This window comes from Mesoplodon bidens (genome assembly GCF_964165515.1).
Source record: "Mesoplodon bidens genome assembly, chromosome: 12".
NCBI lineage: Eukaryota > Metazoa > Chordata > Mammalia > Artiodactyla > Ziphiidae > Mesoplodon > Mesoplodon bidens.
The window spans coordinates 68337221-68398168 of record NC_138168.1 but is presented as its reverse complement, the minus strand read 5'-3'; the positions used below and the strand labels follow the sequence as shown (position 1 = coordinate 68398168).

At 40.6% G+C, this 60948-nt stretch overlaps 1 protein-coding gene across 1 annotated transcript; it reads left to right on the top strand.

The window, feature by feature from the left end:
• Positions 1-19032: 19032 nt before the first annotated feature.
• PERP (p53 apoptosis effector related to PMP22) lies at positions 19033-35986 on the top strand. The gene is made up of 3 exons (XM_081251165.1): positions 19033-19350; positions 29906-30046; positions 34496-35986. The coding sequence occupies exons 1-3, from the start codon at positions 19161-19163 to the stop codon at positions 34711-34713; spliced, it is 549 nt and encodes a 182-aa protein (XP_081107291.1). The 5' UTR covers positions 19033-19160; the 3' UTR covers positions 34714-35986.
• Positions 35987-60948: the final 24962 nt, after the last annotated feature.

Below are 60948 nucleotides of genomic sequence, written 5' to 3'. Positions count from 1 at the left end.
GATTCACTTTGTTATAAAGCAGAAACTAATTTAAAAAATAAATAAATAAACTTAAAAAAAAAAAAAAATGTCATGAAGAACCTAGGGGTAAAACAGGAATAAAGACACCGACCTACTTGAGAATGGACTTGAGGATATGGGGAAGGGGAAGGGGAAGCTGTGACAAAGCGAGAGAGAGGCATGGACATATATACACTACCAAACGTAGGGTAGATAGCTAGTGGGAAGCAGCCACATAGCACAGGGAGATCAGCTCGGTGCTTTGTGACCACCTGGAGGGGTGGGATAGGGAGGGTGGGAGGGAGGGAGACGCAAGAGGGAAGGGATATGGGAACAGATGTATATGTATGACTGATTCACTTTGTTATAAAGCAGAAACTAATTTAAAAAATTAGCATTTGATAGGTGTTGTAGAGCAGGTAATTTGACTGTAAGGACTTTGGTAAATACTTGATCTGGAAAAATGGGAGAGCCCTGGATTGTTTATTGGAAAGTGATCCATGTGTATTGAATACATGAAAAAAACAACAAAGTTGACATTTGTCATGAAAATTCAATTTCTTGATCTTCTTATACAAAGTTATCCATATCTTCACTGAAGTCAACTCTTTTTTTCCACCTTTACAGAGAAGATTTAAAAAATATGCATTCCTGAGATGAAGATCTGATTGACTGGTAATTACAATGAAATCTTCTGTGATGTCCATAGCTTAATTTCAAAAATTAAAAGACAATAACCAGATTGATAATGTTTAGACTTCATTAAAATATTAATTTCTATAGAAAATAATAAACAAAATTAAAATATAAATGACCAAAAATAGTATGATGAATTGAGAAAAATATTTGCAATGTATATGAGAAAGATTTAATATCCCTAGTAAGGGGGTGTTATATGGTAAGAGTAACATTAGAGAAAATTGGGCAATAGGAGGTCATATAAGATGAAATACAAATGACCAATAAACCTATGAAAAGGTATTCAAGGTACATACATATTCATAAATGAACACATAAAATGGTAAGACCTGATATCCTTGCCTTATTCTTCCTCTTAGGGGTAATACATTCAGTCTTTCACCATTACTTATGATGTTAGGGGAAGGGTTTTTGTAGATGCCCTTTGTTGGGTTGAGGAAGTTCCCTTCTGTTCTTAATATTCTTAAAGGTTTTATTATAAATGGTGATTCTATTTTTTTCCAATTCTTTTTTCATTAAATGAAATAATCATATATATATTTTTCTTTTTAGCTTTTAATGGGAAATTACATTGACTGCTCTTCAAATGTTAATCCAAACTTGCATTCTTGGGATAAACCTGATTTGATTATGATGTATCATCCTATTTATGTATTGTCCAATTCAGTTTGTTAATATTTTGCTTAAGGTTTTTGTGTCTCTATACCTAAAGGATATTGGTCTGTAGTTTTCTCTTCTTATAATGTCTTCTCTGGCTTTGGTATCAGAGTAATGCTGGCCCCATAAAATGAGTTGGAAAGCATTCCTTCTTTCTAGAAAAGTGTATATAGAATTGATATTATTTCTTCTTTGGTTGAATTCACCATTAACTTTTTCTGGACCTGGTCTTCTTTTTGTGGGAGAATTTGTAACTATAAATTCTTTAATAAATATGGGGGCTATTCAGATGATTTCTTCGTGAATGAACTTTAGTAACTTATGTTTTTAATGAATTCCATTTAAATCAATTCATATAAATTGATTATATTCTTTATATCATTGATTTTTGTAACAGCTTTATCAACATTCATGTATCATGCACTTCACTCATTTAATGTATAAAATTTATTGATTTTTCATTTATTTAGAGTTATGCAATTGTCAACTACAATCATTTTTAAAATGTTTATTCCACTGTCTAGGAGGCAGAAATATGGGTGGAACTGCTCAGCTCTTCTCTACTTTCTCCCTCCTCCCTGTGGCAAGAGGATGACCTAAGTGGTTGGTACATTTTTAAAAAGGGACTGAATGTTTTGGCTTAGTCTCTTCTGGGCTTCTGTTCCCTTTGGACCCAGTCCCTTTGCAGAACACATACATTCTCAGTGCACCTGTGTGGCAAGGCCTGAGGTGGCCCAGGTGGGCCACTGACTTAAGTGACAGATATACAAGGAGGCCCATTGTGGGCCACTGACTTAAGTGACAGATATACAATGAGGCCCATTGTTACAGCACTTGCAAGTTACCTTCACTAGTCCATCTTCTATCAGTAATCAAACCCATATTTTGCTTTCCATCTATCTGATTCCAGCAATGATCACTCACTTACTTCCAAACTCAGAAAGGGATAAAAGTTGTGTTGTTTATTGGTGTTTTGCAATTTCCAGCTAGAATGAGTGAGAAAAGTCAGAAGGAAAATTCAGCTGGGGTTTGGGGGCAAGGAGGCATACTTTGAAAACGACTAACTTTGTTGAATAAACTTATTTTACAGAAAAGACTTCTAAGGCACAATCATGTTAGAGAAGTTTTCGTTTACATGGTTAGTTACTGGAGAGTCTGAGTGAGAACCCAGGAATCCTGACTTTTTGAATCAAAGCTTTTACCCTGGGAAGCTCTGTTATTGTCATCTCTCAAATATTAATACACTTGGGATTCAAATTTATTTATATAAATTCACCTGTGCGCAGCTGTGTTTCCTTCAAAAAATTTTGGAGAAGAAATTATATCCATACATAATAAAACAGGAAAGGCCTTATGAAATGACATGGTGTCTTTTTTCTTAGGTATCTTTGAAACTGTCTTAACATAATCCTCTACAAACTCAATTCTGAAAACCAGGACTTAGTCCATATATAGAAAAAAATGATTAGAAGTTCCTCAAACTTGATCTGTTTTTCCTGGAGTCACATAAAAATGTGTCAGAATAAGCTATTACAATGACCTTACAAGAAGTTAAATCGACTGTGATTTTGTGAACGCTTTCATTCCATACATTAAAGAAAATATCTTTTGCAATCTGGGATAAAATACAGAGAAACCGTTTCAAAGGTTGAAGGAAAGTACACTCTACTTCATTCAGTAAGCTGTGCAAAGTGCAACGTTCTGTAAAGACACACGCTGTTGAGTACAAAATTATTGTACTATTTCAGATGGTGACTGCTACTGTTCTTGCCCCTTGGGAGCCAGGCAAGGGTGGAAATCCATCTGAGAGCTGCCACCCCATCTTAGAGCAAAGGAACTCTTACCAGGAGCTGCGCGGCTCCTTGCTCCCCAGCTGTACTTTTGACAGCCCCTTTCTCAGGCGCATGCGCGCAGTGCAGACGCCCCCTAGCGCCGGCTCTTTAACTTGCCCTACTGTGGTCCTGCATCTCCCTCTCAATTCTTTCTCCAGTGACCTCTCCCCTCCTTAGCCCCTAGACCCCATCTTCGCACCTCTCTGGTCACACACTTGGTCCCTCTGACTTCTCTCTGAATCCCCATCAGTGGTCTGGGTATGTATTTCCCCCAACACGTCCCTGGACCCCGGCCTTCCAGGCGCCCCTATTAAAGAGGCGCTTTTCCCTGCCTCCCTCAATAAGGACTTCCAATTGTATCAGATCCCTTGAACCTCAGGCTGTCTTTCTCTTCCGCTCTGTATTAGGCCGTGAGGGCTTTCTCCTTCTAAGTGAGATAAACGTTCTCCTTCTAAGTGAGATAAAGTGCCCAAGCAGATAGTAACCAATCCCAGCTGACCTCTGAGGAGGTCTTGGGATGAAATCAATTCATGAGAACTGAAGCCCCTCTTCTACTAAAACAACCTTGAGTAGGGAGACCAGCGGGAAGCTGGACCTAATATTTCACACACTTTTCCTTCTATTGGCTTCTCCCATTCCGAAGTCTCTGGAAAAGCTACTTTGCCTGGTTCTCCAGGGTAGGCGATAAGGTCCCCATTTGCCCAGGACTTGGCTTTAGCATTGAAAGTCCCCTTTCCCTGGGGATCCAGGTAAGCCAGGATGTTTGCACCCTCTCCCTGTAAGACGCCCTTCCTTGCGACAGAGCAGATGGTTCCCTCCGGGTAGAAACTCTTCCTAGAAGTGCTCTAGGTCCCCAGAGACGGAGGGAGACGATGAATTCCCTCAGGGGCATTCCCATTCTCTCTCCACAAGAATCACATGGAATTCTTGGTAAGTATACACCCAGACCTACTGTTAGTGACCATATGGTCTGGTTTGCCAAGGCCATTTCCTGTTGGCCCAGCATAACATTTGGAAGATAAATTTGACACACCTCTCCCTTCCTACAGAAACATTTTCTATAGGCATGAAGCCTAGAAAGTTGTGGTTTTAATAAGCACCCAACTGATTCTTATTATTACCAAAGTCTATGGTTAGTATAGAACCTACTCTATCAGTATTTGGCTTACCAGGGCAGTGTAATAATTTTTTGAAAAACAAGGGACACACACTTGCCTAAACAGGAGCAATGTGAATATCATGAGACTGTGGCTTCAGTTAGAGCTTAAATTTATTGTTCGCAGTAGGTTTTATTCTACTGCAGCAGGATTTATTACTATTCTGATTGTGCAAATCTGCAGAGCATATAGATACAGGTATAGATATATCCTCACATCTTGTTTTCTTTTTCTCTAATAATCCCTTTCATCTCAAAACACAGATTCCCACAAAAGGAATACAGTTGAAGTTATTTATCTCTGTGTCATCACCCTACCATAAGCATCATCCCTTAAATAATTCACTTTCTGTTGTGCCTTAATGCTTAAGAAGCTATAAACTTTTCATTATAGTCATACTCCAGCATCATATTAGCTTTAGGAAATCAATAGTCCAGGAAACAAATTGTCCTGTCATGTATGACCAGTTCACTCCATGGTTCATGCCTGAATCCTGAATAATCATAAATGTCTTCTTAGCAGCATTTTTAAATGAAAGAAACAGATACAGGGATTTTAAATCATTTTTATCTGTTACATGTTTGTGAGTTCTCCCATCATTTATAATTAGTGGGCAGAGAAGACAGTAAAAACTATGCATCAGGGAATGTAATCATAAAACACCGCTCCCCCTAAAGCAGAAATGTTCTACATTGGAAACTTATTTATTGAAGGATTTTTTTTACTCTGCTGGAATACATTGCAAGAAATTAATACATTAGATAAAAAGATATTTCCACATCAGGAAGTTCAAAAGATTAAGTCGCTACTGAAATGTAAATTAAAGGAATTCATAAATGTTTCAGAAAACATTACAGTAGAATTAACTGTAATTTGAGAAAGGCAGGCTCTGCTATAAGGTGAGATTCATTACAAAGCCAAAATTATTTTTTAAACCCCTGACATATTTAGATAGAATTTTCACGCCAAGTCAAATAATTATGAAATTAAAACACTGCTTGAAGGAATGCTTGGAATTTTATGTTAATGAGGACTTAACTTCAGAGGCTTGTTTTTCTTTGTGAAAATGTTATGTTTTATGACTTTCTTCCAAGCTCTCAATGTGTATAAGTGTGACAAAATTCCTATAAGAAGCTGAGGTAAGAGGAACTTGTAAATACTTATTCAAATGTTCAATTTACTCATTTATTTATTCATTCATCAAGTATCTATTGAGTGTCTGTCTGTGCCGGATGCTGGGCTGTGCAGCATAGGACACAGACAAGGTCTTTCTGCCTTCATGGAACCATCTGCTAATGGGGAAGATAGTCAACAAGCAATGAATAAATGAACAAGGACATTTCAGACTGCACAGTAAGAGGTTAGCTTAACAGGCCCAGGTTGTTCCAGCCCTGCATGTTCTAAAGAAAGTCCTGTTTTCAGGGGGAGTGGCCTTTGACCATCTCCCGGGAGGTAACCTCTTGCAATGTCCTGCCTGATAAGAGTGTTTTCAGATGCCTGAGGCCTTGGCCATGCTGTGTTAGTTTGACCTCTGCAGAGAGGTGAGCTGGAAACTGAGTAGTAAGTCAGCCACGTGGGCACTGCAAATCTATGTGACTGACACTCAATAAAAACCCTGGACATGAAGGCTCAAGAGCACTTCCCTAATTGGCAATAGTGCACCCGTGTTGTCACACATTGTTACTGGGAGAATGAAGGGCATCTTCATGTGACTCTGCTGGAAGCGGAGCTGGAAACACGCATCCAGTTTCTCCTGGACTTCACTCATGCACCTTTTTCCTTTGCTGATTTTGTTCTGTACCCTTTCACTTTAATAAACCACAACCTTGAGTATAATAGCTATTCTGAGCCCTGTAATTCCTTGTAGTGAATCACTGAGTCTGAGCCTGGTCTCAGGGACCCTCTACACACAAACCATATTAAATGAAATAAACAGGGTGATGTGTTAGATTAATGGGGTGGGCGTGGGGTGCCTAGTTAAGATAGGAAATGAATTAAAGCCTGAGGGATAAGAGGGTGGTGAGCATGGGAAGAGCTTAAGGAGGTGTGCTCCAGGCAGAGGGAAGAGTAAATGCAAAGGCTTTGGGACAATGAAGTGCTGGGCATGTTGGAGGGACAGTAAGGACGCCAAGAGCCTAGGGAGCAGAGGCAACGTGGCAGCAGATGGCGTTGGTAAGAGTAGCAAGGGCCAGATCATGCAAGGCTTTTAGGTCTCAGAAAGGGGTCTGGATTTTGCTGGAAGCAAATGAGTCTTGACTGGGTGAGGTTACACCCAGTTCTGTTTCTTTCTTTCTTTTTTTTTTAACTACATCAGTAACTTGAGGCAAGTGAAGTCATTTTATGAAGGGGCTCATTCAGGTTGCAGCCTCACTTACAGCCACCCCTGTGTATCCCTGGGTTCTACATCTGCAGATGCGGGGGGCTGATTTCACTGCACCACTTTACATAAGGGACTTGAGCATCCGCGGGTTTTGGCATCTGTGGGGTTCCTGGAACCAAGTCTCCATGGATAATGAGGGACGACTGTAAATCTTACAAGAAACAACCAGCAAAGAACTCTGGAAGGGCAGGGGTCTTCGGGCACTGAATACGAATTCAGATAAGGGAGAGGTTACTCCTTCTCCATATCTTCTGCTCTGAGTAGCAGTTACCCTACTTTCAGTGCTATGCACAATCTTAATTTTAAATCACTAAGAAATACAAATGTCCAATATACATGTTCCAACTCACTTAAAATAAGCTGAAAATCAAATCAAGGAGATGCCTATTTTTTCCCTTATCAGACTGGCAAAAATGATGACATTTATAAAACACGATGTTGGCAAGCATTTGTCAGAACTCCGTGTGCTTTCAGTGGAAATAAAAATGGGTGCCACCATTTGGGAGGGCAATTTGTTAATACCAGTCAGTTTGCAATGTCATCTTTGATCCATTATTTCCACTGATAGAGATTTATCCCAAGGAAATATTTGCAGAAATACACAAGGGGATGTTTGTTGTGGCAGAAAGCTGGTAACAACTTAAATACCCATCAATAGGAGAACGGTTGACTTAACTGTGGTTACTTTATACCATGGAATTATGATGCATAATGAAAAGTGAATAAGGTAAAACAGTGTCTGCAAGTATTGAAAAAATTGTTGCACAAGCCAAGCTTTATGACCATGTCACACCATTTCCCATTTTTATCTCTATCCATATGATGATCCAATTTATTTGGTGGTTATATTTACTGAAATCAAGAGTGATGGAGGGCTCCCCTGGTGGTGTAGTGGTTAAGAATCCACCTGCGAATGCAGGGGACACAGGTTCAAGCCCTGGTCCGGGAAGATCCCAAACACTGTGGAGCAACTAAGCCCGTGTGCCACAACTACTGAGGCCACATGCCACAACTACGGAAGCCCACGCACCTAGAGCCTGTGCTCTGCAACAAGAGAAGCCACCACAATGAGAAGTCTGTGCAATACAAGGAAGAATATCCCCCACTCGCCGCAACTAGAGAAAGCCCGTGCACAGCAACGAAGACCCAAAGCAGCCAAAAATTAAAAAAAAAAAAAAAGAGAGAGAGAGAGTAATGGAGGCTGGTAGATTAATGTCATTGTAGGAATACAGAACAGTATAAACCTTCCCTTGGAGGTTTTTAAGGTCAGTTTGGGAGATGACATGGACACCTGTGTAGAGGCAGCAACCAAGACCAAGAGGGCTCTGAAAAGTCGTTATGGGCTGGGCTGAGGTGAACTCACATAATGGGTCAAACGTAAGCAGGAAAGAACTCACAGAAAACTCCAAATAAAACAAAATGTCCGTTTCAGAAACAGAGTGAAATGTGGAAATTTTAAGTATAAAAAGTCTTCTAGGGCTTCCCTGGTGGCTCAGTGGTTGAGAGTCCGCCTGCCGATGCAGGGGACACGGGTTCGTGCCCCGGTCCGGGAAGATCCCACATGCCGCGGAGCGGCTGGGCCCGTGAGCCATGGCCGCTGAGCCTGCGCGTCCGGAGCCTGTGCTCCGCAACGGGAGAGGCCGCAACAGTGAGAGGCCCGCGTACCGCAAAAAAAAAAACAAAAAACAGTCTTCTAAACATTGATGGTCCCTTCAATTTGTTAAAGTAACAAGTTTGTGTAATTTTTAATACAACTCTGATATGCCTTCAGTTTGCTAAAGAAGCAAGTCTGTGTAATTTTTAATAAAAACGTACTCAGCCTAGGTCTGTGCTTTCTCATCCTCTTCCCTATCTTGCAAGTGTATTTTTAAAAAGTGCATTTTGAGAGCATGTATTACACATTTAGGTCTTAGCTGAATATTTATTGGAAAAGTTCCAGGCTGATCTGCATTTTAGTGATCTCCCAGGAGCACAATAATCTCCTTTGTACTGGGGGAGGGGAAGGAGGGGGAGGGAGAGGGAGAGAGGGAGAGAGAGAGAGAGAGCGAGCGCATGAGAGCAAGCATACTCTTGAATTGGTTTGGAGAGATAACTAGAGTCTTAAAATATATACTGACAACTGGCTATGCTCTACAGATTTCAAATGTGAGCCAATTAATGTAAGAATATGCACACTAAAACTGCGTTTCAGGAGTTAATTGTGCAGGCTCTGCAGCGAAATGTCTGGGCTTGACGCCCAGCTCTGCCACTTACTGTGTTATCTGGGGCAAGTCATTAACCTCTCTGTGCCTCAGTTTCCTCATCTGTAGAAGGAGTGATAGTTGTACATTGCTCATGATATTGTGAGGATAAGAGAAATGAATGGGTCTTTAAAACGGGGACTGGTACATTGTAAGTGCTAGAGAAGTGTTAGGTGTTATGATTATTATTTGCACAGTGTTACTGAGGTCTTAGACTAAGAAGGTTGGTCTGGCCTTGTCCTAGCTCTAACAGCAAGCTGCCGAGCAATCTTTTTTCTCTTTAATTTATTTAATTTATTTATTTATTTTTGGCTGCGTTGGGTCTTTGTTGCTGTGCGCGGACTTTCTCTATTTGTGGCGAGCGGGGGCTACTGTTTGTTGCGGTGCGCGAGCTTCTCATTGTGGTGGCTTCTCTTGTTGTGGAGCATGGGCTCTAGGTGCCCAGGCTTCAGGAGTTTTGTGGCTCGTGGGCTCTGGAGCGCAGGCTCAGTAGTTGTGGTGCACGGGCTTAGATGCTCCGTGGCATGTGGGATCTTCCCAGACCAGGGCTCGAACCCATGTCCCCTGCATTGGCAGGCAAATTCTTAACCACTGCACCACCAGGGAAGCCATGCTGAGCAATCTTAAACAAGTAATTTAAACTATGTGTGTTTCAGCATCTCTGTCTGCAAAGTAGACAATAATTGAGCCTACCTCATAGGATTGCTCTGAGAATAAAGAAATGAATACATATCATATACTAAGAATAGTGTCACATACCTTGAAACACTCAATAAATGTTAACATTTATGATTTTTAATTAAACTTTTATGTTCCAGATGACAATTTTTGAGCTCAGTATTTCAGTCTCTATTTGTTTCATGGCTTTCAGAGCTTGGGACGGATGTTGAGATTTAACCATTATCTATTCATAGTATCTGCCTACACTAACCCTTCATTAACTCTGTTTCCTCGCTGGTTCCAAATGCCGTACTTACCTAAGAGACCATCTTTAGCTCAACTCAGAGATCATGACATCAGTGTGGTGGCGTGGACATGGCATGGACATTACACAAATAGGTCAGAGTCTGAATCCCCTCATTTACTAAAGTAATTTACTTAATAGCTCAGTCTTAGTTTTCTTCATTTGTAGAATGGGCATAACAGCATTTTTTAAAAAGTTTTTTTATATTTATTTTATTTTATTTTTTACTTTTTTGGGGGGCTGTGCTGGGTCTTCATTGCTGCGTGCGGGCTTTTTCTAGTTGTGGCGAGTGGGGGCTACTCTTCGTTGCAGTGCACGGGCTTCTCATTGCAGTGGCTTCTCTTGTTGCGGAGCACGGGCTCTAGGTGCATGGGCTTCAGTAGTTGTGGAACACAGGCTCAGTAGTTGTGGCTGATGGGCTTGGTTGCTCCACAGCATGTGAGATCTTCCCAGACCAGGGTTCGAACCTGTGTACCCTGCATTGGCAGGTGGATTCTTAACCTCTGTGCCACCAGGGAAGTCCCAAATGGGCATAAGAGCGTTTAACTCACAGATCGTTGTGAGAATTTAAAGAGATATTACTTGTATGATAACCTGGCGGAGCTCTTGGAACGTAGCAATTTTAAGCAAATGTTAGTTGTTTCCACTCAGTGGAAGTCTGTCAACAAGTCCCTTTTGGAATGTTGGTACAGTAGTCCCAGGGAAGGGCTTAGAATTGGAACTGAGTTATAATCAGGCACAGAGAACAAACAGACCTGAAACAAGCCTTATGTCCCACTCTTAATAATTGTGCTGATTGCTCCAGGGCCATCGGTGATACACACTCCACTCTGCTCCTACAGCCCCAGGCACAGTCCTGCACTAGGACAGCACACAGTGCTGGCATCAGCAGCATCACTTGGTGTAATTATCTTCTGCAAAGCCCAAGTACCGAGTGGGTGGCTATGGGGCCATGTACTCTCCAGATCTCTAGACTATTTCCTGGCACAGTGCAGTGTGTATGAGTGGGACTCAATGGATATTCCTGGAGGAATAAATATAATATTCAGTATTATACAGAAATGTAAAGATCCAAACAGAGAAAATAAAAGTAGCGGAGGTAGGACAAATCAGGTGTTAAATACTGTTATGGAAAGTGTAAACAGAAAAGCCACTTGGCAAGGTGTATCAAGAACTTCCAAATATTCATATTTTTACCTATCAAGTAAAAAAAACAGGATACCAAGTTATATTTAGAGTTTAATCCTAATTTTGTAAAAACCAAAAAATATATAATCCATATAATGTATATGTGTGATATGTGTGTGTCCATACAGAAAAAAAGAGAAATAGAAAGAAGAGATATATCAACATATTTTGAGGTAAGGGAGGAGCCAGGATATATAAGAGTTCTTGCAAGGAAGCAAGCAAGCAAACAAACAGAAAACCCAAACAATCAGGTAATTAAACATCAAAAGATTACTGCTAATTAAAGAAAAACCAGACATCTCAAGTTAATGAATTTAGTGCTTTTCTGTGTATGGGAAGAGTCTAGACCTAAAGAAATCATTCCTTTGATGTGCACCTTAACTATCTAGGGCCATTATCCTGTTTTTCTCTATCCTGAATCCTCTCAGGGTGCACTTTGGGTGAGGGTGGCTTCCGTGGCTGATGGGGTCATGGCAGCAACATCCTTTGTTTACTGTTGTGGCTCCTCCCTTACCTCTTTGTAACAGTCCCTCAGAGCTATCTTAGAGGCTGTACCTCAGGCTTATGTCCTCAGTAATGCCCCCAAGTAAAACATAATTCTCAACTTTTAGGTTGTGCATTTTTTTTTCAGTCGACACTGGATACCTAAAAACATTTTTAAAATTTGAAGATTAATTACTGATTTTAGGGTTTTCATATTTAATTTTATATGAGCAAAATGATTGATATTGGAATTTTCATTTTCTTATGAGGAAAATTATATACCAAGCAATATAGAGGCATTGAAAAATCGAGAAGGGCTTCCCTGGTGGCGCAGTGGTTGAGAGTCCGCCTGCCGATGCAGGGGACGTGGGTTCGTGCCCCGGTCCGGGAGGATCCCACATGCCGTGGAGCGGCTGGGCCCGTGAGCCATGACCACTGAGCCTGTGCGTCCGGAGCCTGTGCTCCGCAACGGGAGAGGCCCCAGCGGTGAGAGGCCTGCGTACCGCAAAAAAAAAAAAGAAAAAAAAAAGAAAAATCGAAAGTATTTTTGCAACAGTTTCAGATTTACAGAAAAATTACAACAGTACAGAGTTCCCATAAACCCCTACCGATTTCCTGTTATTAACATTTTACATCAGTATGGTATGCATGTTACATTTAACGAATCAATATGGATATAGTGTATTAACTGAAGTTACAGAATCATCCTGAAAATCATACTATGTGACTAATAGTTTCTCTATGGTCATTTAGTCGAGATTTTGTCTTGCAAATGCTATATTGAATAACAGTGTTCTACTGCCATCTACTGTTCTGAATAATTGTTTTTCAATTTGATTCTTAGAATTTTTTCATTTATCTATATACTTCCATAGCCTTTTAGAGCTATAAGTTTCCCTACAGTTCATTTTTTTAACCACCTCAATAAATAAGTGAATATATTGAGGCTCAGAGAGACCAAGGCTCACAGGTAGCTATTGACATAGCCATTCATCCATTCAGGTATTCATCAAACAATTACTTTACACCTGTATTAGAAAAGGTGCTGGGGATACAAGGCGAATAGGAGAATGGTCACTTTCCTCAAGAAACTCACCGTCTAATGGGGACAAGAAAAAGATGATTATAAAACAATGTGATTACTACATATGCTTCAAGTCTTCTGGGCGCACAGAGAAAGAACACATAGTTACCTTAGATCAGAGGCGGGAAGGTAGGGAATATGCCAAGATTCAGGGCCATCTTCTTGGAAGACATGTGGTCTGAAGCAGATCTTAAAAGATCAGCAGGAACTAAATGGGTGAATAGGGTGGGGACTGGGAAGAGAGGAATTCCAGAAATAACATCAGAAAGAAAGGCAAAAATAGTACATTGTATGTGAGAAATTTAAAAAAAGAGCAGAAAGTGTAAAATAAGCAGAGGTGAGAGATGAAGCTGGAGAGGCTCATAGGAGTCAGACCATGGAGGAATTTGTGTGTCACTTTTGGAAATCTCATTCTTCTTTTTTTTTTTTTTTTTGCGGTACGCGGACCTCTCACTGTTGCGGCCTCTCCCGTTGCAGAGCACAGGTTCCGGACGTGCAGGCTCAGCAGCCATGGCTCACGGGCCCAGCCGCTCCGCGGCATGTGGGATCTTCCTGGACCGGGGCACAAACCCGTGTCCCCTGCATCGGTAGGGGGACTCTCAACCACTGCGCCACCAGGGAAGCCCTGGAAATCTCATTCTTGATCACAGGGGTGACGGAGCAGCAGTGAAGGGAGCCTGGAGGAGTGTCAGGGTCAGGTTCACATTTAGCTGCATCATGTTAGTAGTCCTGTGGAGGATGGATTGGGGGGGGGGCGGTGTCCAGAACTGGAAACAGGGAGGGCAGTGAGGAGGCAGCGTGGCAGTAAAGACAAATGAAGCAGAACAAGAGGAACAGAGACGGAGCAGAGAGTCTGCATTGTAGAAATATTGGGGAGGTAAAGTAGGTGGCAAAGCTTTCAATGCTGCATATATATTGGACACACAAGAGAGAGTCAAGGATGATCTTGGAGTTTTAATTTTGGTGACCAAGGTGATGGAGCTACTACAGAAAGAAGCTAATGGTTTAGGGAAGAGAGGGCCATTTGAACTCTGCACAGGTTGAGGTTAAATTGTCTGAGGGAGAATCCAGGTGGTGCCATCTTGCTGGAAGTTGGTCTAAAGGTTTGAAGCACAGAGGAAAAGTATGCACTGGAGATATGTATTTTCAAGTCATGAGTATGTATGTAGGGGTTGAAATCATGAAAGTGGATGATGTAACTCAAAGCAAATGTATAGAAGGAACAGAAGAGTGGTGCAAGGAAAGAAGCCCAGAGAACCCAACCCTGGATGAAGGCAGGGGGCAGAGGAAGACGAGCACATTAAGGGCACAGGGATGGAAAGATGCAATGGAGAGCTAGCGTGAAAGAAAAAAACGTCTCTGACAGCTGGTAGTTGGCCTGGCAACCAATAGCTAGGCTATGACGATCCAACGCCGAGCATAACTAATTTCACAGACTATTAACACCAGACAAGGTTACTCTGTAATTGTGGTAGAACAAGACAAAAACAAAACCACTCCATAATTAGATTTGAATGCAGAAAAAACAAAAACACCATGCAATTCTTCCTGACATAATGTAACTCAGAACAAAACACCCACTTCCTTGAATCCTCTTCAAAATCACCCAATAGAAGCCTAAATCTTGTTACTAGCCCCCCAACACCCTCTCACTGAGACAGCCTCATGGGGGTACAACCTCCCTAGCTGCAGTGAGTCAGTAAATCTAACTTTATCTGACTATCAGTGTGTTCCTGGTGGTCTTTGGCACTGCAATTTAACATCTTTTTTTTTTTTTTTTTTGGTGGTACGCGGGCCTCTCACTGTTGTGGCCTCTCCCGTTGTGGAACACAGGCTCCGGAAGCGCAGGCTCAGCGGCCATGGCTCACGGGCCCAGCCTCTCCGCGGCATGTGGGATCTTCCCGGACCGGGGCACGAACCCGTGTCCTCTACATCGGCAGGCGGACTCTCAACCACTGCGCCACCAGGGAAGCCCCTAACATCTTTACAGAAGCCAAGAGAGTAGAAAGCTTCATGAAGGGAGACATTAAAGTATCTATTGCCGCGAAGAGGCCAATGATATCCATTGAATTGGGCAAATAGCTTACTGGTGACCTTTGTGAGAGCAGTTTTAGTAGGATACTGGGAGTAGATGCAGTGGTGTGCTCTTACTAGCTTGAGACAAATGATTATATATATTCTTCCTAACTCTGTGTTCAGTGACATCAAATTGGTAGCTGGAAATCAGCCATGGGAGAGTAGCTACCCCATAGAAATTGGCAAATACTATATGTCAAGGATTTTTTTTTCTTCAGAGAGTTGTTTGTTAAACTTTGGCCATCACATCACTAGGTAGAAGGGAAATTAAAGTTGGCTGAGGAAGGAAAATGGAGAGGGAGAGTAGCGATAATTAAAAGGTTGCATAAGCCAGGGAGAAGAGATTGGATGAGGATTAGAGGGGAAACACAGGGTCAGCAAGAACCAGAACTCAGACTACCTGATTTTCTGTTCAGTGCTCGTTTTACTATCACTTTACCACACTGCTGTCAATTTGGTTTACTAGTGAGAACGTGACAACTTACACGGGGGTCACTTCACTACAGCTTGGGAGAGAACTGGCAGTGGTTTGGATGCTTTAGAGGGCAAGGAGAGGAGAGAAAGAAGGAAACTTCTGGAGGAATATCTCCCAAACGCGAATGAGTGGCTGTTATAAACAGTACTGTCTCTGGTGTCAAACTGGGTGGCGTGTGGCTTTGCCACTCAGGGACTGTGTGGTCTTGAGCAAGCTGCTTAACTTCTTTGTGCCCCAGTCTTCTCATATATATGCAGGCGATAGTGGTACACACCTCATAGGGTGGGTGTGAAACACTTACTTGCACATTGCAAACTCCCAGCAAATGTGAGTCAGCTATTATTATTACTGTTCCTTTTTCTGGACAAGAGGGTAAACCAACTAAAATTTTTCACTTTAAAGTGATATATTTATGTGTTTTTGTTTATAACACTCATTGCTTTTATAACCATAAAACCCCAGATTTATAAAAATAGAAACTTTTTTCAGGAACAATTTCCGTTGTTGAGTGTTCTGCAATCCATATATTATCCAGTAGGGGGCGCTATTTAACCGTCTACTATCCACTAGAATCCATCATTTCAGGAATATGGCTGGATGAATGATTGCATTGTCTATGGTAATGATTTACTGTTAATATTCATACATAGAATTTGCCCCTTACAAACATGAAAAGCCCCATTTCCAACCTTATAAAAATGGAAAACCTATGTGAAATTCATCATCATCATCAACACTTCTGTTGCAGCTTACTATGTGTGGGCATTATCCTGAGCATTTTACATATATTAGCTCTTTTGATACTTACTACAATGCTGTGGGGTGGGCACCATCCATTCTATAGATGAGGAGACTGAGGCACAGAGAAGTTAAGTGGCCCAACGTCACACAGCTAGTATGAGAAAGGATCTGAACCTGAGCTATCTGGTTCCACAGTCTGGGAATCCTGTGTGAGATACGTTATTGTTGGAACCCAACCAGGGTCAGTCTGGGTCTCTTCCAAAAATTCTGAAGAGTTACTTTCCTTGCTTTCACTTCAGCATTAATGAGCTCTATTCCTCAAATCTACTGAAACAAGACAAAGAAATCATATCTAGTCCAAAATTATCTAAAGATGTTAAGACACCAATGAAACTCTCAATTTGTTTGAAATCACTTTGCCCGTGATCAGTACTGTATTTGATTTGTAAGAATATGATTTTTCATCACAAATATATTATACAGCTAATAAAACAAATATTTTCATTACTTTTGAAAACTGAGATCATTTTCTTCACACAGTCTACACCGTATGCAGTTAAGTCTCGGCAGAATACCCCCTCGTGCTACTTAACAAAAAAAAATTAATTCATTCATTATTTTTTTTGGCTGTGTTTGGTCTTCGTTGCTGCACGTAGGCTTTCTGTAGTTGCGGGCAGCAGGGGCAACTCTTCGTTGTGGTGCGTGGGCTTCTCACTGTGGTGACTTCTCTTGTTGCAGAGAATGGGGTCTAGGCACGCAGGCTTCAGTAGTTGCAGCACGTGAGCTCAGTAGTTGTGGCTCACGGGCTTAATTGCTCCGCGGCATGTGAGATCTTCCCGGACCAGGGACTGAACCCGTGTCCCCTGCATTGGCAGGCGGATTCCTAACCACTGCAGCACCAGGGAAGCCCCTCTGTGCTACTTTTGAAAGTGAAAATTTTTGCCTTTAATGAAAATATGTGAAGCTGGTTTATGTAAAATGAAGGCTGGGGAAATTATTTCAGGTGGTTTCGGACACTAACTTTCTCAGTAATTTTATTTTATTTGTCCTCAAAAATTGCCAGAGAACTGCATAACACAAAATATAGTATTTGGTTTCTATTGAGAATACCAAACTGAAATACAGGAGACTAAATTTTAAACACTGCTAAATATTTCCCACTTCTTTCATTTTAAATTAATGGAAAAAGTAAGGGATTCACATCTGAGAAATGCAAATCAAACCCACAGTGAGATATTTCCTCATGCCTGTCAGAATGGCTGTCAACAAAAAGACCACAGATAACAAATGTTTGTGAGGATGTGCAGAAAAGGGAACCCTCCTACACTGTTGGTGGAAAAGTAAATTGGTGTAGCCACTATGGAAAACAGTATGGAGGTTTCTCAAAAAACTAAAAATAGAACTATCATATGAGCCAGCAATTCCACTCCTGGGAATATATCTGAAGAAAAGGAAAACACTAATTCAAAAAGATACATGCACCCCAATGTTCACTGCAGCATTATTTACAATATCCAAGATATGAAAGCAACGTAGTGTCCATCAACAGATGAATGAATAAAAATGTGGTGTGTGTATATATATATATATATATATATATATATATGAATATTAAAAAAGAATGAAATTTTGCCATTTGTAACAACATGGATGAACTTGGAGGGTATTATGCTTAGTGAAATAGGTCAGAGAAAGACAAAGACTATATAACTTATATGTGGAATCTAGAAAAAGAAAACGAATGAATAAAATAAAACAGAAAGACTCACAGGTATAGAGAACCAACTAGTGGTTACCAGTGGGAAGAGGGAAGGGGAGGGGCAAGATAGGGGTAGTGGATTAAGAGGTACAAACTTCTATGTATAAAATAAATAAGCTACAAGGATATATTTTACAGTACAGGGAATATAGCCAATATTTTATAATAATTTTAAATGGAATATAATCTATAAAAATACTGAATCACTATGCTGTACACCTGAAACTAACAGAATATTGTAAATCTTCAATTAAATACAAAGGAAAAGTGATTCAGAATAAATCTTTGGAAGTGCAAGGTAAGATATGACCTTCATTGGATATTCTTCATGCTTTGCCCAAGGCCATGGCGGTGCGGACACTGAGAACTTGTTTCTCCTCAGTCCCCCTCCCATCCACACCTGAGGAGTTATGGTGGTGACAAGCAGGGTCAGGATACAGGAGGTGGGGCTTTAGGTGCTGGTTGCACGCTGACATGACATATGGTTTTTATTTGGAGAAACCTCAAAATAGGAAATGAAAAGGGTAGATGCAGCGGGGTCTAAATAGGTAAGAGATTTGTGGTAGGGAGTGTACTGCGGTAAAGAGGACCTGAATTTATCTGGAGAAGCCGGGTGAAGCGCTTCTAGGACGGAAATGAGCATTTGTTAATTTCAGTGTGTTCATGCATAAAATGTTTATTGTGTCCCCCTTAAGACCCAGACACAGTGCTGGGCACCAGGGATACACAGATTAATAAAACATGGTCTTTCTGTCAACGAGTTGGCACCCGAGTGGGGAAGGTGGGGATGGTAAGCAGTGAAGAGTCTGAAGCAGCCATGGTACAAGGTACAAAGGTGGACCCCAGCAGGAATCGTCCAGCCCTGCCAGGGAGGGTCAGGGACCGGCTCCTGGGTTCGGTACACGCGCTAAGAGTGCGGCAATGACCCCTGTCCGATGTGAACACTCATCTCAAATGGCTCGAAACTTAAATATCGTATTGTTGAAAATCAGACCGTGATCCGACTTCAGGGGTTAAATATTTCATTGGTGATGCGCAGATTAAAATGTGTACACGTTGAAGCACTGAGAAGAAAAGCATTGGATGCGAGAGGACCAAGTGAGAGGGAAACGAGGCAGTGGGTCCCCGCGGCTCCAGGTCTCTCTGGGCAGAGTGAGCTCACACACACCCAGTGCAACCCGAGCCCGGCCCCTCCTACCCCGTGCGCGCCCCGGGCCGGTCGGGCAGGTCAGGGCGGTGCGCTCTGAGTCACCGGAATCTAGGTGGGGCGGGCGCCTCGCCCCGGCGGCCAGCCCCGAGCCGAGTCCTCCAGGAGCCGCCTCCCCGCGGCCTCCTCCCTTTTGTCGCGCTGCCGGCCCTCGAGGGTCACTCTCCGCCGGCGTCCAAGCCCCACGCGCTCCTCTCCTCTCCATCACCACCGTCGAGATGCTGGCCTGCGGCCTGGCCTGCGAGCGCTGCAGGTGGATCCTGCCCATGCTCCTGTTCAGCGCCATCATTTTCGACATCATCGCGTTGGCCGGCCGCGGATGGGTGGAGTTGAGCGGTACCGGCCAGCAGTCCTCGCTGTGGTGGCGGTGTCATTCCGTGAGCAACTGCGAAAGCCTCATGGACTTTGGTGAGTGCCGTCGCCTCCGTGAAGTCCTCCGGGCGGCTGCTGGGCGAGCGCCGGCGCCCTGGGAGTGCGGAAGTCGCCCTATGAGAATGGACTAAACAGGGTCGAGAAGGGACTGAACAGGGTCGGGGGTAATGGGTGATTCAACAAAAATCTCTTTAGAGCCTAGGTTCATACATCCGACCCGAGCAAAATAAAGCAGTAGCAGCTTTCAGTGGCCAAAACCAGGCTCGACACTGGAAGAAAATAGCCCTAGTTCAAACTACGTTTATTCGCAGGGTCTGTCGGTACAGCAGAAGATGATTTCAGCCATTTGAAAAGGGTTTGATGAGTAAATGTAATGAACAAAGTATATTTTCTTGGAGACCTACTGAAATTTCTTCCCATTCCGCCACCTATGTTATAGCTTAAAATATGAAATATGCCTTATATTTTAAAATGTAAGTATTTAAAATGCGTACCTTCCCTCATGTTGCTGTATTATTCGTTTAACATGAACTAAGTGAAAGCAGCTCTTCTTCCTTTAAAAAAAGCCCTTTAAATCAAAGTTTCAGCAGGGAAGATTTCAGTAGATACTGCAGTGTTTAATGCTTCAGGCTAGTTCTTGTTAGAAGGAGTGTCTTTTGGGCTTAGGCCTGGCATTGCTGTTTAGAAAACTTTATTTTAATCTGATTTGAAATCTGAAAAGCAAACACATTTTCTACACCAGCGAAATGAAGCAGAGTTGACAATTTAATATATTGCAGATAGAGTATTTTATTTTTCCAGCATGGAGGAAGCCTCAGGGACTACCTGTTAACTATTACACGGCACTGGAGAGGAGCTTGCTCTGGGCCGGTACCACCCCCTGCTTTCTCGTAGACCGGAAGAACAGCCGGGGTCTATCGTGATTAGCATTGTGGGAGGGGTTCGGGACAGGAGGGTTTAAGTATGAGAATAATCAGAAGCTTAAAGCCAACTACTACTGAATGGAGCCTTACCAACTGAGTTTAATAGTTTAAAACTGAGAAAGAAGGCTACCCTGCTTTTTTTCCCCCATTCTCTGCTAGGATCTTTGACTTGCCCCACACCTCCAAAGTGGCCCAGGGCTTCAAACCAAACTCTGTTTATTTCTGGGACCCTGTATTAGGGGCTTAGTGCTTTATCTTATCTACTGTGGAATTATTTGGAAGTTCTACCCAAAAATTTACCCCCCAAAGGAGGCATGGTTCTCCTTAGCAGGTAATAAAATGTAAAGACTAAATGGAATTCCTGCTTTCCTTAAAGGCTGTGTTTTTCCTCTTTTAAAGCACAAACAGCACACCTGCCAGGGTTTGTATTACCCCAAGTCTTTTAGGTTTTTGAAGGGAATTAATTTCTTTGAAATAATATGTCTCTATCTTCTGGTTAAGATGCAACAGAGTTCAGTATCTTGTAGGGGATTTAATAGACTTGCTTAAAACAGGTGTGTTTTTAAACAGACTTTGATAATCGTATCTCACTGCAAAGACTAATACAGACCCAAAGAATATTCAGCGATTCTGGGCACATGAGTTAAGAAGGTTAGTGTGCCTCGGGGAGAAGGGTGCAGGCAGAACCTAGATCAGCACTATTGCTGGGACATGATCTGGCCTGCACAGCTCTGGCTGTGACCACAGCCCTCTTGTGAAAAACGCACAATGCAGTTTTTATTTTTCTTGATTTGCAGGATGAACTCACCTTCCTAGGGTGTGGCTCTTCTAACCTCAGGCTGATAGGGTGCTTTGATATAGAAGGGAGTAAGCAGGTTTTGTTTCTGTTTTCTAATTTTTTAATTAGACAGGAGTCTAAAGCATTAACTTTTTTTAATTGTAGAGAAAAGACAGATCCAGTGTATAGTTGATGTTTCAATTTGATATAGAAATTGGTCTTTAGAAAAGTTCGGTTTTCCAAGTGAGTCTTGAGGAATCTAGTACTGCCTTTGTGATGCAGCAAGACTGATTTTCGTAAGTGGTCAGTGGCTTTCACATTCCAATTTGGTTGTTCCGGTGACCTTTGCAAAGATAATCAAGTGCCAAGAATGTGTTAGATGCGGCTTTTGCTCAAGCCCTAGAATCAAATCATGAATCTAGCACCCACTGTCATTAGGTGACCTTGGGAAGAAGAAAATGGCTATGATTTCACCAGGAGAGGTCCATCCCAGGCTATTGAAGTCAAAGATGAGTTGGAGTGATTATTATACTTCCACTCTGTCTCCTGCCATGGACTGTTGGCTAGTTTTGCCTCACAGGTGTAGAAATTGTGTATTCCTATCCCATAGGTTGATTATCTAGGCGTCTCTGAACTTTTGAGACTTTCAGATAGCTGCAGTTGGGCCTTGCCAAAAACAATATGTTCACATGAGGTCATATTTTATCTAAAATACAGTAAGCAGTTTACACATACTCCCACGTATGTACAAACACAACAAGGAATAAGGTTGATAGCTCTAATTAAAATGATATCTCAATATTGAGAATTAAGTGTGTATATCCACTTTTAAAAAAATTCTTGCTATGTGCTAGAAAATAAACCTTGTGATTTACCACTGTAAACTACAGTATTAAGAAAGTATACCTGTTTATTACAAAGTGCTTCACTATCTTTTTTATTTGCTGACATTTGTAACAATATGTTCATTTTGCTGGCAGGTATCAGCAATAATACTAAATAATAGAGACTTTTTATATAAAGGTAAATAGTTCCATAGAATTATGTAAAAAGCAGAATGTTATATTCTTCACTGTCATTAACTTTTTTAAAAGAATTTCAGAACCATATCACCTCATTTTTCCTCATAAATGAATCAAATTGAACACTGAATATTTTCTTTTACATAAAGTAACAAATAAATAAATACAAATTCTTGTTTGAATTTTTAAAAAAGTCATGGTTTCTAGTCCTCAAAATTGGAAAAGAAAAATCTATATTTAAACATTGAAATGATTATTCAAATTTCATGTATAAAGAAAATGCAAAGTTAGGACTTCCCTGGTAGCACAGTGGTTAAGAATCCGCCTGCCAATGCAGGGCACACGGGTTCGAGCCCTGGTCCGGGAAGATCCCACATGCCGCGGAGCAACTAAGCCCGTGGGCCACAACTACGGAAGCCTGCGTGCCTAGAGCCCATGCTCCACAACAAGAGAAGCCACGGCAATGAGAAGCCCGCGTACTGCAACTAGAGAGAAAGCCTGCGCACAGCAACGAAGACCCAACGCAGCCAAAAATAAATAAATAAGTAAAAGAAAATGCTAAATTAAATTTGAATCCATGTTCACAGATAGTATTTTTGCACTCCTGACACCTTCTTTTACAGTTTTAAGAAAGAGTACATCAGGAGGATATTTTCAGCAGCAGAGATGTAGATTTCAAGTCCTAAGCAAGCTCCGACTTGTCAGGGTAGAGACTAATGAAGATAAGTTTATGCATAAATTACAGGGACAGTTGAGATGAATTTATGCTCCAAGAAGGACGGCGGGGAGTCAGTGTGGCAGCGTTGGAGAGCCTTTGCCTTGGATCTGAACTCAGAAGTGCAGAGCCTCATTTTTACCAAAGATACCACACTGAATGTTTTTTACATGAAATCAGCCTTGGATAAATCGAAGAATCAGGTTAATATAGGAAATATTTTTAGATCATCTAGCCCTATGGTTCTTAAATGCATGAGAAATGAGAAAAATATCAATAAGTATGAAGTTAATAGTTTTACATTAGCCTAAATTCAACTTAAAAGATTTCATTTTGAGGTTATGTTCTTGTGTCTTTTTTGCAGAGGGGCAGGGTCAGGTATTCAAACGCTCTTATTTTATGAAATTAGGCATTAGTAGATAGACTAATCTTTGCGGGCATGTGTTCACATTCGTACATAGTAAAACAAAAAGTTGGACACTCTCAATTGATTTTCATAATTAAAAAAATATATGTTGATTTATAAAATCTAGACGTCTAGGAACCAGTGATCTTGACCAGTTTACTCCACATTTGCTGCACTTAGCACTACCAGAGAGCCTCAATTCCTGATTTGTCTTTTCTCCTTGTAAATGGCCAGAGGCTCCTAGACTATTAGAACTAGGAGAGATGAATAGTGCGCCTACTCAAGCTTTCTCCAAAGCCCACCTATCAGCATCACCCGTGGCTGATCTGAGCTTCTTCCCGTTGTTCAGCAACTTAACTCAATTTTCTCCACGATGCAATTTGTTTACAAGTACCCCTCTTACACCGACAAGAGGTGAAATGTGCTTCTCTGTAAATTCTTCTTTCCAGCCTTCTTCCAATGGACAGATTTTCAAACATTTGAGGGTAGATTCCAAATTTGCTGCTAGTTACCTTGTCTGAGTTCACACAGAATTTCCTGTATTTTCCCATCTTCCCGTGTAGGATAGTTTCCCCACTCAGACTTTAAAAGAAGGCCATAAAGGGGTAAAGTTCCATAAAAACCAATGGGAAAGGGTTATCATCTGGCTCAGTGTCAGGGGAAAATGTAGAGCATGTAAAGAATCTCACACCTACTGTGGAATTTCTCCCCAGAGACCCCAGCATCATTCCTCCTTTAAGCCATTCCTTTCCTGCCTTCCAAACCTTTGGCAGAATCATTCTTCCTGTGTCGATTTCTTTGGAGGCGTTTCTGAGTCATCCTCCAGATTTTTGCTACTTGTGTGTTATAGACCAGCAGCATCGGCATTATCTGGGAGATTACTGGATACTCAGCATCTCAGACCTCACCTACTGAATTGGAATCTGTATTTTAACAAGGTCCCCGGGTGATTCGTAAGCACTTTTAAGTTTCAGAAGCACTGGCCTGTATTACTGTAGATCTCCTCATTGACTACGCAACAGTCTTTTTGAATATATCATCCACCCATGTTTATATTTATTTGTAGATAGCATCTTTTTTTTTTGAACCTGGAGGATATATATATATATATATATATATATATATATATATATATATATATATATATATAGGAGTATAATTGCTTTACAATGGTGTGTTAGTTTCTGCTTTATAACAAAGTGAATCAGCTATACATATACATATAGTCCCATATCTCCTCCCTCTTGCATCTCCCTCCCACCCTCCTTATCCCACCCCTCTAGGTGGTCACAAAATAGCATCTTTTTTATTTTTTCACTTATGGTCTTGTCCAGTTTTCAATTCTGCTTGTGTATGACATAAAGAACTTTATAGAAACAATAGGAAGGAATCAGACAAAATCTTGTATTCACTGGGTAGGGCTTTCTGTATTGTTCATAGATGAATCCTTTGTTCTGGAAAGGAACCACCCTCTAGTTGGGTGACAATTTGGAATCTGCAGGGCACTGAGTAAGGGGCTAGGCCACAGACTGTTTTGGTCAATGTTTGGTGCCCACATGTAAAACTACTGAAGAATGCAGCAAATCCATGAAAAGAAATACTAATTTGGGGTGAAAAAGTAATGACAGTCTCCAAAATATCACCCATGATATAGCAGTAGTGCTCTCCTTGTCTTAAAATAAAAGTTATTTATTTTTTCTTTTCACAAACTTAACTTTGATTTATGGTTTCTAGCTTGATATTCAAGGTATTTATTTATTTTTACTTTTATTGCTCTTTTCTTATCAGTCGATCTTACTGGTCTTTTCCCAGCTGTATTTGCCTTGTAACATCATGTTTTAGTATATAATCTCTGGAAAAACATATAGCATTATCCCTCATACAAAAAACTTAAAAACATTTTTTAGAAAAAATTCAGAATTTCATTAGTAACCAGTGAATGGTTTCCATGTTGTTGACTTAATGTTGAATCTTTGCAAGCAATAGCAAAATCTGATAAGCCATTCATTACCTACGTGGATCTTTAATGAATCTTATCTAAAAGTGGATTTATAATGTTGCTGGTTTCTTTGATAACATAAATTTCTTCAATTGGTACTTAGAAAATAAACTTAGGACAGAATAAATTATATACATATATGAAACATGTTTCAGGGAAACATATATGTTTCCCTTAAGGAAACAAAACAAACAAACAACATTCCTACACAAAAACTCTGTTTACCTGGAATGCAGCATGCTTTTGTGGTCTCAATTCAGAGAAAGATAATTGACAATGAGAATCCTTCCCCAATCCCCAATCCCCTACACACGCGCGCACACACACACACACACACACACATTCTGCTTATTTGAATTTAATGATATTTTTAAATTGAATTTAATGATTGGCAGTAACCATGAAAAAAATCTATAGAAATGAGACTATAATTGACAGCAGGTCACATACTGAAAGTTACATGCTCCTTTCTGGCAGTGCTGCAATCTGTTTTTATAAGGAGATTAATCATCTATCTTAGTTGTTCTCAGATTTTAGTATGGATGTAAGAAATACCAGTAAAACGCGGATTAGGAAAGGCAGAAATTTAGTGTATAAAATATTAATGAAGGACAGACTTGTCTTCAGAATCGATGAAGATGGACTGTCTTCAAAGAACTGAGGACCATCTGTTGATGTTGAATCATGAAAGAAGTAGCTTCAAGATAAGTTTTAAAAATTGATATTTTTCCACTGAGGCTGGTAAATAGGGTACAATTTAGACCAAGGTATAATATAAAAATATAAATATATAGTTCCCGAAGGGTTGGGTAAATTTATAGATATTGGACTCATTCTGGGTGATTAAGGGAGACCAAAGGCACTTAGCCTACAGATTTATCTTAAGTTTTCAAAATGTATGTGATGGAGAATTGCCATGTTGTTAGTCTACACGGCTGTTGGTTCCCTTCTCAGGCAGAATATTGGGCTGGGAGGACCCTGCTCAGACCTGGTAGGATCCATCTCATCATCTTACAACAAAATAGTCATTGACATGAGACAGCAGGTTGCCTTCCTTGTTATCCATCAGTCAGGACCTTCAAAACCATGTCAAGATTTGTACCTTAAATGATAGTTAAGTGAATCAATGTGGGTGTTTCCACTCTCAAGGAGCAGGTTTTACACGTTCTACTTCCGAGGCAGCCTTTCTCCAGACCGACTGTTGCTTAACTTTCCATTTTGATTTTTCTTTAGACTCAGCATTTTAAATAAGACGCTAATTGAGTTGATTTAACATAACATAGGAAAAGTTCTTTAAATGATCTGTTTATATTTACATTCACCTGTTGGTTTTAGGTTAGGTGAATTGGCTTACTATTTCTTTTATTTAATTCCTTTCAAGTACCTGAAACTAAATGTAAATTACACCTTAGCGGTAATGTCAGCGGAAGCAGTAATAGCAATAATCTAACTTTGTATAACTTTTTATTTCCTCAAATAAACAGGTAAAATGATGGATGTTACTCTTTATAGCAACATCATACATAATTTATTTAGCTATACTTTAAAAACCTTAATCTGTGATTATCAAAGTTTGATTACTAAATATGTTCCCTGTTAGGAGGTTTCTCCTGTTTTTATTGAAAACTCACATTCTGCTCTACAATTGATCTTCACTGTTTGCATTCCTCTGTATGGCTTATATAGCTGTGTTGCCTTTGCATTGAACAGTTTCAAACATGTGAACTCACCTTAAAAGGAAAACTCAGTGTCTGCTTATTGGAATTTAATGATTGTATTTAATTGAATTTAATGATTGGCAGTAGCCATGCAAAAATCTACAGACATGAGACTGTATTTGACAGTGGGTCACATACTGAAAGTTACATGCTCCTTTTTGGCAATGTTGCAACTATTTTTATAAGAAGATTGATCATCTCTCTTAGTTGTTCTCAAACTTTAGTATAAATGTAAGAAATACCAGTAAAATGCATATTCCTTTCCAACTCTGATTCAGTGTGTCTGGAGGGATGCGTAGGAATCCATACTTTTTTTTTTTTTTTTTTTGCGGTACGCGGGCCTCTCACTGCTGTGGCCTCTCCCGTTGCGGAGCACAGGCTCCAGATGCGCAGGCCCAGCGGCCATGGCTCACGGGCCCAGCCGCTCTGCGGCATGTGGGATCCTCCCGGACCGGGGCACGAACCCGTGTCCCCTGCATCGGCAGGCGGACTCTCAACCACTGCGCCACCAGGGAAGCCCGGAATCCATACTTTTTATAAGCACCACTGATGATTTGGAGTCAGTGGTTTATGGGCTAGACTTCGAGATGGTCTGATTAATTAATGTTCTTTCCAAAGCATGGTCCCTTTTCTCTGGAAAGTTACCTTACTCGAAGGACAAGGCAAAAGTGAGAAAAGAGACTTACTCAATCTCACATTTTGGCTTTATCCATGTCTATTTTAAGATAAAACATTTCTATTTTACCTTGGTCTTACTGATCTCACAGGAAGAGCAAGACATGGAGGAAAGTAATAAAAATTATAAACATAAAACTAGGCCCACTCAGGTACTGTCATGACGCCATCCTGACCAGTGCCACTAAGGAGTAATTTGTGTGAAAACATGTATTTGAGCATGTAAAAAACATTGAGCATGTGTCGTTTCCTTAATTACCTATTATACCCCAGTCATCCCTGAATCTACTAGATGAAGATTTGTGGGGAGTGTGGAGGCTAGAGAAGGGAACAGGGGAGCTCAGCCCAGGTTTGTCTCTAACAGTTGAAGATGTAAACATGCAGTGGAGAACTGAGGAAGAGTCTTCATGTGACAGTGTAGAACCTTGAGAAGGTCCAATAAAGTGAAAACTTGAGGTACTGGAGAAAGTCATAGGAATACATGAGGACATTTTTGAACAGAGAGGGCTGGAGAATTAATAGCTCCATGACTTTTCACACAAGAGCTCTCATCCTCACAGTGATCTTGAAAGAAGGCATTTTAGCCTTGGTTAACAGATGAGCAGACTGACAGTGGCTAATAGGTAACAGAGGGGATAAACGAGGGCAAGCTGGCCCCCAAGCCCTTGTTCTTTCTGCTAGTCCTTATCTTTGTCTAATATTGACCAGTCCAATGACCCCAAATTAAGTCAGGATGTTTGCCAGCCAAGCTTGGTTAAAGCTGGAGTAAAACCAGTGCCAAGGTCCATGCATCTCTCCTTTTCAAATGCAATAAAGAGAAATAGGTTAAGGGTGCATGTTCATCCATTAATGAATGAGTGGGTAATCATAATGTGGGCTATCCATTACAATAGAATAATTATTGGTCATAAAAAGGAATGCAGTCCTAATCCATGCTGCTCCAACATGGGTGAACCTTGAAGACATTATGCTAAGTGAAAGCGTAAGACAGTCACAAAGGCCACATAGTATATAATTCCATTTATATGAAATGTCCAGAATAAGCAAATTTATAGAGACAGAAAGTAGATCAGAAGCTGAAGGAAGGGAGGAGGAGAAAGGCACTGCTAACGGTCATGGGGTTTCTCTTTGGGGTGATGAAAATTTTGGAATTGTAAGTGGTGATGGTTGCACAACCCTGTGAATAGAGTGAAAACTACAGAATTGTACACTTTAAATGGATGAATTTTCTAGTATGTAAATTATATCTTAAAAAAAAAAAAGAGTCCTGTTCTGGATTCAGACAGTCTGGAAATCAAACTTGGCTGCCAGCTGTGTGGCTATGGGCAGGTTATCTGGACTCTCAAAGGCTTAGCATAATCTCACTTCTAAAATAGGAAGGATAACAGAGTGTGAACCTTAAAAAGTTATTGTGAGGATTCAGGTTGCTAAGGCATGGCGGGTTCTTAGCCCCGTGCCTGGCACAGAGCGATTACTTCCTACATGTCAGTCACTACCTCTAGAGAGAAGGTTGTGTGGGAAGAGATTTTACAAATCGGTGCAGTTTGAACAATAAGAATTATTGGCTGGAATCCTTAGCTTGGGAGTCATGACTCTTCTCTTCCCACAAGGGCAGAGCAGAATGACCCAGGGCTAGAGCTGCCCATGTAGATCTTCAAACCTAGACCTCAATTTCCACCTCATCCTTATTGTCTTTAGGGCCCATGTCAATAATTGAGAATTATTGTGCAATAAATTCTGAATACTTCACAAGTTAAAATTTAGGCAAAAATTTAGAAATGTTGTTTGCACCTAAACTCGTTATAAAAAGCACAGCTAGCTACTTTACAATTAAATTGTTTTATTTTATATCTCTGTCTAGTCATAAGTACTATGAGTTTTCAATAATTATTTTTGCATGGGACCAAACCTTAATATGGAACCAAGATCCTTTTAAAGGTATTTGAAACAGTTCCTGAAGAGATTGTAATTTGGATTGTTCCATAGTAAAAATGTTGTTTACTGTGGTCATGTTATAGTAGAACTTGAGTGACTCTTTTAAATATACCTGTTTGTATGCCAGTTTATTAAATGAGATACAGTTTAATGTAGTTTACTTTTCATTTTGGAGGTATAAACATTTGCCCCAAAACCGAGGGGATAAGGCATTACTGCATATCAGTATGTTAATGTCCTACCTATGAATTGCCTATTCTTCCCTTAAAATATGGAGATGCTTAAGTATTGTTTAAAGAAAAACTGTTCTTCCACCCAAATACAATTAGTAGAAAGAAAAAAAAAAACCCATTGATGCTTTGATAAGTAATTTTTAAATTTGGCTTGTCTGTCTCACTAATTGCTGTTTCTTTCTTATAGCGTGGGGAAGAGCAGCTGCCGCCATGCTCTTCTGTGGCTTCATCATCCTGGTGATCTGTTTCATCCTGTCTTTCTTTGCCTTCTGCGGATCCCAAATGCTTGTCTTCCTGAGAATGATTGGAAGCCTCCTGGCCCTGGCTGGTAAGAGTGTGCGCCAGCAATCCTTTCTTCCTATCTGCAGGGGACATCAATATAATAATGTCCACGCCACAAAGATCTCTGGCAATACAGTTCCTGATCTGTTCTCGGAAAATGGGTCGCCAAAGGCAGAAGTAACAGAGGAGAGATGTATTTTAAGAGCTGGATCCCTTTTATCCTCTGCCTGAGACAGCGTTCCATGCCCCCCATCCAAGTGAGGAAGGTCATCACTCTACGTGCTGCTATCTCTTGTAGATGACCCCATGTCCTTGACACCCCTGCCCTGAGGGACCAGGGCTGGAAGTGCAGTGTCTCCATAGTGGTCCCAGGCTGGCCTCCCATGAGCCCCATGCCTGAGGGGACTGGAATGTCCCTGAACCATTGCACTTGTTGAAGGCGTTCTGCAGTCTTAGGATGTGGTGGGTCACAGAAGGGTTTTCTGCAGTGGGGATGGGGGATCTGGGAGGGGCCAGATCTGGAATTGCCTCTTTGCAGCTTAGAGCCAGGGTTGGGGGATGGGAAACTTAGTTATGCAGCTGGGTGGGGCTCGGAGAGAACATTTATTAAGGGAATATAAGAACTAGGAATCTAGGAGCAAGAATCTAGAGGCAAGAATTATTTGAAATTTTAGGTGGGCACCTGGCAGTAGGGAAGTCTGCCAAAGGAGCAGGACCCCAGCCACAGAGCTGGATTTAGATGCAAATCTGGATTTCCTGAGGAGGGGAAAGAAGAAGAAGATGCTGATAAGGGCAAAGCGAGGCGGCCATAGTCCATTTCTCAAGCTACCAACTTAGGCTCATGGAACCAAAGCCGAAGTCCAGCCACAGACCTGGGGTATAAATACACAGTGAGCATATGGTTTTGGAAACAAGTCAGAAGCCTTGTAACTAGAGGGGTCCACAGGATCAAGCCTGAGCCTGAGTGGGACCACTGTGCGCAGGGTTCCCTGAGTACAAAGAAGATGATGGCAGGATCTAGGGCGGGGTAAGTGAGGAGCAAAAAGGCCCTGGCTGGGACGAAGGAGGTAGCCTCCGAGAACCAGCCAGTGCAGGTCTAACCGTCCCCTGTACATTTAAACATGTCTCTTGATTCAAAATAAAGTTTACTCGAGTGTTCCTCACGTTTCAAACTTTGCTTTTGGAATAATATTTTAGAATCAGAAATGGCTAGGAATCACAAAACATATGAAGAATCTTGTTGAATCCCACCTCCACTTTTTTTATTTATTTTATTTTATTTATTTATTTATTTTTTTGCGGTACGCAGGCCTCCCACTGCTGCGGCCTCTCCCGTTGTGGAGTACAGGCTACGGACGTTCAGGCCCAGCGGCCACGGCCCACGGGCCCAGCCGCTCCGTGGCATGTGGGATCCTTCCGGTCCGGGGCACGAACCCGCGTGCCCTGCATCGGCAGGCGGACTCTCAACCACTGCGCCACCAGGGAAGCCCCCACCTCCACTTTTATTTGGTGTTTTGTAGTTGAAATTTACAAGACCTTATCAAAGAAACAATTTGATGTAGCTTCCTATCACATGTCTTAGAAGACTAGGTAGATGCCTATATAAATCACCATTAGAAATAACACTATGACATTAACGTTCATTGAAAAATCCTTTATGACCCATCAATTCCACTTCTAGGTATATATCCAAAAGAACCAAAAGCAGGGATTTGAATAGGTACTTGTATGTCCATGTTCATAGCAGCATTATTCACAATAGCCAAAAGGAGGAAACAACCCAAGTGTTCAGCAGCAGATAAATATATAAACAAAATGTAGTCTATACATACAATGGAATATCATTCAGCCATAAAAAGGAATGAAATTTTGATGTGAGCTACAACATGGACGGATCTTGAAAGCATTATGCTGAAAGAAATAAGGTAGATACAGGATGAATATTTTATGATTTCACTTGTATGAAATACCTGGAAGAGGCAAATTCACAGAGACAGAAAGTCGATTAGAGCTTACCAGCAGCCGAGGGGAGGGGGTAATGGGTACATACTGTGGATGTTGAAAATGTTTTAGGTATGGATAGTGGTGATGATTACACAACATTGTGAATGTATTTAATGCCACTGAATCGAACACTTAGCAAATGGTTAAAATGATAAATACTATGTTGAGCATATTTTACCAAAATTAAAAGAAATCCTAGTAAAATTCTTCTGTCCACCTTAACATTAAAACATTAACATCTAGTAATTGCCATCTCTAGCTAACAGGGTTGCAGTAGTTACTGTAAAAAAAACTCATTCTGGTGAGTTTTGATAGATAAACAGCTGAACTGTCCTGCTTAACCCCGTGTTCTCATTTTACAATTTAATTCTCCTCTTCTCCTACAAAGTTGGACAAGTGGAATGGGAAATGTTTAATAGAAAAATAAAAAGCCTAGAAATCTCAATACATTTTTAGTGGTAATAACGTTGAATAAGCCCTACTTGATTTTTAAGATATATTTCATAACAATTATTTTTAATTTGATGTATATTATTGGGTTAAAATCAGAATAACTGAACACCAATACAATTTAGATTTTGTAAAAATTCATCCAAACTATTACAAGAACTTTATGTGATGAACCAAAATGGGTAAATAACAATGTTTAACATTTATTACTAGGCGTATTAGAGAAAAATGCAGAGAAGTGTTCCTTTTGTGTCATACACAATGATTTGCAGAAGATGACAAACTTAACTAGTGAGACTTTGTTATTTAAACTAGACAGAAAGCGGGACTTCCCTCGTGGTCCAGTGGGTAAGACTCTGCACTCCCAGTGCAGGGGGCCCAGGTTTGATCCTTAGTGGGGGAACTAGATCCCACATGCATGCTGCAACTAAGAGTTTGCATGTTGCAACTAAGAAGACCACATGCCACAACTAAGAGTCCGCATGCCACAACTGGAAAAAAAAAATCCTGCGTGCCGCAACTAAGACCTGGTGCAGCCAAAATAAATAAATAAATATTTAAAAATAAATGAATAAAGTAGACAGGAACCAGAGAAATATTTAAGATCTGCACTAAGATTGCCCTTCATAAGTTGCCAAAGAAGAACATTTTAACTTGGGAAGTAGAAGCAACAAATCAAGATGTGGAAACATCTACAGCCTTTCTAGTAATTAAAAAAAAAAAAAAGAAAACTAGTTAAGGGTATATCTGTGGAGCTAGTAGAAAAACATTAAGGTGAAAGAAAAGTGGTGGTGAGGACTATTCACTCCCTGACATACTCCTGGGAGCTCAGCCAGCTGATCGCTCTTTGTGAAGAGTAGCGTCTGAGTGTCACAGAGCTAAAATTTGCTTATACCCAAAGTCATGGCAATGCACATACTAAATACTAGGTAAAAAATGCATAGCATAGCATAGCATGTGTATACTCATTACAGCTTTATAGAATTATGCATGTGCATTGAAAAAGACTACAAAGTAGATTTAATAAATTCCTTTTATTTTTAAGCAATGTAAATTGTTAATACATGATTAATAATAATTGTAATAATGTGACTCATATCAAAGAGTTTAGAAAGTTTTTTGACATATGTTTTCCTTCCCCTGTCTTCCCTTTCACTTTTTTTTTTTTTTTTTTTGCGGTACGTGAGCCTCTCACTGCTGTGGCCTCTCCCGTTGCGGAGCACAGGCTCCGGACGCGCAGGCTCAGTGGCCATGGCTCACGGGCCCAGCCGCTCCGCGGCATGTGGGATCTTCCCGGACCGGGGCACGAACCCGCGTCCCCTGCATCGGCAGGCGGACTCTCAACCACTGCACCACCAGGGAAGCCCCCCTTTCACTTTTTAAAGCACTGTGGTTATTCCCCTCTTTTACTTCTATTCCCCCAGGCTGGAATGCTCTTCTTCCTGCCCTCCATCTCTTCATTTCTATTTATTCTTCAGATTCCCCCTTCCTCTGCAGGCTTTTCTGCTGATTCTCCCATTGATCATTCGCATCATTGATTCATTGTTTTATTTAGTCATTTATTTATTGAATGAATATTCCTCTATCTGTGTCTGTGTGTGCATACACACATATATATATGTACATATATGTTTTATTTTGCTAACACTGATAGTATTAACATATGTTTAGCACAGGAAAAGCAAAGATGAAAAAGTAGGCTCTCCTCTAACCTCTTGCTTTCTATTGCACACCACAATTCAGCACGTTTTACTTTAGTATATATAATGCTTACATAGGTACATGAATCTCTAATTTTCTGTCTGTATTTCATATACTCAGTATTCTACCTAGTGCCAGGTATCTCTGACACACAATATTCAGTCATCTTTTTTGGCTTATGATTAACTAGACTCCCCCAGCCCCTTTTATCAGCATTATTTAGGTGGATTTAATACTTATTTTAAGGCAAAAATGTTGTGGAAGGGGAAATAATCTGTTGTTACCATGCATTCATTCATTCATACATTCATACTTTGTATTTTTTTTTCCTTCCTTTTAGCTGTGTTCCAGATCATCAGCCTGGTAGTTTACCCTGTGAAGTACAACGAGACCTTTAACGACTCTGGTGTCACTTACATCTATAGCTGGGCCTACGGCTTTGGGTGGGCGGCTACGATTATCCTGATTGGCTGTTCCTTCTTCTTCTGTTGCCTCCCCAACTATGCAGATGACCTGCTCGGCAATGCCAAGCCCAGGTACTTCTACACATCTCCCTAAGGTGGGGAATGAGCAGAAGAACATCACTGCTGCTGAGATGGATTCCAGAGAAAGAAACTGTTTCCCCCGGAATACTCTGAACCTATGTTTGGGGCAGTGTTCATATCATTAAACTATAGTCAAAATGCTAAAATACTTTGGGAGAGAATATTTCTTAAATAGTTTTAGAGTTTCATATTCATCTTTTATCTATGATTTATAGACTTAAATAAGACTTAACTTCTTTTAACTAATTACCTAATTACTAATATGCCAGTGTTTCCTTATATCTAGCCATACCATTTATATTGCATTTGTAAAAGAATATGAGACCAAAACTAACCACATAATTTATAAGGTAAAAATCAGAAGGCTTCAAAGATTTGAGTAATCTGGTCAGGTTTCTGTTTTTCCCAGATGGAATGAACTGGGTCTATTAAGGACTAAGGAGAAGAGGAAGATATTGGTAAAAATTGCCAGTGACCAAATATTCTGAAAGAAATGCAAAAAATAAATATTTTTTCAAACCTTCAGCTATTTAAAGAAGCAAAATCATTTCCTAAATGCATATCACTTGTGAGAATTTCTAATTAACATCATGAATAATTGATTTGGGGCTAAGCTTCCCGTTAACTTGATATGGCATCCAGGAAAGTATTCTTTCATAGCCAAAGCCTGTTGCAGTAATAAGACCTCCTTAAGTAGTGAAATCTTAACATGAAATTTTCTCTTTTAAAGTGGTTTGTAGGGTTGGGGTGTGGTAAAGTGCTACTAATAATTCTGCGCTGTTTGGTGTCTATATGTTCTAGACTAGGGTAGACTGGATTAAAAGATGGACTGGTCTAATTCGTCGTAACCTCTAGGTAGGATTAGTTTGTTCAGTAAACCATGAAGAGGGCCATTCCCATCACAAAAGTAACATTAAAACAGCCTAAAGAGAAGAAATGGCTTGAATTTTTCACCTTAGGCTTGACCAGGCTCTAATCATGTAGACACAGCTTCTGATAGACTGCAGCTGTAAGCAAAAACTCAAATACGGTTAAAAACCTGGTTTCCCTTGGTAAACAGGTTAAAAATATCTGAGGTAAAACATGCAACAGGAGAATTCAGGGATGTGGGATTTCTCTGAATGGCAAATATGATATATCACATGGATTTTAAAAAAAATATTTGTACTTATGTAATGAAAACCAATTCATTTTATGTATCAAATTATTATCTTGTAAGTTGTAAAAATAAGCAGTTGCAGTTTTCATTATGGATTTTTCCCAATAAACCAGGTGTTCTAATCTTGTATCTAGTTTGCAGTTTTTTTGGTTTTGCTTCTCAGCCCCCGCTCCCCCAACCCACCGCCAATCTGAGGAAGGGGATTTTTTTTTTAACATATTTATTGGAGTATAATTGCTTTACAATGTTCTGTTGGTTTCTGCTGTATAACGAAGTGAATCAGCTATACATATACATATATCACCATATCCCCTCCCTCTTGCATCTCCCTCCCTCCCACCCTCCCTATCCCACCCCTCTAGGTGGTCACAAAGCATCGAGCTGATCTCTCTGTGCTATGCGGCTGCTTCCCACTAGCTAGCTATTTTACGTTTGGTAGTGTATATATGTCCATGCCACTCTCTCACTTCGTCCCAGCTTACCCTTCCCCCTCCCCGTGTCCTCAAGTCCATTCTCTACATCTGCGTCTTTATTCCTGTCCTACCCCTAGGTTCTTCAGAACCATTTTTTTCCCACTTAGATTCTATATATATGTGTTAGCATATGGTATTTGTTTTTCTCTTTCTGACTTACTTCACTCTGTATGACAGTCTCTAGGTCCATCCACCTCACTACAAATAACTCAATTTTGTTTCCTTTTATGGCTGAGTAACATTCCATTGTATATATGTGCCACATCTTCTTTATCCATTCATCTGTCAATGGACACTTAAGTTGCTTCCATGTCCTGGCTATTGTAAATAGAGGTGCAATGAACATTGTGGTACATGACTCTTTTTGAATTACGGTTTTCTCAGGGTATATGCCCAGTAGTGGGATTGCTGGGTCGTATGATAGTTCTATTTTTAGTTTTTAAAGGAACGTCCATACTGTTCTCCATAGTGGCTGTATCAGTTTACATTCCCACCAATAGTGCAGGAGGGTTCCCTTTTCTCCACACCCTCTCCAGTATTTATTGTTTACAGATTCTTTGATGATGGCCATTCTGACTGGTGTGAGGTGGTACCTCACTGTAGTTTTAATTTGCATTTCTCTAATGATTAGTGATGTTGAGCATCCTTTCATGTGTTTGTTGGCAATCTGTATATCTTCTTTGGAGAAATGTCTGTTTAGGTCTTCTGCCCATTTTTGGATTGGGTTGTTTATTTTTTTGATATTGAGCTGCATGAGCTGCTTGTAAATTTTGGAGATCAATCCTTTGTCAGTTGCTTCATTTGCAAATATTTTCTCCCATTCTGAGGGTTGTCTTTTGGTCTTGTTTGTGGTTTCCTTTGCTGTGCAAAAGCTTTGAAGTTTCATTAGGTCCCATTTGTTTATCTTTGTTTTTATTTCCATTTCTCTAGGAGGTGGGTCAAAAAGGATCTTGCTGTGATTTATGTCATAGAGTGTTCTGCCTATGTTTTCCTCTAAGTTTTATAGTGTCTGGCCTTACATTTAGGTCTTCAATCCATTTTGAGTTTATTTTTGTGTATGGTGTTAGGGAGTGCTCTAATTTCATTCCTTTACATGTAGCTATCCAGTTTTCCCAGCACCACTTATTGAAGAGGCTGTGTTTTCTCCATTGTATATTCTTGCCTCCTTTATCAAAAATAAGGTGACCATATGTGCGTGGGTTTATCTCTGGGCTTTCTATCCTGTTCCATTGATCTATATTTCTGTTTTTGTGCCAGTGCCATACTGTCTTGAATACTGTAGCTTTGTAGTAGTCTGAAGTCCGGGAGCCTGATTCCTCCACCTCTGTTTTTCTGTCTCAAGATGGCTTTGGCTATTCAGGGTCTTTTATGTTTCCATACAAATTGTGAAATTTTTTGTTCTAGTTCTGTGAAAAATGTCATTGGTAGTTTGATAGGGATTGCATTGAATCTGTAGATTGCTTTGGGTAGTATAGTCATTTTCACAATGTTGATTCGGGAAGGGGATTTTTAAAAGATGTTTTGAGTGGGGTAGTAAGAACATTGGATAAAATGAAAAGTTGCTTTTATCCTTTTCAAGTTTTAAGGGTCCTGCTCATTTTAGGTGAGCATAAAAAAAACAATTTTTGAATGAACTTTAATGGTTTCTAGTAGTCTACTCCCTGAACTTCTTCCTCAATGACCAATACCCAGGACACAGATATCAAACAGTATTTATCCAGTGCTGCCACCAGAGGGAATGGACCAAGAGCTTTCTGGTAGGTCCAGACACCCGGGAACATTAGTGTGGTTTAGTTGGTGGTTCTCCTGTCTTCTGTGGCACAGCTTCCTGCTTGAGATGGGATCTTCTTCCATTTAGGTCATGGGACTGCAAGCAGTCTCTTTACTTCTTTTCCTCTTGTCCATCTTCCATTTGCCGGTTGATAGTTTTTTTTTCCACGATGACTCGTAGGTGAATTCTCCTCTGGTGTATATAAATGTGAACAAAGGTTGCAGAGTAGCATGGTGGGAGAAAGGATATTTCTTCTTAGTGCTTCTGTTGGCCAGTTGGTCCTTGGCAGTGACTTTTTCTTCTGTGCGTTTCAAAATTTGAGGTGAACGTTTCTCATCATAAATCCACAAGGATCTGGTCTGGGTGATTGTTTACACCAAAATTAAAACAAAAAAACAGGGTTTGAAGTGATCATTAACAATGTTTAAAATGCCATCTTTTAAAATAATTGCATAGCTAATTCAAGAAGATAATGGATATCTAGAGATTCAGAAACTGGATCTCCCAATAGACATGAAAATGACTCTCAGATACAGGTCCTCTAAAGCAAGCACTTTTGTCTTTGGATTTTTTTCCCTTCCAACTTTCCTCTTCCCCTCCTAAGCAAATAACACACTAGATCCTAATGATGCACATTTAGGGAAAATATAGCTTCCTGGAATCCATGGTCTGTACTAACAGAAACATTTCTACTGGAATGTTTGTGACAAAGACAGAGGAAGCATCATTACTTCGGTTAAAATATTCCTCTTCCTTCAGCCTTGTTCCAGCATAGAGATCCTCCATTCCTTGTTAGTTCATGTTCATTAGTACAGAAACCTTTCTGTCATAAACAGAGCAGGAGAATTCCAGGGAATTCTGGAAAGTAATGGAGAATTTGACTGAGAAGCCCTCTGAGGACTAACAATGCATTGCATGAGATTTCCCATGATTAAGCCAAGCTGGTTTTTAGCTCTGTAATTATATTGAGTCCCCAACCTTTAAACAAGCAGTTCTAGGTTCCCAAACAATTATCTCACGCTCCCACTGTAAGTAGTCAGATATGCCAAGCTCCATTTACCACTGAATGTAACAAAGAGGTAATGTGTCTAGGACTTTGAGGTCTCACACAAAGTAACTATGGAGTGTAATTACTTTTAGCTTCAAAACCATACATTGAAGGGCTGACATTAAAGTTTGATAGGCTTTCCTTTCTTAAGAGAATCAAAACAATGGAAAAATACAGTCATAATAACCTCATTACGTTGATTTTTGATACAAACTCCTGCTGACAGTCCTATTAATATAATAAACAGAAATGCTGAATCGACTTCTTTTGTTTTCCTAGGAAGACCTGAAAAGAGCATATTTGAGTCTCATGCCATTGTTGGCTCTTGCTAGCCATGCAGGAGTTTATAGCTTGAGCGGTTTACCACCCCATGTGTTTCATAACCTCATCTGTAAAATGATTGCAATGATCCTTTTCCTTCAGAATTCTCTGATTCAGTGTATTTGTATGTGTAGCTGCTCATTTATTTATTTACTCAAATATTGTTGGGCAAAGGAAAAATGGTAAAGTGATGCTATTTTTTGGTGTGTTTTTTCAAGTTGATTTTCATAACTAGAGACAATGACTAACATCTTTTTAATACTGTGATGGAATTTTTTTCTTTAATTGAAAATTAAAGAATATTCCTTTCATTGGAAGATCTACTAAATAAGTGTATATAGACTCTATCATGAGCATAAGGAACCCTGAAGCCTAGAAGAAAATCTTTATATTCCACGGAGCTTCTGATTCAAGATGGTGGAATGGACTCTATTTAATAATCACTTCTGACCAGGATAGAAAAAAGTGTAGAGTAGTAAACAAGTGCCAGAGGAAATAAATCCATAACCAAAGAGGGATGTATCAGCTGACCATAGATTCTGTCAAGTTTCTGGAAGATGAAAAATGAGTGACATTGTCAACATAGCATTGGAGCTGCCACCCAGAATAAACTCAAGCTGGCCGTCAGGCAAGTAACAGCTGTGTTGCTCGATAAGTGCCAAAGAAGAGCCAAGCTTGACGTTGGCAGGGAAAAGTAGGACTGGGAAAGGAGGAGGGTGTAAATCAGGGGGATTAGTTAGAGGTCTGCCCCATGAGGAGTTCACCAGTTGGCCTGGCCTCCCATGCCCCCACCAGGCTGCCACCTGAAACTTACAGAGTGGAAGAACCCAAAGATGATGGTCATGCTTCCTAAATAGCACACTCTAAGTGCTTCCCATGTACTAACCCAAGTAAACCTGGCCTAGACCCTCTGATTTGAACTTAATGATCTTAATTGTTCAGAGAAGAAATGGAAGCACAGGAATGTGAAGTAATTTTCTCAAGGTCAGACAGCTAGTAAATAACAACGGTAATTATATATACAAAACACACCGTGTTGCGGTACATTTTTTTTTTTTTGCGGTACGCGGGCCTCTCACTGTTGTGGCCTCTCCCGTTGCGGAGCACAGGCTCCGGACGCACAGGCTCAGCGGCCATGGCTCACGGGCCCAGCCGCTCCACGGCATGTGGGATCTTCCCGGACCGGGGCACGAACCCGTGCTCCCTGCATCAGCAGGGGGACTCTCAACCACTGCGCCACCAGGGAAGCCCACAGTACTGTTTGATGCAGTAGGGCATAGTCCAGTAGGTATTGATACCATATGAGGATTCCAGGCTTCCCTCTTCTTCCATCGTGTCTGTATGGGTCTCTCAACCCCTTCTTCTTCTCCATACTCCAGAGAGGGTTCTGCCTTGCCTGTGTGTTCTGGGGGCATTTTATTGTATAATGGAGAAGCATGGAAGGCCAGAGTGTAAAGGACTAGGCCCCGGTGAGGGCTGGTTCTTCAGAGAGAATTGGGGGTGAGAGAGGAAGATGAAGGAAATTAATGGGAAAGAGAAAAAGGGAATTAAAAAAATCTTCTAGGATCTCTGTATCTCACTGCACCATGTGTGAGAAACACAGTTCAACACACACTGTGTTGAGTTTTCATGGTTCGACTATCTTCTTTTGGGCACTTCTCTGTGCTTGGACCCTTACTTCCTGAGTCATGACTTCACGAACATCACAGGTAGGAGCCATTTTCCATATCATCCCAGGGGTGTGGCTGATATTAGAGGGGCCAGTCTTTTTTTTTAGGAACTTACTATATTACTGATAGTTTTAGGCTCTTAAATTCTCAAGTCCTATGAACGAATTATAAGACAGATATTATCATCACATTTTTAGATACAAAGACAAACATATTAACAAGTAATAGTAAAATTAGCATACAAAAGAGGGCCTATTTTGACTCTCAAGATAAGACTTTCCTAGAGGGGCCAGTCTTGATGGAGAGGGCATTGTAAAGAAAAACCCTTTCATCTTCTTTCCGAAGCACTAATTTTTAGACTTTCTAAAATGTGCTGCTTTTGATATTACAGATTACTGGTCCTAACTGAAGTATAATTTTTAAAAAACAATAGAGTCATCCATACACTGTATAGAATGCTGTGCATCTTCATTGTTGTATAAAGGATATTCTGAAATACGGATTACAGAAGAAAACACAGTGAACACATGATATTCACATAGAACATAGAGTATATCAGTATAGATACACCATATCTCATTCTTTTGGCTTTTGTTACACTGTGAATATTCCTGATCAGAGAAAGAAATGCATGGAAGAAGGACTCCTTTTCACTTTCCTACATCATCACCCAAGTACTGTCAGGAGAAGAAAGTGAATACATAACCCCCAGTTTTACCTTAAGTTTTTTGTTTTTTTTTAAATTTATTTTTGCTTGCATTGTGTCTTTGTTGCTGCATGCAGGCTTTCTCTCGTTGCGGCGAGGGGAGCTACTCTTTGTTGCGGTATGTGGGCTTCTCATTGCAGTGGCTTCTCTTGTTGCAGAGCACGGGCTCTAGGTGCACAGGCTTCAGTAGTTGTGGCTCACGGGCTCTAGAGAACAGGCTTAGTAGTTGTGGTGCATGGGCTTAGTTGCTTTGTGGCATGTGGGATCTTCCTGGACTGGGGCTTGAACCCATGTCCCCTGCATTGGCAGGCAGATTCTTAACCACTGCACCACCAGGGAAGCACTACCTTAAATTTTTATACAAATGTTTAATCTGAAATATAGATTAAAAAATATATATAAATATATAATTTTTTAACCATAAAAATGTTTTAAATCACAAATCTATTAATTACTTAACCCTCCACCTTCAGCCCACAAACTTTCAAATAAAATAGAATGACGTGAGTGAAGCTTGTCCCATTTGGGGAAGACATTGTTTCCTTAGAGGTAATTATGTAAACTCCAACTCCTTGACTTTAATTTAGGTAGAAGATACAAATAAACGTTTTTAATAGGCCTCTAAGACTTCATTCCCTTCCAGCGCACCGCAATGAAGAGTAACCCCCGCTCGCCACAACTAGAGAAAAGCCCGTGCGCAGCAACAAAGACCCAATGCAGCCAAAAATAAAATAAATAAATTTACAAAGTATTACCAGTAAAACCATGATAGGAATTCAAACAATTTTGACATCTAAATTGGTCTGAAAAAGCGATGACTTTGAACGAGAATATTCCTACAATTATGCAGGAAAGATGTAATTGAAACTGTGGCCAATGGTTCTGCCACGGGCAGGAGCAGGTTGGTTAGGAAGCTGGGGTGAAGAGATTCAGCTCCAGCTCTCTCTTTTGAAATCTCTTCTCTTTTCCTTGATCTTTCTGCAACAGTTATTTTTGCAACAGAGCTTTAAAAACAGATTTCTTGGGGCAAAAGATGGCTTTATCTTATCTCTGTAGAGTGGTTTCAGATCTTAAAATTCCTGAAGACAGACCGGGCTTGGGACCCACTGGTGGATGATCAGAGCCCTTGACTTTTGGAGATTCTTCTTCAGTGAGCTTGGCTTGCCCTGTCATTCTTCCAGTGCATTGTTCCTGGATTTCTCAATTTTGGTAAGTATCTGGGTGTGTTTTCGGGGTGTGGCAGAAATGAGTATAACACACCTGAAGTGTGGGAAGAGAAAGCCAAAAAGGGAGATGAAAAGAGGTTCAGATTCTGTCCCACTAATGATGTTCCACTTGTGCTATTCTGTGTTTCACTGTAAATTTTAACAACGTACTCTCTCCAGCTGCAGAAATAAAGGAAAACTCAGAAGTGTGTGTGTGTGTGTGTGTGTGTGTGTGTGTTTAAAGATAGTTCTCTGGTGAAGAAATGGAATCCTGTTGATTTAAATGGCTTAAGATTGTCTTAGTGATAATAAGTCATCAAATAATCATAATAGACAGTTGTATAATGGTTTGCTCAGCTAGTTTTTCCTGCACAAAGATTCAAGGGAACTAACCTGCTAGTATCAACTGTTTTTGAATGAGGTTACTCACTTGGAAACTCTGAATTAAATCATGAACAGTAAATTGCCGGGCTTCCCTGGTGGCGCAGTGGTTGGGAGTCCGCCTGCCGATGCAGGGGACACGGGTTCGTGCCCCGGTCCGGGAAGATCCCACATGCCGCGGAGCGGCTGGACCCGTGATCCATGGCCGCTGAGCCTGCGCGTCCGGAGCCTGTGCTCCGCAACGGGAGAGGCCACAACAGTGAGAGGCTCGTGTACCGCAAAAAAAAAAAAAAAAAAAAAAAAGGTAAATTGCCGAGTGAGACTTTGAAACCAAGTTTCATGTGCAAATCCTCTGTTTCCCTGTTCTATGCTTTCTCTTCAGCGGATATTTTTAAATTGAAATGCTTCTGTGAAAATTCATATTTTCAAATTACACCTCACTCAATTCCTGGTCAAGCAACATCTCAATACCTAACCCTTTTTTAGTAACAACAACAAAAAGAAAAACTGGTTTCAGTGCAGATGTAGAAGGTTAATAAACTGAAGCGTGTATAGGAAGCCAGCATTTGCCATGATTAATTTCATGTTAACAGAATTTACCATTGGAATAATTTCCTCTTCTGAAGATGTCTAGCAGGTCAGAAATCGGGTCTCAAGACTAGAGATATCAGTGTGATAAAATGAATTCCCGGCTGACACCAAACAAACACAAACCGCTTTTGTAAATCAGCTTCCCGGCCCTCACTCTGGAGGGATCGTCCCAGTAGGGCTGTTACAACTTAGGAAAAGAACAGATGCAGCCTCCCACCAGGAGCAACCTGGGCTGGGTGCCCTCGTGCAGGACACAGCTGCACAGCCCCACCAGGGGCAGCCCTGGCTGTGGGATCAGGGCATCCCAACACCACAGTGGACTAGCCCTCACTCCAAAGAGGAGCCCTGGTATGGATGAAAATTACTACCAGAATAATTTTAAGAAGTCAGCCATGCCTTCTTCCATCCCCTCTGCATGCCTCCCTCCCCAGATGTATCAATAACTTCTATAAGGCTCAGAAACACAGAGGCATCAGGGACTTAGTACCAGGTGAACACACTAAAGGGTAAATTCAACATCTGGAAACATCACCAGTTAAGTTGAAACTGAGTCAAATGATTTGTCTTTTTCTATCCACATGTGCTGCAAACACAGGGACCTCAAGGGAAACTATGCCATATTAAAAAAAAACAAAAAGAAAAGAAAAGAAAGAAATGCTGCATTGAAGTTCCTCAGCTCAGAATGCTACTTCTGCACCTCCTGACTGAGCAGATTAACAATAAGCTTCTGGCTCTAACTGGCTAATTCCTAGCCTAATTGTCCTGGTGGGGCTCTCTGAGAATCACTGGAAGAGCCTCGACTTTCACACTTGTGTAGATTGGCACTGTCCTTGTCCCACGGCAAAGGTGAGTTGTTACGGGAAAGCCATTTCAAGCAGACAGCCTGCTTTTAGGCTTCCACCGGAGTTGTCTCAATTCAGCCTGTTTGGTACTAAGGGATTTGTGTATAAAATGTGCCTAGTTGTTCATGTTCTTTTTTTTTTTTTTTTTTTGTGGTACATGGGCCTCTCACTGTTGCGGCCTTTCCCGTTGCGGAGCACAGGCTCCGGACGCGCAGGCCCAGCGGCCATGGCTCACGGGCACAGCCGCTCCGCGGCATGTGGGATCTTCCCGGACCAGGGCACGAACCCGTGTCCCCTGCATCGGCAGGCGGACTCTCAACCACTGCACCACCAGGGAAGCCCCTGTTCATGTTCTTTTACTTGACAGTTTTTTGTTCTGAGATTAGAAAACTTTTCAGAATTTATAGCTGTGTAATCTTAGGGCTGCTTTTGGAAATGAACGAAGAATGAGGTGGTGTTAAGCACAAGGCAGCCTGTCTTCTGTAGTTTGGCTTTTCACAGGTCATCCATGAGGAAAGCACTGTTTATGGCCCTATGTTTTGGTAACAGAGCAGCCCAACCTTTTCCTCAACCTGGGCGGTGAGTCATCACAGCATGAGTTAGGACTGGCAGACCGGGTGTAGACAACTTCTACACGTTAAAACACAAAACTTTCAAATTAGGAGTTTGGGATTAACATACACACACTACTATATATAAAATAGATAATCAACAAGGACCTACTGTATAGCACAGGGAAGTATACTCAATATTCTATAATAGCCTATATGGGAAAAGAATCTGAAAAAGAAGGGTTATATGTATGTGTATAACTGAATCACTTTGCTGTACAGCTGAAACTAACACATTGTTAATCAACTATAGTCTAATATAAAATAAAAATTAAATTAAAAAAAACACAGAGCTTTCTCCTGAAACACCTTTTTCACTGAACAAAGAAGTTTGGAAACATGGACAAAATGAGAATCCTCAAAGAAGCTTCCAAGGCTTATATTCCATGCCAAGCTTACAGGTTCAACACAGGCTTCTCCTTTGCAGGAATTAACTGATACAAATGCTTTATTTCTTTTGAGTTCCACAAATGCCTTTAAAACTCGTAGAAGAAAAGTCACCATATAGAATCATGATTTAATATTCTTAGCACAAGGTGAGAGGTTGATTTTCCCTAGAGAAATACATACAAAAAGCTCCAAAAAATATTTGTGTTCCAGGGGCTTCCCTGGTGGTGAAGTGGTTGAGAGTCCGCCTGCTGATGCAGAGGACATGGGTTCATGCCCCGGTCCGGGAGAATCCCACATGCCGCGGAGCAGCTGGGCCCATGAGCCATGGCCGCTGAGCCTGTGTTTCCGGAGCCTGTGCTCCGCAACGGGATAGGCCACAACAGTGAGAGGCCCACGTACCGCAAAGAAAAAAAAAAAATTTGTGCTCCAGATGTTAATAGCTGTTACTAAAAAAGATGCTACAGTCACGTAACTGCAGTAACAACTACGTTTTATCACTTTCTTACTATGTATCAGGCATTTATTTGACCTTAACAACAATCCATTTAGGCAGTTACATTATTACGTCAATTTCAGAGTTTGGGATCCAAAGGTTTAGGAGAGGTGAGTGACTCCAAAGTAAATAATGTAGCTATCATTCAAACCAGGTTGGTTTGATTCCAAAGTCCATTCTTTCAACCATACACAAATATGCTGGACAAATACAGTGGTAAATGCAGAGTAAAGAATTTTGTCTTGTTTTTTGTTTTTTATTACAATACAAATTTCAGAACTATTAAGGTGCTAAAATGAATTCTAAGTCATCAAGAGGAGCTTTTTCTTTTCTTTTCTTTTCTTTTCTTTTCTTTTCTTTTTTTGCGGTACGCAGGCCTCTCACCGCTGTGTGGCCTCTCCCGTTGCGGAGCACAGGCTCTGGACGTGCAGGCTCAGCAGCCATGGCTCACGGGCCCAGCCACTCCGCAGCATGTGGGATCCTCCTGGACCGGGGCACGAACCCGTGTCCCCTGCATCGGCAGGCGGAATCTCAACCACTGCGCCACCAGGGAAGCCCAAGAGGAGATTTTGACAACAGAACCCTTTGTCATGGCACACTGCCTTAGTCTGGATTCCCGAGACAAGGACTGGGGGTAAGTAGTTTATTTGGGAGGTGATCTCAGAAGTACCAATGAAGGAATGAGCAGAGTAGAAGCACTTAGGATAAATGACAGTCAAGCATGTGTTTATAGTCAGATCACCGACTTGGGGCTCAAGATCGCTGAGGAGCTGTGAAGAATGCACCTCAACGTAGTTCTACTGCAGGACAGGGCAGCTGGGCTATTTATCCAATGGCTGCTGTCCTTTATTATTGATATTTGCTTGGGGTTTAAATCCCAGCACGTTTGAGCTCTCCGGCTAAGCAAATTCCCATGGTGCCAGGCAAAGCTCTCAGGCCAAGGGGCGGAGAGACAGACATTTGGGCTGGGAAGCTGTCAGTGAGCAAGGCCACTGTCCTGTAGCTGTGGGGCCAGATGAGTGCCAAGGAGACATGGTGGGACATTGCCTGTTACAGTTCCCCACTCCTGGCTTTGCTTAGAGTACCCCTGCCCCACACTAAGCAGCTCTGATACTGATGCCTCAAGGTAGTTGAAGGCCATGTTCTCTAAGTAGACTTATAAATGGGAAGATGAGTGAAATGAATTACAGTCCCCATAGCTGCAGCCTTTGCTGAGGCTTTAATCGATATTTTGTAAGAGCAGCTGTTCCCTTCTGTGATGATCAAGGTCAATTAACACCAGTACAATAACTGATTATTGGCCTGTTGGTCCACCTACATGAGGAGCCCAAAATAACCCTTGGCAGTGGCTTTAGGTTCAGGGGAATGCTTATTATGTCCCCTGGTCAAAGCACAACCCCACAAAGACGTAGACCTCGAATTCTGCAAACCCTAAAATTCTTATTACAGGGGGCATAAATTCCCTCAAACTAAACACTGGGAGTGAACGTACAAGGGCCTGACCCCAGCTCTGAAAGGTCTGTGAGCTGCTACCTTAGGTGAGAGTATAAAAGGCCATTTTAATATCTCGTCAATCTGGCAGCTTCTGGGAGATTCAGTAAATCGAAAGACCAGTGGATCTCATGGTCATGTGCCCATTGTCACACCTTGGCTCCCTTAGTTTAAGGAAATATTATACAGGATCTCATGTCAATATCTCAAAAACTCCATAAATCCTTGGATGTTGGGCTTGCAAGGGAACTGCTCTCAGGGAGGGGACACTGAGATAAACATCAACCCTGGTAGGATGAACTACTGCCCCCTTGGGGATGGACGGGGCTGACGTAATCAACTTGCCTCTAAGTGGGTGGTCTATTTTTTTTGAGGGGTGGTTCATTGCACCAACCAGTCTCTCAATCCAATATCCCCCAAATCCATTCTTATATATGTTCCCTCAGTACCGACTGGGATGCATCAGCCAGGTCCTGCAGCTCTTTTGGTGGATGAGCCACTTCTTCCTGTAGCTTTACTTTCCTTTTCAGGATATTCTAAGACCTTAGCCTAGTCACTGGTGTAGAATCAATGAGGGAAGGAACGATGAGGAGGGCACTAGCATCGTGTGAGGCATCTGCCTCGAGAGAGGCCTTTGTATGGCTCCAGGACGTGGGAGGTTGCTTGCCGCTGCTAAGGGGAAGGGGTCCATTCTGCCAGTCTGGAGCTTTCCACCCGATGTCCGAATCCCAGGTCTTAGAGTCCAACTCTTTTCCTATCAAAGTCTGATTTTTAACATGGAAGACCTCCTAGGACTGTGCTTGCAGCTTCTGTTGTAAGTCTGTTATCCTTATAGCAAACCCTAGACCTGATTTTCAACACAGTGTTGCCCTACAGATGCAGGAGATAAAGACCTCATTAGTTGCTTCCATCGAGGACCTCTGGCTTTCACAATGTGCCACCGAGAATTGATGGTTGGTTGACCTGAGCTTTTTATTCACTTGCTTCAGTTAACAGTTCCATGGTCCTTATCAATGCCATTGCCCCCGTAGGTTATCTTTCAAGTGCTACAGAGATCATATAAGCCAGTGCTTCCTCTTCCATTCCAACCCCTCACAGGTAGCATTTCAGTAACTGTGCTCCTCAGGCGGTCAGGAGTTATCACAGCTGCAAACACCACCAACAATGCTGTTCTCGTTACTGTCTGACTTGAGGGAGCCAGTTGTAGGCTCCATCCTGAGAGCACTTCCCAAACCACTTTTCTTAGTTTGGTTTTCCCAGAAGGTGAGCTTGAAACATTCACCCCATTTACTTCCATTGCTTCTCACAGCCTATAGGATCAAACTGCAACTCAGTAGCATGGCTTAGAAACACACACACACACACACACACACACACTATCACTGCAGTCTATGTTTTGGCCATAGCCGATTTCTTGCATTTCCCTGATATTTCATTTCTCTATGAGACCCTCCTCATTTCCTCTGCCAAGAATGACCTTTCACATACTGATTTTGTCTATCAGAGACATTCCAGGATAATGGAGCTTGTTGTAAGACACTGTGAATGCACTTAATGCCACTAGGTGAGACACTTAAAATGATTAAATTTATAAATAAATTACCACCATAAAAATGTATTTACAAAATACAAAATATGCTGGACCCCTACTCTACCAAAAAATTCCCTTGTGCCATTATTTAGCGAAAGTAGCACAGCTCCTAGGAGACCACCTCCCACAACTGAGTTGGCCCTTCTTCTTTCCGGATCTTATATTTGAGCCGATATCATCTGGTGCTTTCCTACCTGTGATGGTTAATTTTGTGTATCAGCTTGACTGAGCCATGGGGTGACCAAGTCTTTAGCTAAACGTGATTCTGGCTGTGTGCGCATTCCTGGATGAGATTAACATCTGAATCAGTGGACGGAGTAAACCAGGTTGCACTCTCCAAAGTGGATGGGCCTCATCCAATGTGCTGAAGGCCTGAATAGAACAAAAAGGCTCAGCTGGAGAAAATTTACTATCTTTGCCTGACTGTCTTTAATCTGGGACACTGATCTTCTCTTGCCTTTGGGCTTGGACTCAGACTAGAACTTATACTCTTGGCTCACCTAATTCTAGGCCTTCAGACTCAGACAGAAACTATACCACTGGCTTTCCTGGGCCTCCAGTTTGCCAGCTGCAGATCTCAGCCTCCAAAACTATATGGGCCAACTCCTTATAATAAATTATACACATCTCCTAGTGGTTCTTTTTCTCTGGAGAACCCAAAATAATATACCATCCCTTGCATTCTAGGCAGAATTTTCTTAAAGAAGACACATTCAAAGGCTGGAGAAAGCTCAAAGTAATCCTCCTCCAGGTTTCATCAAACTCCCTTGGACGTAATTCTTTCTATTTCCCCTCCGCCTCCATAGCAACCTGACTCCTATTTTATCCCCACACCCACCTGGGTGCAGAACTAAACAGTTTTTAATGTTTCTACAAAGCCTTGAAGAGCACCAAGAATTTCATTGATGTTCATGACCTTCCGTGATGATTCAGGGAAGAGCTGGGGATGTGGTCACAGCAAAGAGCATTCAGTCATCTTAACCATTTATCCTTCCCTATCCTCTCCCTTTTGGATTCTCCCCAAAGATCCAAATTCTTCTTTCATATTATCCAGAATTGTATCCCCCTTTCCCTGAAGCCCTGACACTAGCTAGCAGCCAAGCCCTGGACCATGTAGGCTCACCACATCACTCTTACTCCATCTCATTGCTTATCTATGAAGCAAAACAGCACAGTGATTGTGAGTAGTGATGTCAGACATCTTTGCTCATTATTTGCTGTGTATCATTCAACAAATATTTAATATCTTTAAGACTCAGTTTATTTATCTGTAAATTGGGGATGATTATAATGTTTGTGACGATTAATTGAAGAATATATGAAAAGAGCCCAGGGCTTCCCTGGTGGCGCAGTGGTTAAGAATCCTCCTGCCAGTGCAGGGAACACGGGTTCGAGCCCTGGTCTGGGAAGATCCCACATGCTGCAGAGCAGCTAAGCCCATGTGCCACAACTACTGAGCCTGTGTTCTACAGCCCACGAGCCACAACTACTGAAGCCTGCATGCTTAGACCCCGTGCTCCGCAATGAGCAGCCCGCGCACCGCAACGAAGTGTAGCCCCTGCTCGCCGCAACTGGAGAAAGCCCACATGCAGCAACAAAGACCCAACTCAGCCATAAATAAACAAACAAACAAACAAATAAATGAGCCAGAACAGTGTCTGACACATACCAAGTGTTCAAGAAATTAGAGCTCCTGCTATTTGTAGATTGTGGGGATCGTGTTTTGAAAATTTTTCTTGCATTGTTTTCTCCCATAAACCTTGTTTTACTGGGGCTTTTCCTTGGGCTGAGAATAGGAATCAAGGAGGGGTAGAAATCACCGAGAAATAAAGAGGGCTGTGTATAGCATTCACCTCTTCACAGAGAGGATATAAAACACCAAAATAAAGAGGTGATTGGTCAGCTCTGAATCTCAGAGCTGACTTTCTTGAGTCTCCTGAGTTGTGAAATCAGCCTAACTGGAAGAAAAAAGAAATTTCTATATTCTAAGAATCCCCCTTACATATCAAGAGCAAAGCAGGGAGGTCTTATTACAAAGTTCTACTTTAAGCCTTAGACAGAGAGAACTTAGTATGTGATTTATGTTAAGTTCCCACTAAACAGAAAGAACAAGAAAGCCTTTTGCTAGAAAAGAGGAATTGTGGGTGGAAGTAGAGGGTAGACAGAGGCAAGTGGTCAGGTTTAAAAGTCTTACTTACCCTCTTAGGATAAAGATCTGGGTTGAGAAGAGGTATCAGGAGGGATAGAAATTACAGAGAAGTAGAGCGGGAAGCTCAGAGTGAGGACGCGCGCGCGCGCGCGCGCGTGTGTGTGTGTGTGGTATTAATCACGTGCCTCACTTTCCACTGAAAACTTCAGAAGGAAGCCATCTCTCTTAGCTTGCCAGGTGGCATGGAGGGGACCCAAATCCTCTCCACCACACCCCACAAGGTTACCAGGCAGTGCTGAGGGTAGATAAAGGGGCCATCTAATTATCTGGTGTCTTCTGGGGCTAGAAAAATGGCTCACATTTATTAAGCATGTATTATATTGCAGATACTGTTCTCTGTGACTTTACATGCATTATCTCCTTTCATCTTCCTGACCACCCAACAAGGTAGACAATGTTTTTTCTTGTCCCCGTTTTATGGATGAAGGAATCAAGGCATACAGAAGTTAAGTAACTTGTCTAGAATCACGGAGCTAGTAAGTGGCAGGGTTGGGACTCAACCTCAGGCTGTCCTATGCTTTCAGCCTCTCTACCACATTGCCATGTAAGGGTACAGGTATTTACAGCACAAACTAAAGACAAGGAGGACCATGTCAGCAGCAACTGATGGCTAAGGTCCCTGAGAAACTGCATCTAAGCCTTGCTAGAACCAAGAAAACAGACTACCACTCCAAGGATGGGCCTTTGTTAAGGGAGATAGAAGCAAATGGGGATCAATTAGGGAGATTATGATTCAGCAATTATGAAGACCACTCCTCCCCACAAGCAGGTAAATGCTCCCTGCCCCCTGTTGTCTTCCTGGGAAGGGGGAGATGGATGGGAGACCCTTGAGGAAAGGATGAAACAAAGAGGTGTGAACTTTGGATAACTAAGTATTTGCCTGTAGAGGATTAAGTTCCCCTAAGAGAGACTATTAAACTAGAACAGCCTACTTTACCTTTCATTGTCAAGTTTAATTTCACCTTCCCTCACTCTCCTGCCATTACCAAAATGCAAGCTGAGGTCAGTTATGGAAAATACAAGAGCTACATTTGTTTGTGAGGCACGCTTGCCTCACTCACTCACAGTGTGTAAATTGATTTTTCTGCATTACGTGTCTGCTGCACATGATAATCTGCCAACTCCCCAAGGGCTCTGTGATCTTATTTGTTTTTTATTTCCTGGTGCATACAGGTGCAGGTCTGGTGCATACAGGTGTTCATTAGTGCCTCCTGAACAAATGAATGAATGAATCCCTTAGAGCATTTGCCTCTGTGGTCCCACAAAAAGTCACTTTAATCAACTACTGAGTCATTTGTCATCATTGTGGATTGTCTTCATTCACTAAAGAACTGTTTTTTTTGTTACCCAGCAACAGCTATAGCAGGGAATTCCTTGAGAAGTCATGGTTGTTAATTTTTCTGTTGCCTGCATTATCAGGGGTGTCTTAGTTAATTACTCCCTTATGTTGGGGACTTAGGTTTTTATACAACACCTTTGCTACTATCAATACATGCTATAATAAATATTTTTGTGCATTTGCATTCATCCACTAGATTTCTTTCTTTGAGAATAGATTCTTGGGGGTGGGACTGGTAGGTTATATTTTAATGAGAGCTAGTGTGGTGCTGTAAAAAAGCACAGACTTTGTTATCAAATGCAGGTAACTCTTGAACATCGCAGGGTAGATGGTGGTTAGGGGCACCCACCCTCCTCTGTCAAAAATCTGTGTATAATTTATACTCAGCCCTTTGTAACCACGTTCCTCTGTATCTGTAGTTCTGCATCCTGGATTCATCCAATGTCAGATTGTGTAGTACTGTAGTATTTACTACTGAAACAAGTCCCCCTATAAGTGGACCCACACAGTTCAAATCCCTGTTGTTGAAGGGTCCTACCTTTTTCACTGGTTACTGGCATGGCCAAGCAATGGGCTTGACTTCACTGACTTTCAGTTTACTTACACACAAAAGGGAAAAATATGTCACTCTCACAGGTTTGCTAAAATGATAAAATGAGGTATTCCAGTACCTGCCATAAAATAGATGCTTGATAAGTGCTTCCCTTCATCCTATAGTTTTGAAATATACTGCAGTATCGCTTCTAAGGTCTTTATGGTGCTAGCAATTCTAGGTGTCATTAAAATTTCCTCTTTGTCATACAGTCATTAGAAAGCATATATATATATATACACACACACACACACACGCACACATGTATGTTTGTATAAAATAATTAGTATGAAATGATTAAAAATTTTCTATAAATGAATTAGAAAAAGAAAATACACAAGAAAAATAGGCAAAGAACATGAATAGGTAATTGAGAATCTGAATGGCAGAAACATAGAAAAGATAGTTAACTTCACTAATTTTTAGATAAATGATAACTAAACAATGATATGCTATTTCACACCCGCTAGACTGGCAAAATCAGAAATCTTAAGTTGAAAATACTTAACTTACTCGAGAGGGTTACTTACACTGCTCATAAACTGCTGGTAAGAGTGGGAATTGCCTCAGTGATTTGGAAGAACAATGTTGTAATATTAAGAAAAGTTGAAGATATGCATATCCTATGACCAGAAAGTCAATTTCTGGGCTTATTCCCCAGAGAAACACTCAGATATGCACAGTAGGAGACAGGTAAAGACACCTCCTTTGAAAGAATTTTTATAATAGCAAAAGAATGGAAACAACTTAGATAACCATCAACTGGGGAATTAACACATTTTAAATAAATAAATGTGAAATGATGGAATACTATACAGCAGTTAAAACTAATGAACTAGATCTACTGGTATCACAGAGGTGAATTTAAAGAGTTTTACGTGAAAAATGCAGTTGCAGACTAATTCATGCATTATGAAAATATTTACAAAAGATTAAAAACCCACCAAGCATATACCATATTGTTTATGGATATTTTTGTATGTAACAAAAGCATAAAACATTGACTAGAAATATACTCAACAAATTTATGATATAGCTGCCTTTAGGGAGGGTGAAAGGGAATGAAACTTGAGGAGAATGAAACAGACTTCAATTTGTCTATAGTATTCTATTTCATACATATATATATATATATATATATATATATATATATATATATATATACCTGAAGAAAAAATGACAGAATATTAAGTTTTTTTTTAAATTGTGGTTGATGGACACAGAAAGATATGTATTATGTTCTTTGTATGTCTCTACATACTCAAAATGTTTCCAAATAAGATATGTGTTTCTATAATAGACAAAACTGAAATTTTGTTAAGCAGTTTGCAACCATTCAGCAGCTTTCACCATTTAAAAAATTGTGAGAGTCCTTCCAAGACAGCACTGTAAATGCAAGAATATTGGTATCATTTATTTTTTAAACTTAATGTCTATTAACTCATTTCCAGAAACACTGCAAATATTTTCCCAAGTTTTTTTATGTCCTTCTAAAAAAAAGTCAAAATGATACATATGCCGAGTTAAAAAGTCATGTAACACAAAAGTTTATCATGAAACCAGTAGGCTCCACCAATTCACTCCTCATTCTTTGGTCCAGGCTTATGAAGCAACCATGGGAAACTGTTTTAGCTGTTTCTTCTGATATTTATCTCCAACTTCAAAGTAATGTGCCTTTTTTCCTTAACTTTTTAATTTTATATTGACTTCTTACTGTGGAAGATATGGATATAACTCTTTTATATCCATCCTAGTCACCCCTACACACACAGATATACACACATGCACAGGTACGTATGCACACATACAGATAATTTCTCTTCCCAATTTCCCGATGGTCATATGTCACCATTTTGGTTAGATCAGTATCCATATTTTATATTATTATGACTATGTAAGGGTAGTCCTCAGCTGAGCCTCACAGTAAATGATTTTATTCCCTTCTTGTACAACCTTTTGTTTTTATTGGAATTAATTCTTGCCTCATTTTTCATTTGCTTAGACTTTTAGGTTGGAAATAATTTCTCTCAGAATTTGAGTGTTATTTTTCTCAGAATTCTGGAGGCATTCTTTCTAGATTCCAGATTGTTCTTGAGAAGTCAGATGCCATTTTGATTTCCAATTCTTTGCTTGTAACTTGTTTTTTCACCTCTAGAAGATTTTAGTATTTTCTCTTTATTTCCACATTCTGAAATTTATGACGTGTCTTAGTGTCAATTTTTAAAAAATAAATTTTATTTATTTATTTATTATTTTTGGCTGCATTGGGTCTTTGTTGCTGTGCACGGACTTTTCTCTAGTTGCGGTGAGCAGGGGTTACTCTTCATTACGGTGCATGGGCTTCTCACTTGGTGGCTTCTCTTGTTACACAGCACAGGCTCTAGGCACATGGGCTTCAGTAGTTGTGGCACTTGGACTCAGTAGTTGTGGCTCATGGGCTCTAGAGCGCAGGCTCAGTAGTTGTGGCATACAGGCTTAGTTGTTCCGCGGCATGTGGGATCTTCCTGGACCAGGGTTCGAACCCGTGTCCCCTGCATTGGCAGGTGGACTCTTAACCACTGTACCACCAGGGAAGCCCCTTAGTGTCAATTTTTATCCCCTTGTAGTGCCTCACTTCTTTGTTCTCTCTTTCTGTAACTCCTATTTGCCATATGTTGGATCTCCTAGTTACATCTTCTAATTCTTTGTCTTTCTCTCCATTTTCAAATCTCTTTTCTTTTTGTACTTTCTCTTCCATTTTCCATCTCTTTGTCTTTTTATGTTTCCTCTGCAGTGATTTTCGAAATATTAGTCTTTTAATCTTTTTGTTGAATCTAAAAGATTTTCTTCTATCAAATATTAATTTTCAAGAGCTTTTTCTTATTCTCTAATTATCCCTCTTTTTTAAAAGATTATCATCCTGTCTTCTTTTGTGGAAGCAAAATCTCTCATTTTTCCATAAGACATTAATAATAAGTTTTTGATGTTTACTTCCAGTCCTATTCATGTCTCTTTTTTCCTTGAATTCCATTTTTTTGTAGTTTATGTTTGTATTTTGGTCCCTATTTTTAAATTTTGAGGGTTTTCTTGGATGTTAGATGATCCTTGGTTATTCATTTATATTTTAGAGTGAGACACAAAAAATTCTAGTTTGGAAGCTCCATGTACGTTGATTGGGTTCAACTATGGTCCTCACCATAGGTTAAGGAGGTAAATCTGGTTGTTGCCTAGGAGGACTCCAACTTGCTAATATACTTAAATCTTTTCTCTTGGGCTGATCAGTTTTCCTGGAGTAGGATTTTCCTATCTCTTGCCTAGAAGGTGGAGCCTGGTTCCTATTATTCTAGAAGTCAGTCGGGGAATTGGCTGGGACTTTTACCATTGAATATGTAGCCTTTAACATAATCTGCCTGTTTTCAGCATGTGACTTATTTTGCCCTCAGCGCTGATTTATCCTCAGTACCTCTGGGCCAAAGCTGAGGAGAAGTCACTTAACTAACTGTAGGAGAGAAGCAAAACTGGGCTTCTATATGCTTCTTGTAAAGACTTTGAACCTATCCTCCTGTGTTCAACCCCACCCTGAGTCCTTGCCTTCAGAGATATAGTTTGTCTTTAATTCCTAAACTTCTCTTAAGCAGGAATCAGCTTGCTTTTTGTTGGCTTACTTCTCTCCCTACCCTGCAGGCATTTTAAAGACTAAAAAGCTCTTAAAAATTTCCTCATGTTCTGATGGGAAAATATCAATATATTCTGAAATTTAAAAAGGCAAGCTTAATTTTTGTGATCTTATTTCCCCATGTATATGTATATATACACATATATAGTAACACATACATATATATATATATATATATGATATGTTATATAACATCTTTTTTTTTTTTGCGGTACGCGGGCCTCTCACTGTTGTGTCCTCTCCCATTGTGGAGCACAGGCTCTGGACGCACAGGCTCAGCGGCCATGGTTCACGGGCCCAGCCGCTCTGCAGCATGTGGTGTCTTCCTGGACCGGGGCACGAACCCGTGTCCCCTGCGTCGGCAGGCGGACTCTCAACCACTGCGCCACCAGGGAAGCCCCTATATAACATCTTATATATGTGTGTGTGTATATGTGTGTGTGTGTGTGTGAGTGTGTGTTTATATAGACAAAGGAAAAGCCATGAAATAATACATATCAATCTTAACAGTAGTTACTTCTGAGAACCAGATTGAGTAGGGTATGACTTTCATTATTTACTTTTTACTCTTTTATTTTTTAAACAAGCATATTTAAACTTTACGATAATTATTAGTGATATAGGTAGATGTTCAATAGTTATTGCCAGGAGATAAAAGCAGGCTATAAAATAGAATGTACATTACATATATTTTATCATACACATTCACACACAGCTAGAGAGAGCGAGAGTGAGAGACAGAGAGAGAAAGGAGAGAGGTTAAAAGAACAAATCTGAAAATATATAAAGAGTGGCTACCTGTAGATAATGAGGTTAAACATGATTTTTAATGATCTTCCATGTTTTACAAGTTTTCTGTATTTGCCCATTTTACTATTCATTCTCTCAGCACATATTTATTGCGTACTTACTTTGTAACAGGTACTGGAGATGCAGAGGTGAACAAGACAGGCAAATTTCCTACCCTCGTGAAACTGACATTCATGGGTGGAGACATCAGCAAACTAATAAAATAAATGATTGTAGGCAACATACTTCTTACTCATTCATGAATCAAATGGCAGTCATTGCTCCTATTTATGAACTTTGCTATACAATGGTAATACCTTGGAGGTGGCCAAGATGGTGGAGAAGGAAAACCTTGAGCTCACCTCCTCCCATGGTCACACCAAAATTACAACTACTTATAGAGTAAGTATCTCTCTATCTATGAGAACAACATGAAGACCAGCAGAAAAGATTTCCTACAGCTAGAGACATACAACACAAAGTTAATGGAAGACAATAGAGAGCCCAGAAATAAGCCCATGCTCATAAAGTCAATTAACCTATGACATTGGAGGCAAGGATATACAACAAGGAAAAGACAGCCTCTTCAATAAGTGGTGCTGGGAAAAATGGACAGCTATATGCAAAAGGATCAATCTGGACTACTTTCTCACACTGTGTAAACAAATAAACTCAAAATGGATTAAGGACTTAAACATAAGACCTGAAACCATAAAACTCTTAGAAGAAAACATAGGCAGTACACTCTTTGACATCAGTCCTAGCAATATGTTTTTGATCTGTCTCCTCAGGCAAGGGAAACAAAATATAAGACAAGCAAACAGGACTACATCAAACTAAAAAGCTTTTGCATAATGAAAAAAACTGTCAACAAAATGAAAAGGCAGACTACTGAATGGGAGAAAATATCTGCAAATGATATGTCCATTAAGAGTTTAATATCCAAAATACATAAACAGCTCATATAATTCAATATTAAAAAAATAAACAACCCAATTTAAAAAATGAGTAAAAGACCTGAATAGATATTTTTCCAGAGAAGATGTACAGATGGCCAAGAGGTACATGAAAAGATGCTCAACATTACTAATAATCAAGGAGATCAAAACCGCAATGAGATACCACCTCACATCTGCCAGAGTGGCTTTCATTGAAAAGATAACAAGTGTTGGTGAGGATTTGGAGAAAAGGGGACCCTTGTGCACTGTTGGTGGGATTGTAAATTGGTACCACTATGGAAAAGAGTAAGGAGGTTCCTCAAAAAAATTAAAAATAAAAGTGCCATATAATCCAGTAATTTCACTTCTGGGTATTTACCTGAAGGAAATAACACTAATTCAAAGACATATGCACACCAATGTTCACTGCAGCATTATTTACAATACCCAAAATATGGAAGCAGTATAAATGTCAAATGGATAAAGAAGGTGTGGTATATATACACTGTGGAGTATTACTCAACCATAAAAAAAGAAATCTTACCAATTATAACAACATGGATGGATCTAGAGAGTATTATACTAAGTGAAATAAGTCAGACAGAGAAAGACAAATACTGTATGATCTCACTATATGTGGAATCTAAAACACAAAACAAATAAATGAAACAAAACCAGACTCATAGATACAGAGAATAAATGGATGGTTGTAGGGAGGGGAAGAGGAGGGGTTGAAATAGGTGAAGGGGATTAAAATCTACAAACTTCCATTTATAAAATAAATAAGTCACAAGCATGTAATATACAGTATAGGGAATATGGTCAATAATATTGTAATAACTTTGTATGTAGACAGATGATTGTTACACATCATAGTGATCATTTCATAATGCATGCAAATATCAAATCACTACGTGGTACATCTGAAACTAACCTAATATTGTATGTCAACTATATTTTAATTTTAAAAAGACAAAAATAAATACATAATAGTTTATGTTTTCCACAGTAGTCAGAAAATTTAATCTTTCTGATTAAATTCATGTAATTACTCAGCTTAGTAAGGATGGACAAAATATGCTTAGGGTTCCAAGAAATACCTTCCCTGAGAGACTACATTGTAGCATTGTGGTGCTCAACTGGTATGCTGAGGCGCACTGATGGACAACAATTCTGTCATTGGCTTGCAACCAAATTTTGATTAATGTGTAAGTTGCTGTGTGTGTGGTTTTTTTTTTTTTTGCTATAATTAATGACATTAGACATGCCAAAGAGGTAAAGGAATAACAACGCACTTTACATCAGAGAAAGATCTCATTTGCTAAAACGTGTGAGCTTTAAACCTAAGTTTTGAAGGGAGGCTTGCTGAGGCAGTGAGCAATTTCAACAAGGGTGCCAAGACCACTCCAACAAATGATTCAGAGAAAACTGGATATTCACAGGCAGAAGAATGAAATTGATCCCTTAGCTTATTATACCATATACAAAAATTAATAAAAACTAGATTAAAAACCTAAATGTAAGACCTAAAACTACACAGCTCCTAGAAGAAAACATAGAGGAAAAGCTTCATGACATTGGATCTGGCAATGATTTCTGGATATGACCCCAAAAGCAAAGGCAAGAAAAACAAATATAGATAAATGGGACTACATCAAACTTCAAAACTTCTGTGCAGGGCTTCCCCGGTGGCGCAGTGGTTGAGAATCTGCCTGCTAATGCAGGGGACACGGGTTCGAGTCCTGGTCTGGGAGGATCCCACATGCTGCGGAGCAACTAGACCCGTGAGCCACAACTACTGAGCCTGTGCGTCTGGAGCCTGTGCTCCGCAACAAGAGAGGCCGCGATAGTGAGAGGCCCGCACACCGTGATGAAGAATGGCCCCCGCTTGCCACAACTGGAGAAAGCCCTCACACAGAAATGAAGACCCAACACAGCAAAAATAAATAAATTAATTAATAAACTCCTACCCCCAACATCTTC

Excerpts from the sequence above, each read along its gene's own strand:
- PERP (XM_081251165.1), top strand. The coding sequence starts at position 19,161 with ATGCTGGCCTGCGGCCTGGCCTGCGAGCGCTGCAGGTGGATCCTGCCC. Across the intron at positions 19,351-29,905 it reads CGAAAGCCTCATGGACTTTG|CGTGGGGAAGAGCAGCTGCC; the intron begins GTGAGTGCCGTC and ends TCTTTCTTATAG. Across the intron at positions 30,047-34,495 it reads AAGCCTCCTGGCCCTGGCTG|CTGTGTTCCAGATCATCAGC; the intron begins GTAAGAGTGTGC and ends CCTTCCTTTTAG.